The 72,089-nt window shown below is 33.2% G+C and overlaps 3 protein-coding genes across 3 annotated transcripts in view; 2 read left to right on the top strand and 1 right to left on the bottom strand.

Moving 5' to 3' along the window:
* Positions 1-1,802, top strand: part of LOC145261063 (LHFPL tetraspan subfamily member 2a protein-like) — a 70,863-nt gene extending 69,061 nt beyond the window's left edge. Inside the window, exons 3-4 of the mRNA XM_080119225.1 lie at positions 641-754; positions 1,555-1,802. Coding sequence (XP_079975351.1) covers positions 641-754; positions 1,555-1,697 — 257 coding nt within the window. The 3' untranslated portion in view covers positions 1,698-1,802. The remainder of the gene's footprint in view (positions 1-640; positions 755-1,554) is intronic.
* Positions 1,803-17,918: 16,116 nt separating this feature from the next.
* On the bottom strand, positions 17,919-53,422 carry LOC145261062 (histone chaperone asf1b-B-like). Its single transcript, XM_080119224.1, has 4 exons — positions 53,136-53,422; positions 43,327-43,442; positions 32,429-32,605; positions 17,919-29,174 (listed from the first exon to the last, which is right to left on the bottom strand). Exons 1-4 carry the CDS (start codon positions 53,242-53,244, stop codon positions 28,953-28,955), a joined length of 624 nt encoding a protein of 207 aa, XP_079975350.1. The 5' UTR covers positions 53,245-53,422; the 3' UTR covers positions 17,919-28,952.
* An 8,887-nt stretch (positions 53,423-62,309) lies between these two features.
* On the top strand, positions 62,310-70,766 carry LOC145261061 (uncharacterized). Its single transcript, XM_080119223.1, has 2 exons — positions 62,310-62,712; positions 70,350-70,766. Exons 1-2 carry the CDS (start codon positions 62,449-62,451, stop codon positions 70,734-70,736), a joined length of 651 nt encoding a protein of 216 aa, XP_079975349.1. The 5' UTR covers positions 62,310-62,448; the 3' UTR covers positions 70,737-70,766.
* Positions 70,767-72,089: the final 1,323 nt, after the last annotated feature.

The following is a 72,089-nucleotide window of genomic DNA, read 5'->3' as shown; positions in this document are numbered from 1 at the left end:
TTCTATTTGGTTAGTAAATGAAAATATTTGTTGTCAAAGGTCAACTAAAAATAAATTTATCCGGAGAGCCCTGATCGTTTATTTTATTTTTATTTATTTTATTTCTTATTTTTTATTTTATTTATTTATTATTCTCATTTTCATTTTTTATTTTATTTATTTTTATTTTTTATTATTATTTTATTTTATTTTTATTTTGTTTATTTTTGTTTTATTTATTTTTATTTTTATTTTTTATTTTGTTTTTATTTTTGATTTATATTTTTTATTTATTAATGTATTTTATTTTTATTTTTAATCTTATTTTTATTTTTATTTTATTTATTTTTATATTTTATTATATTTTATTTATTTTTATTTTATTTTTGATTTATTTTTTTTATTTCATATTTTATTTTATTTATTTATTTTGTATTTTATTTTATTCATCTATTTTATATTTTATTTTATTTATTTATTTATCTTATATTTTATTTATTTTGTTTTATTTTATTTATTTATTTATTTTATATTTTATTTATCTATTTTATATTTTATTTTATTTGTTTGATTTGATTTTCATTTATTTTACTTTTTTATTCATTTATTATTATTTTTTATTTTTATTTTATTTTATTTTTTTATTTTTTTGTTTTTTCAGGGCTTTTTTGCTTGATCGGCTTGATTCTTTACCCAGCCGGTTGGGGAACAGAAAGGGTGCAGAAAATTTGTGGAGAATATGCCAGTCCCTACAGCATTGACAACTGCAGCTTAGGTAAGTGTTGCATGCAAGTAACCATTTTTAGAGAGAGATGGGGGGGGAGAAAAGAAAGAAAGAGAAAGAAAGAGAGGCGCATGAACTAATGAAAAATAATATCTCCAGTTTGTTATAGTCAAGATTGTCTGCTCTTTTTCACTTCCGGTTTCTGCTATCCATTAGGCTGATTAATTAGACATAGTCAAGCATTCAAAAAAAAAAAAAAAAAAAAAACGTTCTTAACATGGAGAAGGAGAGAGAGGATTTCATGTTGTCTAAGATGGAGATAATCATTAAGCAGATGGGATTATATCTTGCTTGTTACTGTCGTCCCACCTGCAGAGCCGAAACTGGAAATTAAAAAGACAACCTTCACTATAACTTTCTTTTAATCAGTTATAATCAATTTCAAATTTAAAACCAAAAGAACTTTCACAGTTTTTATAAGGAACTAGCAAGGTTACCCAACATTGCCTGGTAAACATGCAGCACATTTCTTTTAAAACTTCTGCACTTCTACCTTCTATTTATCTTTTTTCTCTCAGAATGCAATAAAACTTCAGCCGACTTTCCAATAAATGTTCTTACAATTATATATCGATACATTTTTATACAATAAATGTTTTGGTTTTCAAATATTTGTCCGTTTGGGAAAAAAAATCTTTGTTATTTATTTTCCTTGTTATTTGATCAAGGAGAAATTGGAGTTATCGCTCCCTAACAATGGTGTCGTCCGTGTAATGCAGAATGCTGAAATCTCTATTAGTAATAGATTGTATTGTGAATTCCTTCTTTTTTCTCTCTCTCTGTCTTTTCAGGCTGGTCGTTCTACCTCAACATTGTCAGCGTCTGCCTGATATTCGTTTCTTCGGTTTTGTCAGTCCAAGCGGATGCTGCCACAACAAGCCAGAAAGTAGAAGAGGAAATCCTCACAGGGAAAAATCTTATTTGCGTTGTGTAGGCAGAATTTTTTTTTTACAAATTTCTTCAGAAATCATCTTAAGATTAAAAAATAAAAATATGAAAAAAAAAAGAAAAAAATGTTGAAATTTCGCTGTCGTTAAAACAAACATAAAAGTTAAAGTCGCACGTAAAATTGAATTTTATCGTTTAACCAGAAACATTTGGTGAACGTCTTTTCCGCCTTCTCAAGCAAAAACACAACAACAAAAAAATCAAAATGGCTGCTGATTTTGTTGAAATTCTGATCGGATATTTTTTTTTAATTTCGAGAAACAAAGACGTTTGTATTATTTGGATTAATCAAACTAATGTTCCCATCTTGAGTGTTATTTATACAACGTTTCGGTCAGTGTAACCTCTGATCTTCTTCAGGTGTGCAAGTCGCCGTCTTGGTAAAGGAAAAGTGAGAGGGGTTTAGCTCTACATTTCCAAAGTTTTGTATTTAGGTCAAGTTGAAAATTAATTTGCAAATTTTAAGAGTTTTAAAAACTTACAATTGGTTAATCTGTTACAAATAATTCAGAAGTTTGATATTTTTATATTGATTTTATAATTTTTTCAAAATTTACATCGGTATGAAAATTATAAAAAAAACAAAAAAAACATTCATCCAGCTGAAACCACTGTCAATAATTTTCTCCACTCTTTACCTGTGCATAAATCATGAAGATTCCATGAACAAAGCTTCTTTCTTAGAACTGCACGCCTGTGGAACTCTCTTCCGTTTGCCTGTTTTTCAACTGACTACAATTTAGTAATCTTCAAGTCCAACATAAACAAATTCCTGATGAACCACCTCCTTAAGTAATCCAATTTACCAAATTTCCATTACTAACGATTACTATGATATTATCCCATTGACTACTCTACACTCAATAACCCTTATGTTCGAGTGGCTTCCAGGCCTTGATAAGTGGTCACTCCTTTGTAAAAAAAAAAAAAAAAAAAAAAAATCTCATTAAAATTTAAAAAAAAAATAGATAACACGTGGCAATTTTAGTTTTGTAAATTTTGTTTTTTTTAAGAACTTATAATTGGTTAATTGATTATATTAAAATTTATCCATTTTTTTTTTCATTACAAATAATTGAGAAATAATATTCCCCATTGTTTGAATGAATTTCTTTTCACCTTAACCTAAATACGAAACTTAGGAACTTTAGAGCTATCCCCACCCTCTCTTTCCTTTACCAAACATGTATGAGTTGAATTAATCGGACTAATGTTCTCATCTTCAGGCGTGGAAGTCGCCATGTTAGATTGAAGTGAAAAAAAAATATATATATCAAGCAAAACACTGGAAAATATTTTGTTTTATTTTCAACTTAACCTAAATACGAAACTGTGGAAGTGTAGAGCTACACCCACTCCTTTTACCAAATATGGCGACTTATACACCTGAAGAAGGTTGGAGGTTACACCAACCGAAACATTGGGCAAATAGCACTCAAGATGAGAACATTAGTCGGATGAATAATCGATCCTCATCCCAAAAATACATAGCTGTAACGAAAACGTTGTCGAAATAAAAACAATGGATATTTGTAAGATGCGCCCATTCAACATTTATCGATAAAATTGTTCTTTAAAAACTTAACCCTTGTCTGACGTATCTGACGCATAATTACGACCAGTCAAATGGAGTACTGTTGCCACATCTGGGCAGGAGCTGCTAGAAACAGCTTATCCTGTCTTGACAGAGTTCAAAATAGACTTCGTAACTTAATGGGGGATGCCCTTTTCTCTTCCCTGCAACCGCTTTCCCCACAGAAGAGATGTTGCGAGTTTGTCTCTGCTTTATAGTTATTTTCATGGCAGGTGCTCGTCTGAGCTTCAATCTAGCCCCCCCCCTCTCCCGACAAACTTTCACAAAAAAACACTCATCTATCCAAACCACTATCAACAATTTCGCACACTCTAAACCTAAACGTAGATTCCATGAACAAAGCTTCTTTCTTAGAACTGCACGCCTGTGGAACTCTCTTCCGATTGCCTGCTTTCCAGCTGACCACAATCTAAGTGTTTCAAGTCCAACGTAAACAAATTCTTGATGAACCGTCCCCCTAAGTAATCCAATTTACAAAATTCCCACTACTTATGTTTACTACACCATAATCGCAATGACTAGTGTATACCTTTAACCCTTATCCTCGAGTGGCCTCCGGGCCTTGATAAATGGTGACTCCTATCTATTAAAAAAAAACAAAAAAAACACCTAGTATCAGACGATACTGCATGGAAAACTATTTCTATTTGGAATATAAGACATAATAGAATAAATATTAGTGTTAAGACGATTAATCGGAATCAGGAATTGAAAAAAATCGGAACTTTGGGGGCATTGGAAATGGAATCAGAAAAATTTGTGCATATTTTCCGATACCAAAAAAAACGGTTCTTCTTATTGTTTTGTTTTTTTTTTTTTTTTTATTTAAAACTTTGTGTCCCACAGCTCTCTATTACTAATGAAACGATAAATATTTCAAAATTCTAAACTACGAGTGAAACTAAAATCTATAAATCTAAATCAAGTGTATTTTTTACGTTCGCAAAAATATATGCGTATGTTACATGGGTTTTGTGGTAATCCCCTCCCTCACAAATAAATAAAAACAATTCTATATTTAAAAATTTTAAAGAATCAGAATCGGTAATTGTATCGGAATCAGACATGTAGAACAGATCTGGTAATTGTATCGAAATTGGGAAAAAATATTGAATCATCCCATCACTAATTAATATACACCATAAATTCGTAGCTATAGGTATAGCATAGTCATAATGGATGGTGTATGACTTATTTCCAACTGTTCTTGCTGGTAAACATGTTCCCAAGACTTGTTGCTACATTCGATATTCACCTTCAATAGCAGACAATACTGCATGCAAAACGTGTTTTGTTTGCAATATAAGACATAATAGCATTAAGCCTTTGCATTGCACTAAGAAGGAGCAGGAGACATCAACCCATAAAAGTGCTCTATCCAAAAAAGGAGGTCTTATATATCCACAGATTGTTTAGCTGTATCACAGCTCTCCAGTGTAGCTAGACTAGCACTTCTTCCTATACATATATATATATATATATATATATATATATATATATATAGTCTTTGAAGTTTTTAACCTTTAAAACTATACAAAAAAATTTTTTTTATCATTCGTTAGAAAACCATCTAGCCAGTAAGTCATTTAATCACCTGCAATCACTGCATCAACTCGCTCTCGAATTTACTATAATACCAATAATTTATTTTTCAAGGGATCATCAGTTGTTTACCATGAAACACTGTTTCGGGGATTTAAAAACAAAACAGTATATTACATCATGGCTCCCCAGCAGTGTTGATCAAACACCACCACCCTTAGTCTTAGGAAGAAGACATGTTACAAACATTTGATCCAATTTCCTATTCTTAATTGCAATTACTAACCTTTCTATACTATAAAAATGAATTTCTTACCTGTGCGATTCATCAATTTCCACATTTAAAATAGATACATATATATATATATATATATATATATATATATATATATATATATATATATATATATATATATATATACGAGTAAAAAATAAAATAAAAATACAAATGATTGACGTTATGTTATTTGAGAAGGAAAACCGAGAATATATATATTGTAATTCTAAGTATGTCTACTGGAAAAAACTGCCTTATCACAGTTCTAATAGCAGACGATACAAAACCGGTTTCATTTGCAATATAAGACACAACAGCCTGTCTCTGCTATACGGTTATTCTTATAGCAAGTGCTCGTCTGAGCTCAAATCTATGGACCCCTCATTACCAAACTTTCTCAAGAAACACTTGACTAGCTACAGCCACTATCAACAATTTCCCCATATTATCTTATGTGCCTAAATCTAAACGCAGATTCCATGAACAAAGCTTCTTTCCTAGAACTGTCCACCTGTGGAACACTGTTCCATTGGCTTGCTTCCCGGCCGACTACAATATGGTAGCTTTCAAGTCCAATGTAAACAAGTTCTTGTTGAATCCTCCCCATGAATAATCCAAATTCGACCTAATCTACACCATTAACGATTACTAAACTACCACCTTACATTCATTAACCCTTATCCTTGAGTGGCCTTCGGGCCTTGCTAAGTGGTGACTCCTTTGTAAAAAAAAAAAAAAATAAATAAATAAACAGAACACTACCAACAAAAAGCTTAATAATTAATTAATATGTGCATAAAAAAATTTCCCATGATCAGATGGTCAACCTCATTATCAATTCAAGATGGCCACCATCACACTATGACAAATAGGGCAAATTTTACAATTTATTTTGATAATCTTACTCATATGCAACAAATGTTATACACACTGTTTGGGCATACAACAAAAGGTCAAGTTTGCAAAGTCATTTTTAAAAGGGCGTAAAACATTTATTTTCTATGCAAAAAAAAAAAAAAAATCAGTGACAGAGGGTTAATTGTGACAAATCAGCTGAAGGGCAGTCAGTCACTTCTATAGATGCACGAGATGGAAAGATTTGACCCGTTGAGTCACCCAGTAAGGTCGGGTTTATTTCTTTTAATCTATCTATCAATTTTTTAATTAAAATAGATTATTTCTTATAATACCTTAACTTAAAATTAATGGAGATTTGTTTGTGAAAAAAAAAAAGAACAAAAGACGAAAAAGAATTTTTTTTTTTTTAAATAGCATTCATGGTTTCCATTTTCAACTTCACAAATTCTTGTTTTTTTTGTTTTTTTAAAAAAAAAAAAAAAAAAAAACAATATCCATCGATTAAAATTTGATTTCTCCGACTTGATTCTTGACTTTTTCCTTCAATTCCTATACAGTTTTTCAGGTTTGTTGATGCAAACTTTTCCTTTGATATACCGTCGCAAGAAAAGGTCAGAGCTAGTCAAGTTTGGGGAACATGAAAGCGCGTTCATATTGCCGACTTTCTTCAATTTTTTTCCTTTTTCACATGCACTCAATCTTCGAGTGTCTAAGGTCTCTATGTACAAGGGTTTGTCAGGAAATGGCATGAGAATTCTTCCCACTACAAGCAAACCCTGAATAAATATTCACAATCACAGTTCATATTCGTGGCAAAAATAAGATCTCCTTAATAAAGTAAACTCAAACTAACTTTTACAAAGAATGGTGCACCTTCTCCAAGTGATGTTACCTCAAGTAAAAAGCACAAAACCGGATACTCCACCAGACTAGATGAATTCTTGTCCTGAAATCCAGTAAAACCAAGAGACTGCAAGAAATAAATACGATAACACATTTAAATGGTGAATTGGAGAGAGGAAAACAGTGCTCTATCTAAAAAGGGGAGTCTTATATATCCACAGACTGTTTAGCTGTATCACAGCTCTTCAATGTGGCTAGACTAGCACTTCTTCCTATATCTATCTATATATATATATATATATATATATATATATATATATATATATATATATATATATTAATATTGTTTACCCAGAATTTTAATATGTTCAGATAAATTAAAATTTGGTAAATAAAGTTTAAGCCAGAATAAGATGATTTAATTCGTAAGCTTCAAAATTACCAGTTTTTTTGTTTTTTTTGTTTTGTTTTTTTATCGAGGATAATTATTGAGAATATTTTCACACGACATAATGTCCGGACGGTCATGAAAAAATTGTAACGTATTATGAAAATACACAATTTGTTGCTATCACTCCGATCTTTGTTGTCTTGATTTTGTGAAATTATCGGATCGTTAACACGACTTGGTAATCGGAACATGTGTATGCAAGCAGATTAAAGACGTTAACAAAATCTAAAATTATTTCTATTTGTACCGTTTAAAAATTCTTTAAAAATTATCTTAAGATAAAAACTAAGTTTAAAAAAGGAAAATACTTGAAATTCTACAGACATTACACAAAAAAAAAAAAAAATCAGACTGAAATTTAGATTTTTATTCTTTTAACCAGAAAAGTTCGGTTAAATACGAGAAAAAATGGCGACTGGTTAAAGTTTAAATTCTCATCAGAGTTTCATCTTGATTTGGAGAAACGAACACATTGCCAAATTAAAAAAAAAAAGATGAGAGATCCTATTTAAATTTAAAAAAATAAAACAAAAAAGAAATTTTAAAGATGCCTCAAATTAAAATTTAAAAACAAAAATAAAAGAGATGTCCCACATTCAAAGATGCCTCACATTTAAATGTAAAAAAAAAAAAAAAAAGATTCTAAAAATGTCTCGCATTTAGCGACAAAAATGCCATCTCTAACATAAATGGTAATTAACGTTGAACCTTAAATGCAACAAAAGGGCAATAAAATAATTGAACCATGAAACGATGTTGAGTGTCACTTATGAGTCAACTGTATCAGAAAAACAAAGATGGCGGATGAGATATTTAAACCCTAAGTGTGACAGACTGACATATGGATGAAGTCTCATATAAAAACACTTGAAAGCATATAGAAACAAAACATTCTCGAATTAAAAAAAAAAAAAAAGAAAGACAGATATTAAGATGCGTCCATACAATCTGCATTTACCGATAAAATTGTTTTTTTTTTTAACTTGAACATGACAAACAAAAAATTCTATCTTAAACTTAAACGCAACAAATCATCATCATCATTATCATCGTATAAATCATAAGATTTAGTTGGCATTGGTTTCCCCGATATTTTTCTAGTCAGAATTCTTTCTAGAAAGATATAGGATATTTGCAGGAGGATTCATGTAAACGTTGCCAACATCCTTAGTAAAAGTGATTTTTGTGGAACGAACTGGATTCGAACTTGGAACACCTAAGTTGTCAGTCCGTGTCGTTAACCACTGTCACCTCCCCAACAAAGAAACTGAACCATAAAACACTGTTGAGTGTTATTTATGATCAATTCGGCTGCATCGAACATGAAAGAAAGAAAAAAAAATGAAAAATGGCAGACGGACAGAACCCTTTGTTAAACTTCACGGACGTATAAAAATGTTATTTCTGACAAACCAACGGACAGAACTTCTTATGGACGCATCTAAAAACAAAATCAAAATGAAATTAATTATTTTAAATTTGGTGTAGAAAATATTGTTATCGTTTTAATGTTGTCATTTATTTTATGTCCATTTTTTTTTTTTTTTTTTTTTTGCAAATATCTAAAATTATTTCCATAAATTTATCATAAGTCTCAACTTCATTTATGTATCATAAATTGTTTAATAAAAAAAAAATGAAATAAAAATAAAAATATCTAAAAAAAAAAAAAAATATTTTTGTTTTTCTTTTTATCTGAATCTCGTTTAATTTTTTTTTTTATTATTAAAAAAATATTTTTGTTTGATTTATTTTATACTAATGCGTCACAACCAAAGTGACCTTTTACTTTTTCTCCTCTTTCTTTTTACAAATATCTAGAATTATTTACATAAATTTATCATAATTCTCACCTTCATTTATGTACCATAAATTGTTTGATAAAAAAATAAAATAAAAATAAAAAAATGTCTAAAAAAATATTTCGTTTTTTGTAAACTGATTTTCGTTTAGTTTTTTTTTTTTTTTTTGTATTGTTTATATATATATATATATATATATATATATATATATATATATATATATATATTATTTTAATTGGAATTCATTATTGAGATGAGTATTATTTATTAATTTATTTATTTATTGCGGACTATTATCCTCATCTTTCTTAGATGGTGTTTCACGACGTTTCGGTTAACTATTCCTCTGGCCTTCGTCAGGTTCCAGGTGAGAATTGTCTGAAGATAGCGGTTTCAATCCTACCCAAAGCCGGCCAGAGGCTTACTTAGCTAAAAAAAAAAAAAGCGTGGTGAAACGACAACTATGGATGGCAGTAATTGCTGAGAATGCAGTCAGGAGATTCGGAGTTGTTGTTTTTTTTTTTTTTTAATTAATAAAATTTTTTATTTTAATTATTTATTTTATACTAACGAGATGCAACCAAGGTAATCCCTATAAAAAGCCAAGACGTACTTGCTTCAAGGAGCAGGTTGTCTCCATCCAGAGAATTTTCACCGCAGCAGCAGACACAAGTTATAGCTAATCACGGTTCCAACGGTGGATAACATAAAAACAACATAAAACCTCAATATTACACTGCTGATCAAAAATTTAAGACCACTTAAAAATCTTTCAAAAGAAATCTTTTTTTAAGGATAGATTTTAAACTCTCCTGACTTTATGTTACTAATACTACAATCTAAAACGTTATGGAAACAAAAAGGTACATTCCAAAACTTTTATTTAAAAATTTTCATTTTTATTAAATTAGGCTTTTTACACGTGATCAAAATTATAAGACCAAGGGTATAAATTGTTAGATTTATGGTAATTCTAATGTTTTTAGTTCAGTTAAAGATTAGCAATCACTGTGTAAAGGTGTTACCATGCCTAAAGCAAGAAAACTAACCGAAGTTGAGCGTTTTCAAATTCTAGGATTCCATAAGCAAGGTTTGTCACTGCGAGCGATAGCAGCTAAAGTAAATCGCAGTAAAACTGTTATTTTCAACTTTCTAAAGAACACTGAGAATTATGGAAAAGCAAAATCCTTTGGTAGCCCCCCCCCCTCAATTTCTCCTGCATTGAGTAGGAGAATCAGGCAGGTTGTCATGAATGATAGAGGACTTTCTTCTAGTCAAATTAAGGCGGTTACAGATGCTGATTGCAGTTCAATAACCATCGGATGATACTTACAACAAAAAGGCATGGTAAATAAAAAGCATAAACAAATTCCTCGATTGCTTCCACGTCACAAAGTGGACCGCTTTAAATTTAGTTGTGAATACCAAACCTGGGACGTTGAGAAGTGGAAGAAAGTCCATTTGGGAAGGCTAGGCACTGTATGTACCACGCCGAGTCATAAGAAATGTCCAGGCTGGTATTTGGAGGCACATTAATTCACTGGGAGAGATGCACCCCTAGTCTTTGTTAAGACGTGCATCTACAAGAAGGTAACTTTGATGATGTCGGCAGCAGGACGTTGGATGGTCATGGAGGAGGATGAATCTCTAGCAGATCAACGGTTCTATGGTATTAAGAGTTACATTATTCAACTGCAGCTATGCGGATGATCTAAGGACAACGGATAAGTGAAAACAGGCGAGTCAGATGCCACTGAGCCGGTGAAGGTAATGGCAACCCACCCCAAGTTCAAATCATGTGATGTCTTCAGAAGAATCGGACCAACAATGGACCGAAGCCTCTGGAGAACATTAACCATGATTTCATCTACGGCATTAACATGCCATGATATGAGAAGAACAAGAACAAGAACAAGAACAAGAAGAACAAGAAGAAAAAGAAAAGAAGAAAAAGAAGAAGGTTGTCCATACAAACCATAAGGTTTTACTTTTAGTAAATGGTACACTGGAAAACCGATAGTGTTTTAATCGCAATCTGAAGCACTTGCTTGTTTAAGCACATTGATGCTGTGAAGTAGCGAAACAGATTGTTTGTTGACATAATTAGTTATATTTTTTTTGGAAAAACGATTCCAGCAGAGTGCTCTGTTATGAAGAAAAATCCGAAAATAAGAGCGTATTATTTATGTTTTGTTTAAAGAAAATTTAGATGAGTCATCGGTGCCGTCGGTTTCATATATATATATATGATTTAAGGACAATGGATAGGTGTAAACAGGTGAGTCAGATGGCAATGCACTGGGGAAGATAATGGCAACCCACTCCATGTATTCTGCCAAGTTCAAAATCATGTGATGTCTTCAGAAGCATCGGACCAACAATGGACCGAAGCGTATGGAGAACACTAACCATGATTTCATCTACGGCATGGACATTCCACGACACAAGAAAAAGAATATCAGCTGACCTTTGCATCGTTATTTCCAACCCTGAGAAGAGGCTGGTTCATTGACTTTGTTGATGAAATCATCTGGGTGATGATGAAGAATGTAATCGAACCAACAAAAGACGTCTTGAGAGCGAGAGAAAGAGCTTGTCGCAGAGTGAAAAAGTACGACAGTCCACCGCAGCAGCAGACACAAGCTAATCACAGTTCCAGTAGTGAACCCCATAAAATTGTGGGCCCAGGGTCAACTCCGTATTGTGTTTGATTGTTCTGAGTCAGATTTATCAGCTAACTTTCGCATCGTCTTTTCTAACCTTGAGGAGATGCTGGTTCAATGACTTTGTGGATGAAATCAGTTTGAGAACAATGAATAGCGTGATCAAACTAGCGGAAGACGTCTCGAGAGAAGAACTTATTGTTATTGTCGCAACATTTCGAACAATTTAACCTTTGACATTCTTCAGGTTCATCTTTTAAAATTTGGCAATTTATGCAGAATTTCAAAGTGGACGCTTTATTTAATCCGTAGGAGTCAATTGTTCTCGTTCCATCAGCCTAACTATTAATTTTTGTTATTCTTAATTATTACCTGAAGAAAAACTTTGAACCTTTAACCTCTAGATTTTATTTAAAATCGTTAAATCAATACCTTTCAATGCTTTGCCACTTCTGCTAAATCATGGCTGATAGAAAAAGGACAATCTACTTTCATAGATTAAGTAAAACGTTCAGTCCAAAATTCTGTATCTGTCACTGTAAACAGGCAATATGTCAGAAACTGAGTTCTCCATCCGTTTCTGTAATCTGATCTGATAGAGGTGAGGGCCCACGATTAATTTGATATTACAGTTAAAGCCGAAGTTATTGGCACCCTTTCAATTTTTACGTTATCATTAATATTTATTTTGAATATTTTATAATAAACTAAAAGTGTTTCAGGAGATCTGTAGATGGTCGATATAATTGTTCAACACTTTAATAAAAACAATTAGTGAAAAAGTGTTTTAAAACACAAAAATTGAAAGGGTGCCAATAATTTTGGCTTTAACTGTATGTATCATTGTTCTGAATCACGTCTTCAGCTGACGTTCGCATTGCCTTTTCCAACTCTAAGGAGAGGATGATTTAATAACATTGTGGATGAAATCATCTGGATAACATTGAAGAATATAATTGAATGTTCTAGAGTTGTAAGCCATGTTTAGTTTCAGAACAGTTTCCAATGGTTAGTTGTTTGATACAAGTCCTGGAGGTGACTGGTTCTCAGTAGACAGTTCTTAAGTTAGAAACCACAGAGCAAAAGATTCTTCCCGTGTTGACACGAACAAAACATATGCGAAGTTGCTACAGAAAAGGTTTAATTTTTATGGAGCAATTCTGGTTTCTGATTGGTTGGTAGCAGAACGTGAATTAATTTGATCCGTCAGTTCCTAGCAGCATCGTTTATAAATAGAATCTCCTAACTGTGTGGGATCATACCCCATTATAGTTCTCCTATGATGGGATGTGTCTCCTAGCGGCTTCAACTGCAGGGAGACAGGGTAGAGTACTCGTCAAGGATTCGTTCTTGACACTCAGCCCAACAGGTGAGGGGCCTGGAACCAGCCCAGCACCTGTCAGACTGAGGTACACCGCCTCCCAAGCCTTGCCACCGGGCTTTCCAGTGGGGCAGGTTTATTGCTTGTCGCCTGAGGCGCCCCGACCGGAGAATGCCGACATGTGGGGGGGGGGGTACTCAGGCAATTTTTGCAATTGCAGGAGTGCCCCTCCTTTAGGGGAGCCTGCTTAGATCCCCACTTTCCGGCCTTGCGCCAAATATTGCTGTGGTGAGCAGCAATTAAATATCTACCGCATTATTGATAAAAAATATTGAAACAAATGTAATCGACATCTTCAGAGAGAGAGGGATAGAGAGCTTGCCACAGAGAGGAAAATCTGCAGCAAGAACGAACGAACACTTGCTGATCATCATTAAATCCTGGGCAACATCGGAAAAATGTAATCTTTTGTTTTACATCCGCGTCGTAACCTTTTCGTTGCACAATCTTTCGACAAATAATCATTGCTACGATTCCTCCTTTTGGCCCAAATTCTGTATCTGTCATTGGAAACAAGCAATATGTCAGAAATTGAATTCTTCATCAGTTTCTGCAATCTCATCTGGTGAAGAGATGAGAACCCAGGATCAATTTGGTATCCTGTTAAGCAACGGTGAGCCTGGCCAATATCAGATGGGTGACCATTTGGGAAAGCTAGGTGCTGTATGTACCACACTGAGTCATAAAAAATTTCCAGGTTGGTATCTGGAGGCGCATTAATTCACTGGGAGAGATGCACCCCTAGCCTAAGTTAAAACATGCATCTAGAAGAAGGTAAGTTTAAATTCACCCTCTGTATCCCTGTGTTTACAAAGCCATTTGGCGGAAGTGGCCCTGATTAATTTAGCATCATATTCCAGTGTTCTGAATCACACCTTCACCTGACCTTCGCATTATCTTTTCTAACCTTGAGCAGAGGCTGGTTCAATGACTGTGGATGAAATCATATAGGTGATGAAGAAAGTGATTGAATCAACGGAAGACATCTCGAGAGGAGGGCTTGAGAGTAACAAGAAAAAAAACTCAATTTTATATCTATTTAATCTATAAATATAAAAGCGAAAGTGTATGTGTATTCGCTTTTTCTGTGTGTCTACAAAATCTTTTTTCAGAGAAGCGGTCGGTCGCTTCACAACTTTTTAAAACTTTTTATATCACATATAAATCGTAATATCTCACAGTTAACAACGAAGCTCGCCTGTCTATTTAATTTGCTCGATTTCGGGAAGATAAATATTCAACATTTGTCGCTCGCCGCATGTGGGTTAGTCTTTTTCCTATAACATCTTGGGGGGGGGGAAAGCGTTCAGCAGTAAATGAAATACTATCCCGCAGTCAAACTTGACCTCATTAACTCATTAAAACGGGCACCTGCCAAATCCAAGTAATTAAATAAGTTCAAACGTGTTTCCGTGAGCATCTCGCGGTGGGGCAATTGTTAATGTCGCACATTTTTTTTTTTTTTCACACTTTAATTTACAACTTTGCCTCAACGGTTCGGGTTCAATCCTCATACTTACCCACCAAAACATTTTTTTAACCCCCACCCCACCCCCAGAGTTTCCACACACACACCTCCAATAACTCGAGCAACACCGGGTACCCCCCCCCTAGTCTAATATATAAAAGGGAAAGTATGTGTGTGCGCGCTCTAAAAGCTTTAGCAGACATATCAGACCGTGACAAAATTGGTATCGTTAGAAAACATCGATCTCTCGGATGAAAAATACCTAAAAATTGGCCAAAATTCTGTCCTGGGCCGTTTTTTTGCAATGAAGGGTCAGTTTTTATGTTGATATTTTTGCACGTCATACACCTACCAATCTCAACGTATCTAAAAACCTTACATTGAAGGCCTGTGACGTTATAAGTTGCCGTGACCGTGACAGCTAACGCTATTAGCCTTTTCCACCTTCGCGTTACAGGTTTGAAGCTACTGCTGCTAACTTTTTTTTTTTTGTGCTTGCACGGGTACTCACTGCTATTCTGATTGAAGAAAAGCTTTTTTCATTTAGGGCTGGGGGTTAGTTGCTCAATAGCTTTAGTATACCACCTCTCCCCACCCGGGCAAGTTATATATAAAGGCAGTGTGTGTGTGCGTGTAAGTTCTTTCCGTATGGACTTTAAAACGCCCGGATCAATTTTTTTTTTTTATTTCACTCAACTGTATTTTATGTATCTAGCAGTATTCTTAGATGGGCTTTGTATCAGAATGCTCCCGGTAAGAATTAAAAACCGATGATCAAAAAAAACAATCTGATCAAACAAAAGTTAACACCCTACACTGCCTAACATCACAAGTATATTTGGGAAGTTTATCACCGCACAAGCAGTAAGACCAGGCATATAAAATCAGCAGTAAGTTCTCTACAGTGCAATGTAGACTACAAGGTATTGTGGACTAAGTCTTTCATAGTTTGTGTGCTGCGGCATTATTTGATTGTAGAAATAATTATATATACTAGCAAGACCCGTGGAAATTCCACGGTATAAGAAATATATTTAATCAATAAATGTTTTGATGAAACTGATATTTTTCTGGATAGCATAGAAAAACCAATAAGAGACAGCCAATGAGTTTACTAGCAGGCCGCTCGTAAAATACGCTTTAATATATTATGATTAATGCAGATTTAGTATTTACATTATATTGGACTTAATTAAAGACTTCTCTTCTCTTTCCTGCAACCTCTCTCCCAGAGCCTGTCTTTGTTTTATCATTATTTCCATAGCAAGTGCTCGTCTGAGCTCCAATCTCTGGTCCCCCCCTCGCCAATCTTTCACAAAAAACACCTGTCTAGCTGAAACCACTGTCAATAATTTTCCCCATTCTTTATCTGTGCCAAAACCAAAATGTAGATTCCATGAACAAAGCTTCTTTCTTAGAAGTGCACGCCTATGGAACTCTTCCATTTCTCACCTGACTACAACTTGGATGTTTTCAAGTCCAACGTAAACAAATTCCTGATAAACCGCCTCCTTAAGTAAGACGCTTTATCAAATCTCCATTACTAACGATTACTACAATATTATCCCATTGATTACTGTACATGCAATAACCCTTATCCCCGAGTGGCTTCCGGGCCTTGATAAGTGGTGACTACCAAGAAAAATAAAATAAATAAAAAATAAAAGACTTGTGCTATCACCAACAATTGAAACCAAAACGTTTAGCTTACAGTTTATTTTTTTCCTTTGACGTTAATGCCTAATCTACAAAGACATGTATGAATCAATAGCTACTACATTACGCATGCATATTCATAATGCCATCGTTCAACCATAACCTAGCAAATTCCATTTCTTTTATTTTCATCCTTTAGCAGAGATTTCCCCCCCAGCTAAAACCTAAATATAAAGTTTTGCATGGGTCTGAATACCCTATACATTAAGTTTCGTGTCTATAGATCAAAAACTGATAGGAGTTTGATAGGCAAAATATTTAAAACAAATATACCTATGCATAAATATAGAAAGAGGTTTGCATTTACTATAAGCTTTTATATATAAAGTATAAATCATGTAGAATATCTGCATGAATATAATTACACGTAATAGTTAACTAAAGATGATCATCTCATAAGAAAACCAAAAAAAAAAAAAAAAAAAAAACTTATAGAATTAAAATGAATGTTTAAAAAATATGCAAATTAGCTAGATCTTTTGCAGATGAATGCAATTCCACGATCCATATATAACAAAGTTATATTTTCTTTTTAAATAAATAGAAAAAAAAAAAAAAGGTTTTAATAATATGAATATAAATAGAAAAAAAAAAATTCATAGGAATATAGGTTAACATTTCTATGAAAATAGTGTACTTTGTATTTTAAATATAGAACTGATCCAAATAAGATAAATTAAGAAGTACTAATAAATATTCAGAAAGTAATTTTGTGCTACATAGTTCAATACAGATAAAACCACATTTTAACAAACAATATTTTCTTTTTCCCTGTTTCTTCCGAGTGTTACCTTTTTATGTTTGGTTTAGTTTGTTTTACGGCATATCAATCCTTTTCGGGTTATTTAATGCCAAAACCCGTTATTTTGGAAATAATATTCATGTTGCATCCAGTTATTTTGTAGAAGTTTTTATTCTTCAAACTCTTTGTATCTTCAATCGCTAGTTTGTAGTGTTTGGTTTGGTTGTTTTATAGTGGATTTTATCGTTTTTGTTCCTTGCCCTGCAGAACATGCATGAGTTTTGCGATGGGAGAGGGAAAAGAGTTACAGTATTAATGTTTGGTACATTTTAAGTTAGGAAACCAGTCAGGAAGTGTGAGGAGATAGAAACAGAAATAGGAAATGGGAAGAAGGAAAAGGTGGGTTCGTTTTTGTAGAACATAATTAAGTTTTGCAAAATGGAGGTAGAAAAACAAAAAGCATCAATGTTAGGTGCAATGCGTCTCAGGAAGCGTTTTTTTTTTTTTAAATGTAGTTTTGCTGATTTTTGCAAATTAAAATTACCTTTCTCACACAATCACAACAATGAGCATATGTTATAAAATTTGAAAACAAAACTAAAGGAGGTCCAGGATTACCGGATTGGCCTTTTTAAAACTAAAAATGTTTTTTTTTTTTAAGCAGTTTGGCCTTCAAACATTGTATTTGGCCTTTTTCAAAGTGTAATGTACAAACCAAGGAATAACAAGAGTAGAAAATTATATGGATAAAAAAATTAAAATGGCCACAGGTGAACACGTGCTTAATTTTGTAAAAGGAGGCAGATTTATTTGGCGTTTACATTAAAAAAAATCAGAAATAAGAAAAAATAAAATAAAAAAAATCACACATAAAAAGTGAAAATCTTTATTTTAAAAATAATTATAGACAGAGAGCAAGGGAAATTACTCTGTACTCGCATTGAAGAGGATACATTTTTTTATATTTACAGGAGCTTTCTTTCTTTTTTTTTTTTTGTACATATTGTTAAAAAAGTGACAAAAGTTTTCAATAAATTTTTTTTTTTTTTTCAAGTAAAGCATGTGTGGTCTCCATTGCAATCGAATTGTGGCTGATTTAAATTTTTTTTTGTTATATGAAAAAAAGTTGTATCTTTTATTTTTTTTTTATTTGGCATCCAATTATTTATTTTTTTTTTTTCCTTAAAAAAAAAAAAAAAAAAAAAAAAAAGGAAAAAAAAAAATTGTTAAGGATGCAGTTTTTGGTAAATTTGAAGAAAAAGAAGTCAATTTTAATTTGGATGGAATTAAAAAAAAAAAAAAAAAAAAAAAAGAAAGATAGAGAGAGAAAGAGAAAAAGTAGGATAGAAGGTGGGGGGGGGGGTCACAACATAAATTAGATTTTCAGACAAAAAAAAAAAAGAAAAAAAAAAAAAAGAAATGTTCCGGAATATTTCAGATGAGGCTTTAAATTACTCAAACTATTATTTCCTCATTATTTTCGCAACATTTCAACCGATGTAATCTCAAACCTTCAGGTGTATCTTGTCGAACTTAGGAACCTATAGAGAATTCCAAACTGAACATAAAAAAAATTTCCCCCCAAATATGGCATATTGTCATTTGGACCCAAGGGGCTATTTTTTAGGGATTGTGTCCAGCAGAAGTTGAGCAACGAAATGTCCATTCACATTGCATATTTAAACTCCTGCGTGTTAGCATGTTAGTCAGGGAAGCAGGAAGAGAACTGCAAAGTCCAGCAACCTGAGGGAAGAAACTATTAGAGTAGAAAACTTTCCGGCGTCTAAGGATCTCAACAGTTAATGGGGTGGAATTTTGCTACTCGTTAAGAAGTATGTACATCAAGGGGGCACAAGTGCTGCGAGTTCATGAGAGCAAATTCCATTACAGTACTTGTGAAACAGGTATAGGGATACAAGACACTGCAGTGATGAGACAGGGGGTAGAGCTTGGCTGATAGCACGGGACATTTTTTTTTATTGGAATCCTTTGAGGAGTAATTTGTATATTTTTTGTGGACTGTTATCCCCATCTTGATCACCCTTTGGAACCTGTGGCACAGTGGATAGCGGCGTTGAATCGCTACGATTCCAGGTGAGCATTGTCTGAAGATAGCAGTTTCAATCCTACTCAGAGCAGGCCAGAGGATTAATTGGCCAAAACGTGTTGAGACAACTATGGGAAGGCAGTAATTACTGGAGATAAGTTACAAGATTCAGCATTCCTATCCCATCGATGTTAATCACCTGAAGAAGGCCAGAGGATGAGTTGGCCAAAACATAGTTAAACAACAATGATGAAGATAACAGTCTGCAAATAAAAAAGCACAGCATCTGTTCATTTAATTTAAACAGATTGTTGTTATGGATGTAAACATACACTAGGCAGTTGCATATTTGCTTTGCAGTCGAATAACAGGCTCGCGAGTGAGAGGCATTTAACTAAAAGGGAAATAATGCAGGAAATATGTCTACTCTGGAGTTAGACCACCCAGAATTCAATTTATCCATGAAAATGTTTATTCAGATAAGAAAGATCTACTTGAATTTAAAAAAAAAAAAAAAAAAAAAAAATCATGGTCAGCAAGAGAAATTCCATTTTTTTTTTTTTTTTTTTTTTTTAAATTTTTCACAGATTTTCCCCGGCTAAAACTCAAATATAAAGTTTTGCATGGGTTTGAATAACCTATATATTAAGTTTTATGCATGTAGATAAAAAACAGACAGTTTGGTAGGCAAAGATTTTTAAACATATATACACATATATAAATATATATAGAAAGAGGTTAGTGTTTATTATAACCTTTTTATGCAAATATTACGCAAGTATAAATTATGTAGAATATCTGCATGAATATAATTACACGTAATAGTTAAATAAAGATGGTCATCGTATAAGAAACAAACTGATAGGAAATTAATTAAAATGAATGTTTAAAAAAAAATATGTAAATGAGTTACGTCTTTTGCAGATGAATGCAATTCCACGATCCATATATAACAAAGTTGTATTTTCTTTTAAAATAAATAGAAAAAAAAAAAAAAGTTTTTTTTAATAGGAATATTAACACAAATTTATAGGAGTATAGAGTTAATAGAGAATTGGTTCTGAAATACAAAATTTGTACAAATTAAAATATACACCGTGCCAGAATTATATGCAAATTGATATTTTTTGTTCTGATAGTTTTCAATGAAAATTTGTGAAACTTTGCACGTTATACGGCAACACTAAGACATGCACAGAAGATTTCCACCTTAGAAATTGCCAAAGAATTACACCGTGCTCATCGTACAATCAAAACATATTGTACTAACCCTCAACTTTGCAACGGACGTTCTGACAAAGGGAAAATTTGCAAGAAATATCTGTCACGTCGAACAATGAGCAAGATCAAGAGAAGTTCATCGTAACCCACTTGAAACTAGCAAACAAGTTTTTGAAAAAACTAGCGTTCCAGATGTGCTCAAATCAACTCGTTGCCGTATCCTGAGGACGATTGCACAATTTGAAAAGCCAGATCTCCGCCCACGATTGAAGGATATCCACAAGAAAAAGAGGATGGAGTGGGCAAGAGATCACATGAAGTTGAATTTTCAAACTGTTTTGTTCACTGATGAGTGTCAAACATGTTCTGGGCTGCAATCATTGGCAATGAGCTGGCAGAACCACTCAGAGTCACAGATGGAGTGAAAATTACTGCCAAACTTTACATTGACTTCATTAAGGAATACTTGGAACCCTGGCACAAGAAGAATTTGGCATTCCGGAAAAAGATGGTATTCATGCATGATAATGCACGGTCTCATTCTGCAAGGATAACCATGGAATATTTGGAGAGATTTTTTTTGCCAGACATGGGAAAATAATCCGATGACCAGCCTGTTCTCCAGATTTAAATCCCATCAAAAATCTGTGGAGCATCTTGAAACAAAATATTTACTCCGGAGGAAGGCAGTACAACTCCAAGGATGACCTCTGGAATGCTATTCTGACTGCTGCGAAAGACATTTCATCAGATGAAATAGAAAGTTTGACATCTTCAATGGACCAAACGCTTTTTGCTCTTGTCAATAAAAATGGCAATTATATAAGATATTGATTGTACTATGAAACCATATTGAAGTTGTTTGTTCTTTATTATTTTTGTTCACAATTTACAAATTCCTAGAATAATCAATGTTTCAATGATCTTTTAGCACTTCACCATATTTTAGCATTGGTTTGCATATAAAGTTGGCACACTGAAAAAAAAAAAATGCAAATCACCAAAATGGCTGCCAATTGTTTATTACTGTGCAGATTAGCTTAAAAATTTAGATCTGCGATTGTGTTTGTGTTGCCATATAACATGCTAAATTTCAAATTTTCATTGAAAACTTTCGGAGTTAGAACAAAAAATATCGATTTGCATATAATTCTGGCACGGGGTGTATTTAAAGCATATTTTACACCTGGCAAGGATAGGCATCCCATTTCTAGTCTAAAAATAAGACTAAATGAATTTCTGTAATTTTGGGCAAACTATATTCGCCCTAAACCCCTCCTAACAAGTAAAAACAAGCTTCTAGAGCTTTTTTTTTTTTTTTTTTGACAACTATTAAATCTATAACTCTGGAGAAAAAGAAAAAAAAATTAACACAAAACAATGAAGTTAAAGAATAACAAATCATAAGACAGAATTTTGTACAAAAATTTAAAAGCAGAGTTGCTTCCCTTTACACAAAGAAGATAAACAGGAATCTTAATACCCAGCATTGACAAAACATTCGAGTATAATATTTGATATAAAAAAAAAAAAAAAATTGAATATATATCTAGCCTGAGTGCCCAGATGTTTGGAGGTGCCCCCCCCCCTTCGCCAATCTTTCACGAAAAACACCTGTCTAGCTGAAACTACTGCCATTAATTTTCCCCACTCTTCATCTGTGCCTAAATCAAAATGTAGACTCCATGAGCAGAGCTTATTTCTCAGAAGTGCATGACTGTGGAACTCTTCCGTTTGCCCGTTTTCCACCTGACTACAGCTTTTATCTTCAAGTCCAACATAAACAAATTCCTGACAAACCGCCCCCTTAAGTAAGACACTCTATCAAATCTCCAATACTAATGATTACTACAATGCTATCTCATTGATTACTATACACACAATAACCCTTATCCCTGAGTGGCTTCCGGGCCTTGATAAGTGGTGACCTCCATGTGCAAAAAAAAAAAAAAAAAGTGGTAGTAGGCAGGCAGGCTCAAACCCGTGACACGAAGGCAGAAAAGAAAGTGAAAGGAAATCTAACGTCTTACCGCTAATCCATGACGCAAAGTTCGGAACATTCAAATTAGGCAAAGTCAATTCAAACCGATACAATGACTTGCAAAAAAAATTGACCCTTGTAGAAAACTGCCCAGTTGAGGGTAAAGGAATTAATGTTTTTGGCCAATTTTTCGATATTTGTCGTCCGAGATATTGAGCTTCAAAATGATACTGATCACGTGTAAATCCGTTGCCTCTGTTGAAAGTTTTAGGCGGACATACATACACATACATACATACATTTAAACAGACAGATGAGATTCATATTATAGACTAGCAGGGAGACTCCAAGTTGCCTGGGATTGAATGAGAATCAATGTTTCACCCTTCCATATTTTATTGTCATCAAAATCAATAAAATCGGCCATTTTTCAATCAAAACGATTAATTACCTACTTTAATTGGGGACCCCTCGCAATGCACCTGGAGGAATGTTCACATGCCTCTTCACAGTGACAGTTCACAATACATTGTAATCTACATTGCACTGTAGAGAACCTACTGTTGTCTGAAAAATTATTTTATATAATGGCTGGAATTAAAGTTTAAAATAAAAAAGTCAAGTATCATGCTTCGATTGTGCTTAAACATTCATTTTGAACGTGCCCCTGTCATATTAAAGAACTTACTATTGATTTTATATGCAGGGTTATTCTGCTGGTGTTGTACTTGCGATGTTAGGCTGTTTAAGGCGTTAACTTTAGTCAAAATCGCTTGTTCTTTCATCGGACATTTTTGATTATCGATACTTATCGACATTCAGATACAAAGCCCATCTAATAACACTGCCAGGCGCATAAAGTACATCTTTTATAAAATTTCAAAAATTGATCCAACCGTTTAGGAGTCCATAGGGAACGAACTCGCACAGTTATTTTTATATAAGTGTAGTATCTGTAGTACATGCTGTACTTATGTTCGTAACTTTGTGATATAAAGTGGGGGGATCACTTTTCTGTATTAATTTAATGTAAAATGATCACCCACTTTACAATCAGTCAGTTTCAAAGTCATTCAAGTTGTTTTTGAAGGATTCCAGTTATTTTTTAAGCATTCAAGTCATTCTTAAGGTCATTCAATTCATCCTTAAGTTCATTAAAGTCATTCTAAGTCATTTACTTCTTATTTAAGTCATTTCAGCCCATTTTTCGATCATTTTAGTTTATCTTAAAAAATTTCATGTCAATCCTACATTCACGCATTCATTCATTACACGAGAGCACGCGACTAATGGCTATCGGCCTTGTTTAATACAGAGGTGCCCATTACGTCAATCCAAAAGGCATTGAGGATAAATAGCATTGCAAAAAAAAAAAAAAAAAAAAAAAAAAACCTTGCAGAACTGGAGACACAAGCAGTCATGTTCACAGCTTGACAGTGCACATGAAATAAAGCAAACTAACAATTGTCCGTCAGAGTTCGATAAACATTTTGAAGACCGTTTTACTCGAACCAATCACTACATTTATGTGCTATCCTTTCCAAGAAGATGCTGCAGTTTTTTTTCAGTTGCATCGAAAATTGCAACACCGTCTCACCTGAACTCTTCTGGAGTGAGGGATGAGATTCTAACACTAAGCCGATGGAGAGCTCATGAACTTACAGAGGACCACAACATCAGTAAATGTGCTACCTTCTTGGCTGCATTATTTGGGTGTACTTATTTATACGAGTCAGCCTTTTCCCACGTGAAGATCATTAAGCCCAAATACTGCTCCACCATGACTGATGAGCATCTATAAGTCTGCTGGAGCCTGGCTATTAGCAGCTACTGTTCAGACTATGCATCCCTAACCGATTCCATCTAATATAACTCGGAGTAATGGCAAGAAATGTACAGAGTTGCACAATGCAATATGGCAAGTGCTCGTCTGAGCTCAAATCTATGGTCCCCCTTCACCAAACTTTCATGAAAAACAATTGTCTAGCTGAAACCACTTAATTTCCCCCCATTCTTTATCTGTGCCTAAACCTAAACTCCATAAGCAAAGTTTCTTTCTTAGAATTGCACACCTGTGGAACTCTTCCGTTTTCCTGCTCTCCAGCTGACTACAATATGGTTGTCTTCAAGTCCAATGTAAACAAGTTCTTAATGAGCCATCCCCTTAAGTAATCCAATTTACCAAATTTTCACTACTAACGATTACTACGGTATTGTCCCATTGACTACTGTGTACTCATTAACCCTTATCCTCGAAGGGCCTCCAGGCTTTGATAAATGACTGCTTTTATATAATATAACATTATATATATATATATATATATATATATATACACACACACACACACACACACACGTGTGTGAAATTTTCCCGTTTTTAACAAAGTCAATAAATAAGGGACTGATAGTCGTTTTGTGATATCAAAGTTATTGATGAGGAAACTGTCCAAACATTATGTTAAGTTGTTTTAAATCTTGCAATACAAGATTACAGGGGAAATCAAAACAGGCCAACTATCAGGCTTTGATGAGCAAGGTCTGATTTGAAGGAGTCTGTAGATTACATTAATGCATGGACAAACGGACCTTCCGCCAGAGATGTCATCAAATCAGACAGTGAATATAACACAAACTAAATATACAAACTTATTTTTAAGTGTTTATTCTTTATTGTTATAAAATGTTTTTAAATAATGCATCACATTAATATTTGAAATGGACATTTTAATGTTATGGGACAAATCAACAGTGAAAAAAAAACAGAAGGAACACCATGAAAGGGGATTATTAAAACAAAACAGTGAGGTAAAAAAAAAAAAAAAAAAGCTGACAATCGTCGTAAAAATTCAGATATCTTTGAATTTTGTTAAACTTTCACAGCTGGCATTGTACATCAATTAATGTTCAAATTTCAGTTTCCTTCGGTTATTTTATATCGCCACCATCTCCCATGCTGAAACTGAATATTTTGAATTCGTATTGAATTTGATTCTTAGTCATTAAACGCCAATCAAGCAATATTTCCTTGAATTTTAATTTCTTAAGACTACCTTAAGCTTAAGCCTTAAATTTAGACATTTTCTAGAATAAAATCATTTAGCACGATTATATGGGTAGCGGAACAGCGCTACTGTCAAAAGGAAAAGAAAACGCCTTCTTCCCTCCCCTAGTTTGTGGAAGTCCCTTGGGTATGGACTAGAACCCCCCCCCCCCCAATCAGGATAATGTGAGGTCATAAAAAGCAGGTGACTAATGTAATACGGAATAAAATAATTCTGTTCATGGTTTCGTATTTCATTTTGCTGAGCATAAGATACCTCTGGGTACAATGGTCAGGACAATCGTATGAAAACTGTTCGGACAGAAAGAAACTGCAACCTACTGTCTGTATAACTGCAAAGAAAGCTATGACAATACATTAGACTCTTTATTCAAGAAACAGCGTGAATAGAGAACGCCTCACTCGGTAGGTATGAGCAACAATGAATTCATGAATGCCTTGAGGTCAACCAGGTCAGGTTTGTAAGTGTGTGTGCGTGTGTGTGTGGGGGGGGGTACAGTCGTGTTATGTTATGTTTCACTTTGAAAAGAAACAAACAAGATGAAAAACGATGAGAGGGGCAAAGAGAAACAGATAGACATAAAGAGATAGAAATTTTAATAGAAATATGTAACACTTGTTCTGGGCAATGTGGGGTAACCCTTCTAGTTGAAAATCAAAGATTAAAATTAAAAAAAAAAAAAAAAAATAGCACATATATAAGGCCAGTGTTCACTCAGTTGTCGTTTCTCTTCCTGTTATTGCCTCATCTCCCTCCTAATCACCTGAAGAAGGCCAGAGGATAAGTTGGCCGAAACGTTGTGAAATAAGAACTATTAAGATGAGGATAGCAGTCCGCAAAAAATGAATTCCCTCCTACAAGTTTAAAAAAAAAAAAATAAATAAAACTTAGCACAATCTCATAAATTTATTTCAATTCATTAGGGGCCTTTTCAAATGAGTGAGCCAGTCAAGATTTGAAAAGGTCCTTATTGGGTTGAAACTAAATTATGACTTAGATTTAGAGACAATGTTTGTTTATGTGATTTCAAAGAAACTCTCCACCATAGAGAGAAAAGAATGTTAACGAAAAAGAAAAGTTACAATTTGATCACTAAGTACTTATACAGTTCTTGACCTGATAAAAAAAAACAAACAAAAAAAACTAACCTAATTGGTTAGTTTGTAGTTCACAAGCTGTACCAGTACAGAAACTTGATGAGGAGAAAAGGACTCTAGATGATTGCAATGTTCATTTAACTGTTAAATGTTAAAGTGTGTGGGTGTATTATATATATATATATATATATCTCCAAGTTCCAAATATTAAGTTTTCTCAGTTGGTCATTGATTACTTTTCAAAAGGTAACAATTGCAATATTGTTTCCATACAGCAACTAAAAAATTGTAAAATTTATCTTTGCTATATATATATATATATATATATATATATATGCATGCACACATACACAATCATTACAATAATGTTATGGGGAAGGGAGAAAAAAGAAAAAAAATCAGTTGCATATATTTCCAGCCACCCCAATTTTGTTTTTTTTAGGGGGGGGGGGGGTCCAGAACTTCCTCTATTAAAAAACAAAAATAAAAATCTGTATGATTGTACATACCAGTGACATCCTGAAAATATATTCCAAAAATCATAAATGCAAGTATTTTCATTTTTAAGTTATTAATGGGAATTCATAGGCATTACAAGATTTTTCAAGATTTTTTGTCAAAATGGTGAGCGAGACTGTCATTCCTCGGATAGTCCTAAAATTTGATTTTCTTATTAAAAAAAGAGTTTACGTGATTTTTTGGTGTTCAATATTTTCATTTCCGTCACAGGTATCCGAATCAAAGATTTGGATTTTTAATATAGAGGGAAATTCTGAACAAGAACCAAATTCTTAAACTATTATTCGCTTTATAAGTGTAGTTATCTCCCTTTAATTTCAATTCCAATATTCAATGCGATCATCGTAGGTTCAATCCCCGGTTAGGGAAAGGTGCTAATCTAGTAATCTAGTAACACCGATAAGTTGTGATGCAACTAAACTACCATATATGGACTAATATATATATATATATTAGACAGATAGAGAGGGGGGGGATATAACTGTCTTACAGATTTTGGAAGAGAAAAAATATAAGTTTGAAAGAGGAAGAAAGAAAAACAAAAGCAATGATTATTTAGAATTACAAAAAAAAAAAAAAAAAAAACTTTATGATGTACACACTAGTCACAAAACGAAAATATATTCCAAATCAAGTAAGTTAATTAAATAGTTTGTGTTTTTGTTTATTTTTAAGAAAATCAAATTTTTCAATTTTTAGTTTGAAATTATTTTGAACACAAACAAAATCTCGAGTCAAATTGAGTTGTTGCTCTTGAATTGTAACATCTAAGAGAAAAAAAATTTTTTAAAATAAAATAGAAAATTAAAACTAAAAACAAATTTTTAAAAAGTAAATAAAAGTAAAAAAAAAAAAAAGTAAATAAAAAAGCAAATAAATAAAAAAAATTAAATAAATAAAAAAAATAAAAAATCTTTAAAAACTATAACAGATTCGGCCACCTGTCTTGCTTCCTCATAAAACGAAAATTACATCAATTTACATAATTTTTGGAATATGACATTTTCGTTCCGTGATGAATATATGCAAAGATTTTTTTTTTTTTTTTTTTAAATTCTAAATGAGTATCGATTTTTGTACTAAAATCATGATTTTATGTCATTTTCGAGTAAAATTACTCAAATATCAGTCAATTAGAGTAAACAATTTGCAAATGAGTAATACCTTTTCAAGTTAATCTTCCATTCGATAAAGAAAATAAATTAATGGATGACTCGGTATGTAGTTTGAAAATTTAAATGAAAATAAAACACAGCTACAACTCTTCTCCAGAAAACTGTTCTGGGGGCAGATAACTCTTGAGATTTACTTGCCCAATTTTGTAACGACTGCAATTATCCACCCCTGTGCAATTCTATGGAGAAATTATGCAACCACGTCTGTTTTCACACGACATACGTTGAACAGCTAATATTTGTAAAATATTCTTTTTACCCAAGAAAACGAATGACAAAGTTAAAGTGGGAAGAGGGGAAAAAAGAAAACGGATATATATATATATATATATATATATATATATAAAAAAAAAAAAAGACAAAGGGATGAGAAAAAAAAAAAAAAAAAAAAACAATAAGGAGGGAAACAACAGGATAACAAAAATAGAAAGATAAACAGAAAAACAGAAGTTGTTTGAAAATAATATCCACTAATCATTTCATCGTAAATAATTTTTTTTACGAATCCTTAAGATCCATAATTTTTTTTTTTTTTTTGGAAGCTCCATTTTTAAAATTTACTGAAAATTCTTGGCACTTTCTTTCTTTGCCCAAGGACATCCGACCCGCGTCTTTTTGAGGGAGGAGGATAAATGATGAAATATGAACAATTCCTCCAACCGTTGGCATAATTATATGAAAAAAGAAACAGGGGGTCGGAGAAGTGGGTTTGTCCCCCTCTCCCCAACCACCAATGGGGGTAGAAAGGTTGGGTCTTATGAGAGAACACAAAATGTCAGTGATTTTGGTGTTCGTGTTCTGTCTATGCCATCATTTCCTCAGTTTCCATCCGTAGGCTATTGCTGTCTTCATGGAAGGCGGAAACAGATTTTAACATTTCGTCGTTGGATTTCCCTTCGAACATTTGATTGGATTCAGTTTCTGTGTTTTGAGCTGGGGGAATGTTTTCACTGTCAGGATTGTCATCCCAGTCGATCTTAAATCTGGTCACTCGTGGACACGTAGCCAGGATGTTTCTTTGTAACTGAGAATAAAAAAAAAAAATTTAAGAAACAATTTTATACAAATAAAAATTAAACTTAATTTTTATGTGCGTCTTTTCAGATTTTCAAATTCAGAACTAAAAAGAAATGGGAATAAAAAAAGAAACGGGGGGGGGGGAGAAAAAGAAAAAAAGGAACGGAAGAAACAGAGGGACAATAAAAAAAAAAATTAAAAAAAAAGGGGAAAAAACTAGTCTTGATAGAAGGGTTGGTTGGTTGTTTTACAGCATATCAACCCTTTTCAGGTTATTTAATGCCGAATCCAAAGATTCAGAAAAATTTTTTTAATAGAATATATTTGTTTTCAAGTTGGTTTCTATTTAACCCATAGTTGGGACCCTAACAGGTACTACCACTCCGGGTCAGAGTGGACCTGGGAGCAATGGTAATTAAAGGGTGGCTCCACACTCCCCAAAGCCCGCAAGCTGGAGCTTCACCACTGGATATAGTTTAAGGTCATATCCAGAACCCTTGATAGAAGGGAGACAAAAACTTGCTATGATTTCAAATGATCTAAAATAAAAGGAAAGACTTGATTCCAAATATTTCTCATGTTATATATTTACCCTTTTGGAAATAGGGTACGATTATTAGTATCTCTAGTAATAGCTTTTTTGTACAACGTATAGACGAAGAAAGAAAAAAAAAAAAAGGTATTACTAAACTTGTAATTATATATATATATATATATATATATATATATATATTATATAAAAAAGACATTGTTAATTACAAGAGTTTTGCAATAAATTTTTATTTTTTTTGTACATATGAAGGTATGGATGCATGTACAAAATACTAAAATTGAAAAAATAAAAAAATACTACAAAACGGCTTTATGTTGTATTTAAGATTGTTTAAATAATAGTCAAATTATATACTTTTTGCTTGGTATTTTCTGTTTTTTTAACTTATACAGAAAACGAAATAAATTTTAGGTGAAAGTAATAAAAGTCTGGCTTTTTTCAATAAAAAGAGTTTCTCTTGATTTGATTTTCCAATGATGAGGTAAAAAAAACAAAAAAAAAAAACAAATGTTCCACAATATAGAGTGTCTGGGTGTGACTAAACAAAAAAAAAAAAAAAAAAAAGTTGCTAAGTACAATATTTTTCAATAATGCAAACACGTTTTTCGTTCTATCGAATCGTGTTATTCGTTACTGTTCTCAATCTCTTCATTTTTTGCAGGCTTTTCGACAGCATGGACAAAATTCAAATCCGTACAATTTTCTTGTTCCAGTTCAAACTAGGCCGAAAAGCTGCAGAGACAGCTTGTGATATCAATGATGCGTTAGGCCTAGGAACCACTAATGAACATTTGGCACAATGGTGGTTCAAGAAATTTCGCAATGGTGACTAGAGCCTCGAAGAACATTTGAAAGCCTTAATTGAAGCCAATCCTTGCAAAACCACACAAGAAATTGCAGTTGAACTCGAGGTCGACTGCTCAACAGTCATTTGCCATTTAACGCAAATAGGGAAGTCACAAGTTGGATCTCGAAGTGTAAGCCATTTTGAGTTTCAGATGATTCGCTGTTACACACAAGTCCTGGGAGGTGACTTGTTTGTAGTAGACAGTTCCACAGAACAAAATATTCTTACCGTGTCGAAACCGAGAAAAGAACATGTGAAATTGCTCTAGACAAGGTTTAATATTTATGAAGCAATCCTGGTTTCTGATTGGTTGGTAGCAGACCGTGAATTTATTTGATTCGTCAGTTCTTAGCAGCATCATTTATAAATAGAATCGTCCGACTGTGTGGGATCATACCCCATTATCACTCCAAAATATTGCAACATTGGATAAATGGGTGCGCAATAAAATCGACCCATTTTTCAAGTGGATTGTGACGTGTGACAACCGGCGACATTTGGTACAGTTCCTGAAGCCGAAATTGCACAAAAAAAAAAAAAAAAAAAAAAAAAAAAGTTATGGCGACTGTTTGGTGCAACAAAAACCATCTCTGCTGGCGAAATGTCGCTAATCAATTAACCAACTAAAAGTGTCCAAGAGAGACTAGTTTTCAATAAACAAAACTCCTCCACCTAACGTTCAGAGAATGTGGAGTTAGAATAGATACATAGAGAGCATTGCCAAGGCTGCTGTAAAGAAGGTGGGCTCTCTCTACCGTGCTAGAAAGCTGCTTACGCCTGAAAGTATCCTGTACCTTTATAAGGCCACCATTCGTCCATGTATGAAGTATTGTCCCATTTGGGCTGGCGCATCTGCTACTAGTCTCACTCCTGAACAGGGTTCAAAAGAGAGTCGCCAACCTGATAGGTCCTGCACTGTCATCTAGGCTTCAACCTCTGTCCCATCAATGAAATGTTGCATCCCTCTGACTGTTCTACAAACACTTTAATGGTGAATGCACTGACGAACTACAAGCACTTGAACTCCCCTCGATGTAAATACCGACAAACCCGACAAGCAGCTAAATCCCACCTCTTCACAGTAGAGATCCCTAAGTGTAAGAAAGCCTTCTACTCCAGACTTTGGAACTCCCTTCCGGGATTCTGCTTTCCCAACTGTACAGACATGCAGAAGTTCAAGTGTAATATGTGGATAGACATCTTGCTACTCATCTCCCTCCACTGTGCCTTGTTTGGGGTAAAAAAAAAAAAAAAAAAAAAAAAAAAAAAAAAATTTGGTAAAGATAAAGAACTCTGCACCTTACGTTAGAATTAGTGTTGGGATGATCGGAATTGGGGGGGGGGGGGGGAAACATTTTGTGGGTAATGGAAATTTTCTTAGCCTAATTTCCAACAATCTTTTTGTAGTTTAAGACTTAATTTTCCATCACTGGTACTAAAATAAATATTTATTGATTTTACACTAAAATCCAAAATTATAGACCATATATGATTTTAGGTACAAAATAGCACAAACAAATGACAATTAAAAAAAAAAAATTTTTTTAAAATTGCACAAGTAAAAATAAAGATGAAAAGCTCACAATACATAAGAAGAACATTAAGATCAAATTTAAAAGATAATCTACATCTAAAAGCAGATGTAGACTCATCACTAAATAACCCACCCCTGAAAAATTTTTTTTTTTTAAATTTAAAAAACATTTTTTATTAAGTACAAAAAATTTTAAACTAAAAAAAAATGTAATTAAAAATTTAAAAAATAAAAGCTTAAATTTTTAATTGAAGTTTTTATTTTTTAAAGATAAAATTTTTTTAAAATTTCAAATAAAAAGTTTTTAAATCGTTTTTAAATGCTTACTTTATCATAGGCTGGCATCTCTGGTGGGGTTTCCTTCAATTCTGGGTCACTATATTCATTGTTGACATAATAACCAACACGAATGAACTCTTTGCTTTTGTAAGAACAAGTCAGTAATACGACCGTCACACCCACGGCATCTGCAATTGGGATTTTGCTTGTATCCGGAGGACCAGCCTGGAAAAGGAATAAAAAGCTTTTATGTAGACCTAATGAATTAAATTTTTTTTCATTAAACAGTATAGATTTGTTTTCATTGAGGTGTATATAAAAAAATAGAAAATTTATTTCTAATGTAGAGTGAAAAGTTGAACTTTTAAGTTTAGATTAAGTCACGTGCTCAGCAAGAATGCGAAAGATGGAACAGGGTTATTTATGCAGTTTTTTTTTTTGCTTTTTTCTTCTCCATTTTTTTTTCTTTTTTTTCTCCATTTTTTTTTTTCGCTTTTTTTTTTCTCCATTTTTTTTCTCCATTTTTTTTTTCGCTTTTTTTTTCTCCATTTTTTTTTTCGGTTTTTTTTTCGTTTTTTTTTTTTGTTTTTTTCGAATTTTTAAAGTTTTACATTCACCGTTTTTTGTTTTGGTTTTCTGATTTTTTTAAAAGTTTAAACAGGGTTATTACTTCGCTTATTCTTTAACCCCCCCCCCTTACACACACACATCCAAACACCGCTAGTCTATAAATATAAAAACGAAAATGTTGTGCATGTGTGCACTTTTTCTGTATATTCGCAAAAGGCTTTTTTCAGGGGAGCGCTCGTCAGCTCACTCGTTCTTAAAACTTTATATGCTGTCTAGATGATAATATGTACGACTTAACAGGGGTCGCACGTGTATTTAATTTGCCTGGCTTTTAAATGCCATTTCTTTTTTCAGATTTTTAAATCACCGCGGTTTCTTTCGCTATAACGCGAAACTGGATTCAAATTAGCCGGGTGGTCTCCAAAAAGTGATGCAAACGTTTGGTCAATGTCCATTTAATTTACCCGACTTTGAAAAGAAAACCATTTTTTGTATAAAAAAAAAAGCGAATAGACTCGCTGTAAATAAAAACACTGTTCCGCATTCAAAGTTTGACGTCATTAACTCATCAAAAACGGGCACCTGCCGTTAAACGTCACACGTTTTATTCACACTTTATTATTTTCCAACTGCATATCAAGGCTCCGTTTTTGGCCAACGATACCCAAAAACACGCACACCTCCAAACACCCGGGCAACGCCGGATACCTCCCGCTAGTCTATATATATATATATATATATATATATATATATATATATAAAAGGCAAAATGTGTGATCATTTTATGTATGTCTCACAAAGGCTTTTTTCGCCGGGGTAACTATGTCTTAGAACTTATATACCGCCTGGATAATAATATCAAAGATTTGCGAACACTTATAAGATTCGCGCTATTTTGCTGCGTCACCTGTTTGTTTGGCTTTTTAGTATAAATACAGTGAAACTAAATTCAAACGGTTCATGTTCTCGGCTTTTGCACAGAAACGTCCAGAAAGCAATCAGCTTTTGATCAATGTGGAGTTTCTCCTTATATCAGACAATTGCTGTTCGATTTGGACAATCCCCTTTAAATGGGAAGCTGCCCCCCCCCTCCTTGGGGGAAGCGAAAACTAAAAATACTGCTACGTCATCGTAACGCTCCCGCGATGACCTCATTTAGCGGCTACCTGTCAATCAAACCTCTTTCACTTGCTTTATAAGCCTTAACTTAACACACTAATCAATTTCTCTCACTCGTGGCTGAGACAATTAAGTGGTTGGCTTTTGTTTCCACCTCCGTGTCAAGGCTTCCGGGTTCAATCCCGCCTCCCGATCAAAACTTTTTTTTTTTTTTTTTTTTTTAACACTTTTAAACACCCGGGCAACGTTTTTTTTTTAACAGGGTTATTACTTAGCTTATTCTTTAGTTTACCCCCCCCCCCATACCATACACACAGCGTTGTTATCTTAAGATTCCAAGTTCGATCCGACAGTTATTTATGCCATTTTTTTTCGCCGTTTCTTTTCTCCCCCCCCCCCCACGATTTTTTTAACATCGTTTTCTTTTTTATCATATTTAAACAGGGTTATTACTTACCCCCTCCCCCATACACACACCTACAAAACACCCAGGCAATGCAGGGTATCCCCCACCCGCTAGACTATATATATATATATATATATATATAAAAGGCAAATGCGTGCGCGCAATTTCTGTATGTCAGGAAAATGCATATTTCGCCGGCTCTCCGGGGAAGGGGGGGGATGGGCGCGTTACTATCGCTTAGAACTGTTTATATACCCCCTAGATAATATCTAGGATTTGGGAACGTGGGTCGCCTCTAGATTTATTTACGTCGACTTTTATGAGATTCACGCTATTTCGCTCTGTCCCCCATTTTGTCCTGCTTTTTAGTATAAATAGAGTGAAACTAAATTCAAACATGTCATGTTCTCAGCTTTTGCCGAAACATCCAGAAACCAGCCAAAGATGGGTAAACAAACCCAAAAGCTCACTAATGAGGTCAAATAGAAGCAGCAGAGTTCACTTTTATTGCGGCCACGTGTCAATTCTGTTTTTAATACTTAAATAAATTCAAACGTGTTTCCGTTAGTATTTTGCGGTGGCCCAATGGTTAACGTCGTACATTTTTTTTCACACTTTAATTTCCAACTTTGCCTCAAGAGTTGGAGTTCGATCCTCATACTTACCTACCAAAACTTTTTTTTATTTAAGCCCCCCCCCCACCCCAGTTTTGATTTATCCCAAACTACAAACACCCGGGCAATGCCGGGTACCCCCCGCTAGTTTGTCTATATATAAGTGAAAATGTGTGTGTGTGTGTGTGTGTGTTTGTATGCCTCGCAAAAACTTTCGACACGGGTCACGGATTTTCATGAGATTGGTATCATTTTAAAGGCCGATCCTTCGGCAGACAAATTGGCCAAAAACATTAATTCCTTCACCCTAAAATCATCAATTTTCTACAGGGAGGGTCAGCAAAAACCATCCTCTCATGACAAGTTCACTTCTACGCATGCGCTAAAGACGTCGGAACATGATTTAGTTTAAATATTAAAAAAAAACAAAAAAAAAAACGATCCAATTTCGTCGATGTCGTCTTAGCTTAGTTGCTTAGAGGGTGGCCTCATTATTTAAAGGTTTTGGGCTCAAATTGTAGTGCGAGATGTCTTTTTCGATTTTTAAAATTCTAATATTGAAACGGTTATTTAAGCGATTTTTCACGGTTTTTTCTTGTTTTTATTTTTCAGATTTTTTAAGGAAGTTTCAATGTCCGTTTTTCTGTTTTCTTTTTCCATCACATTAGCGTTTTCTTTTTGTTTTTTCGATTTTTACATTTAACATCGTTCGTTTGCCTTACATTAGTTTTTTTTTGGTGTTTTTTTTCCCATTAAGTTTTAACATTTTTAATATTTAAAAATATTTACTTCGCTTATTCTTATGTTTTGATTAACACCCCCCCCCTACCCGAGCACACACACACACACACACACCTCTAAACACCTGGGCAAAAAACTTTCGACACGGGTCGCAGATTTTCGCCAGATAGGTATCATTTTAAAGCTCCAACCTTCGCCCTACAAATATCAAAAAATTGGCCAAAAACATTAATTCCTTCACTCTAAAATCAGTTTTCTACAGGGAGGGGTGACGAAAAAATCGTTCATTCATTTTTCTCTGCTCCTGCTACTACGACAATGACGTCATGTTCGACCTAGAAAACGTTGATGTAAGTTTAAAACCACCTGCAAGTGTTTTTAGAGCTTTAATTTTATCCGTTCTCAGTTATGTCTCTTTGACGTAGGGGTAACGTGTCGGGCATTTTTTTTTTTCCGCCTTAGCCTCAATGTTTTGATTTTGAGCCTGTCTTTCTACCAAGGCCTTTTCAAAAAATTTAAGACATTTTCCATATTTTCAAGGATTTTTCAAGGAATAATAGAAATAAAGCCTTTTCAAGACAAAAGTCCAAATTTAAGGACTTTTAAAGTCTGTATTAACCCTGCTTTGCAGTATCTACATATTCGTTACAATTCATGATTCTGGGAATGTTAAGTCGAAAAAAGTTACCATGACAACTACTACATTACGAAGAAAAATTGAAGAAACTTAAAACAATTACTAGTCGCCATGCAGAGATCACACAAGAGTACAAAGTGGATATTGGGTTCAATTTTGGCTTCCATTATTTTATTCTTTAGTCCTCCCATTCCATGAATGTTTCTGAATGTATGAAGCAGCAGCATTCACCCTAGGCAGACGTAACCGGCTTCCCTCGAAGGAGGAAGTTTCATGGGAATATCAACTTCGCAAGCAGTTCCCAGTCACATGCATATTCCAGTCAGAGGAGATAATGTTAGTTTTTTTGGCAATTATTGCAGGTTGGTGTTGATATCCTCTTACATACAGCACCTGGTATTCTTAAATAGTCACCCATCTGCTACTGACCAAGCTCAGCATTGCTTAACTTGAGTAGTCTAATGAGAACCAGTGTGTTACCATGATTATGCCGCATACAATATTCCCGGGGGTTATGTTCTTTGCGCCATCCCCCTGCGAAATAGAGAAAAAACGTGGATATTGTGTGCAATTTTAAAACATCTATGTTTGATATTATATACAGCACTAAATGCTTCCTGAATATTTTCTAAAGAAACTCTTACTCATTAATAACAGCAAAAATGTAGTAATCTATACTTCTGGGAATTTGAGGGTTTTTTTTTTTTTTTTTTTTTTATTGATATTCATATTAAAAACCTTTTTTTCTATTTGAAAAGAAAATACTTTATCTATGGGTCATAAAATTGTATTTATTTATTTTTTTTTTTTACAGTGATCACCACTTATCAAGGCCCGGAAGCCACTCGGGGATAAGGGTTATTGCAAGTACATTACGTTAGTGAGGAGATTTGCTGAAGTGTTTACTTAAGGGGGCGGTTCATTAGGAATTTGTTAACATTGGACTTGAAGACATCCAAGTTGTAGTCCAGAGGGAAGCAGGCAGACGGAACAGAGTTCCACAGGCGTGCAGTTCTAAGAAAGAAGCTTTGTTCATGGAATCCACGCTTTGATTTAGGCACAGATATAAAGTGGGGGAAATTTTTCACAGTGGATTCAGCTAGACGGGTGTTTTACGTGAAAGATTGGTGAGGGGGGACCAGAGATTGGAGTTCAGATGAGCATCTGCCATGGAAATAACGATAAAACAAGGACAGGCTTGCAACGTCTCTTCTGTGGGAGAGAGGTTGCAGGGTAGAGAAAAGGGCATCCCCCACTAAGCCACGAAGTCTATTTTGTACTCTGTCAAGGCAGGATAGGCTGTTTTTAGCAGCTCCTGCCCAGATATGGCAACAGTATTCCATCCTTGGACGTACTTGGCTTTTTTTTATATAGATAGAGAATTGCATCAGTAGTGAGATATCTTCTGGAGCGGTAGAAGGATCCCACCATCTTTCCAGCGACCTTGGCAACAGACTTGATGTACGTGTTCCATTTCAGATCAGGAGTAAAGGTCAAACCCAGAAGCTTGTCAAAATACGGGGCCTCACCCAGACGAGAGCCTAAAGATCTAGCTAATTTGCATATTTTTTTAAACATTCATTTTAATTAATTCCCTATTAGTTTTTTCGATTTTCTCATGGAATGATCATCTTTATTATGTGTAATAATATTCATGCAGATATTCTACATGATTTATACTTGCGTAATATTTGCTTAAAAAGCTTATAGTAAACAAATCTTTCTAAATATATTTATGCATGCGTGTATATATCTATAAAAGTGAAATTGTCTGTGTGTCTGCACATTTCCCTACTAAACTACTGTCAATTTTCAGTCTACAGATTTGACACAAGTGGTATTGAGATTTAGGAAAATCTTTAATTGGTTTTCGGACAGAAATTTGGCTGTCAAGGGGTAAAAGATCAACGAACTGACCTTTGAAAACTACCAAACTCGTCCGCCAATTTTGGGTCTAAACACTTGAAATTTTAGATGTAGGTTACTTGGACATGGATCAAACTTTTTAATTTGATTTGAGCCCAAAACAAATGTTATGGGATCAAAGTTTAAAAAATTTGACTTTTGCAATCTCTACCAAACTATTAAGCCAAATTTGGGTCTAAATATTTGAAATTTTACATAAAGGGTATTCAGACATGCAGCAAACTTTTAATCAGTTTTTGGGCGAAAATTTTGCTGCCAAAAGGTCAAAGTTGAAAGAGTTGACCTTTGCAGACTCTACCAAACTCCTCCACCAATTTTGGGTCTAAACAATTGAAATTTTAGATGTAGGTTACCTGACACGAATCAAACTTTTTACACACAAAGTTATGAACAATACATAGGGCCCAAGCAAACCCAGGCTGAACTGCTAGTGTGTGTGTGTGTGTGTGTGTACATACACGAGCAAAAAAAAATCATGGGCCAAAAATAAGAAATCGATTTTTCAATATTTTTGTTAATTTTAACTGAAAATTTCTATTTTGCAGTATAGCATATAATAATGAGTGGAAAAATTAATCCTAAAAATTGTAAGACTCCATCTTGGCGAAGATATAAAAAACCGAATTGCAGAATTAAGGAAGTCCAAAATGGCTAACAAGCAGATTTTTGATATTTTAAAAAGAATGTGAAAACATCTTTTTGCAGTGAAGCAAATTGGTAAAAAGGTAAAAAGAAAATCTGGATCTGGTCGCTCTAGAGCATTCACTTTGAAGTACGACCCCAAGTTTAAATTAACTGTTTTGAAGGATTGAAAGAAAACTTAAGCTGACCATAGCAAAGACTTCAAAATAGAGGTTGAAAATTCTATTTCTAGCGATACAATATCTAGACGAATGAAAGAAATGTGATTTTCTTCTAAAAGGTGTGCAAAGAAGCCATTTTTATTTAAGAAGAACATCAATGATAGAAAGATTTTTCTTGTGTTATGGCAAGAAAGATACAGACTGGTTCAGGAATGTTTTCTGGTCAGATGAATCAAGATTTTGTGTTAGTGATGCTCCCGAATGGTGCATTCGAAGATCTGGATAAAGATTTTCGCCAAGTTGCATAAAAACGACAGTTAAACACGGGAATGGAGGGATAATGGTATGGGGAACTTTTACTGCAGCGGGAGTTGGGGAACTTATTAGACGCGAGAAGTCAATCAATGCAAAGGAATACATTAAAATATTAGAAACGGGACTGTTACCAAGTATCCGGATGCTGGGAATATCCCAGAACATTTTTCAACTTGATAATACCCCTGCGCAGACTGCTAAAGTCACAAAAATGGTTTTCTGATAAAATTGAATTCAATTGATTTGATGTTTTGGCCAGGTCAAAGATCTGATTTAAACCCAATTGCCAATATTTGGTCCATAATATCTCGTGCATTAGCAGGAAGAACTTTTTCTAACAATGACAAACTGAGAAGCTGTGCAAAGCGAATGGAATAGCATCTCTTTAGTGTTCCACTTTGGTTGAGAGCATGTCTAAAAGGATTGATCTTTTAAAGGAATCAAAAGGGAATGCGATTCCATACTAAGCATTTATTAAAGTAAATATCTTGTTCTGTGTTATTAGCTTCATTTAAGTTTCCTTGTTCAATTGTTCTTTGTTCAATATAGCTTTTAGTGCAATAAAATTTATAAAATTGTTCGGCCCATGTTTTTTGCTCACGAGTGTATATATAAATACTTGTTTAAAAATTTTGGCCTACCAAACTGCCAGTTTTTGGTCTACAGACATGAAACTTAATATATAGGGTATTCAAACCCATGCGAAACTATATTTGGGTTTTAGCCTGGGAAAATTTAAAAAAAAAAAGAAAAAAAAAAGGAATTTGCCAGGTGAAGGTCGAACAACAGCATTACGAATATGCATACGTGACAATAACCATTGGTTGAGGTTTTAATTTTTAGCCTTGCAAACATGTCTTCATAGTGCAGTTATTAACGTCAAAGGAAAAAATAAATCAAAGCTAAACATTTTAGTTCTTGGTAGTAGCGCACAAGTCTTTTTTTAATTTCAAATCATTACTATATTGAGTCCAATAGAACAGAGAATCTGTATTAAACAATATCATATTTAGGCATATTTTCTGATCAGGCAATGCCGGGCAGCCTGCTAGTGATAATAAACATCTTAATTTTGTACTGTAACAATATTTTAATCAAAAACAAAACCTCCAGATTTTAGAAATAAAATTGCTAGCTACTAAATCCAAAATTTACCCGCTATATTCCAAATGAAATTTCCAGCTATAGCAGAAAAAACATTTAAGTGGTAACACTATTTACCAAGCATTCGTTTTCATCATGTTATAACACTAGCTTGGTATACTGGCATATGATGCGACAGGGTTAAGAACTTCACCAGCAAATATGGGGAACCGCCAATAAGTGAGAGTTTTGGTATGTAGAGATTTCCAATTCAGAATTCTATATTGACCCCTACATTTTTCATTTACGTCTCCAAGTCCTATACAGGTTGTCCAGATGCTAGATGCGGATGACTAGTCTTCACTCCTAATTTAAAATGCAACACGTACATGCAATCCTTTCTGTATGAGAGCCATGTATGCCCCAAAATGGAGTACTGTTGCCATATACAAGCAGGAGCTGCTCGGTGTGCCCTGTCCAGCTTTGATAGAGTTCAAAATCGGCTTTGAAACCTAGTAGGTGAGAGAAAGCACCTTTTCTCTTCCCTGCAACCCCTTTCTCACAGAAGAGATGCAGTAAGCCATCTATCGTTATTTTCATGACAAGTGCTCAACTGAACTCCAATCTATTGTGCCTCATGGCCAAACTTACACTCAATTAGCTACAACCTCTATATACCAGTTCTCCCACTATCTGTGCCTGAATCTATAAGCTTCTTTTCCAGAACTGCCCACCTGTAGAACACTGTTCCGCTGTCCAGCTTCTCAGTTGAATACAACAGGGTAGCCTTCAAATCCAATTTAAACAAATTCTTGTTGAGCCGTCCCCATAAAAAAATCCAAATTTTACCCAATCTACACCATTAACAATTACTACACTACCACCTTACATTCATCAACTGTAAACCATAGACGACTTATTTTGTTAAAAGGATAGAGTCCTACCCTTACACAATCTTTCACGAAAAACACCCGTCTAGCTGAAACCACTATCAGTAACTTTCTCCACTCTTTATCTGTGCCTAAATCAAAACGTAGATTCTATGAACAAAGCTTTCTTAGAAGCGCATGCATGTGGAACTCTTCCGTTTTCCCTCCTGACTACAACTTGGATATCTTCAAGTCCAACATAAACAAATTCCTGATAAACCGCCCCCTTAAGAAACTTTATCAAATCTCCATTACTGATGATTACTACGATATTGTTCCATTTACTACTGTACACGCAATAACCCTTATCCCCGAGTGGCTTCCGGGCCTTGATAAGTGCGGACCTCCATGTAAAAAAAAAAAAAAAAAAAAAAAAAAAAAAAAAAAACCTGCAGTTATCCGTCAGCATTATCAGGCCCAGATATGTTATTGGTCTTCAACTACGGAGTCAGAGTTGGCGAGCTATATATATATATGTATATATAGTGTCCTGATTCAAGAGCAGATTATACTTCATTTTTCAATCCAATTAAAAAAAAAAAAAAAAAAAGGCATACATCAATTGCCAGCCATGTAGAGAAAGGATGGTAGAAATTTACACAGAAGAGAATATAATAGTCTAGCACCTGTGCAATTTCACTTTGAATTATTGCGTTAGAATATTTATTACCTCCCTTGGAAGTCTATTCCAAGGTTCGAAGATCCCAACTGAGAAAAATGGCAGTTCGAAAGACCTAGGAAGTAATAAAGATGACCTAACAGCACTATTAGACTTACAAGCATTAAGACTGGCATCGGAATTGGTTAGCCATATCGTGTTATTTAGTTCAAAATCAACAGAAGTGGATCGTGACGGTCAGATGCTGTACTTGCATACGACAAAGTCACCTAACCTGACCAAGATGCACGTACGGCAGCTATATGCAAATTCTGAGACATGTGCAAAACACGGTAAGGGAAAAAAGGAAAAAAAGGGAAAAAAAAAAAGGAAAAAAAGGGAAAAAAAAGGAAAAAAAGGGAAAAAAAAGGAAAAAAAGGGAAAAAAAAGGAAAAGGGAAAAAAAAGGAAAAAAAGGGAAAAAAAAGGAAAAAAAAGGGGAAAAAAAAAAGGAAAAAAAAGGGGGAAAAAAAAAGGAAAAAAAAGGGGAAAAAAAAAAGGAAAAAAAAGGGGAAAAAAAAAAGGAAAAAAAGGGGAAAAAAAAAAGGAAAAAAAAGGAAAAAAAAAAGGAAAAACAAAAGGAAAAACAAAAGGAAAAACAAAAGGAAAAAAAAGGAAAAACAAAAGGAAAAAAAAGGAAAAAAAAAAGGAAAAAAAAAGGAAAAAAAAAGGAAAAAAAAAGGAAAAAAAAAGGAAAAAAAAAGAAAAAAAAAGGAAAAAAAAAGGAAAAAAAAAGGAAAAAAAAAGGAAAAAAAAAGGAAAAAAAAAGGAAAAAAAAAGGAAAAAAAAAGGAAAAAAAAAGGAAAAAAAAGGAAAAAAAAGGAAAAAAAAGAAAAAAAAGGAAAAAAAAGGAAAAAAAGGAAAAAAAGGAAAAAAAGGAAAAAAAAAGGAAAAAAGACTATAAAAAGGAGAGAGAGAACGAGAACACTTTAGAGTGGACAAGCACAGGAGACGTGGATGATGTTAAAGCCGTAACACGTCACACGTGGAAGAAGAATGAGGAAATAAATGTCGAAAAAGAAAAAGTGGAATTATTACTTGTCCTATGTTTCTTGCGATAGTCTGCTCCATGTTGGATCTACGTGTATAAACGCGTATACTATGTTACAATGAAAGCCGATACAATCGCAAATGTAAAAATCTTACCTGAAATACAAACATGTGTCGGCCCCCAGGTACAGGTCCAACAAGAACGGAATCGAGGACTTGATCATAATCCATACTTTCAGCAGAGCCAACGTAGATGATCTTCCATTCCAAATCTGAAAGAAATAAAAACTATTAAATAAAACTTGAATCTATGACGTGTCTTACACAAGTTTCCAGACTTTTTTTCAACAGGCATTTAAAATTGTCATACTCTTGAAGCAGGAATTGGAATACCCTCTACTAAAGCCTGATTGTCATAGCTGGTTAATTTCAAAAAATGCAATCTGGACATGAGGACAATTTAGAACAATATGTAATAAAATTTTGTTTTAAACTTGGGAAAAATGTCACCAACGTATGGAATGCTTCAGACTGCTTTTGGACCATCTTGCATGAATCGAGTATCAGTTTTTGAGTGGCATAAGAGATTCAAGGAAGACAAAGTCTGAGGGATGAGAAGTGTGGGAGAAGGAAGTCAAAACAGAGTTGATTGGCCAAATAAAGAATTTCATGGATAAGGACTGTTGTGTGTCTATAGAGACAATAATTGCACAGTTTGATGTCAGAGTGGGAACTTTACACACAATTATTTGCAAAGAACTGAAGATGAGATTTGCACAAAGTTTTTCCCCAAGGATGCTCAGAAAAAAAAAAAAAATCAGACTATTTGACCAAGATGGGCATCATCAATGAGGCCTTCCAAAAGTTGTTGGAATGGCACAATAAGTGCATTGCAGCCGGAGGAGATTACTTCAAAGGGGACTAGAGTTTCATGTGTGTACCTATATGAAAAATCTGGAAACTTATTTAAGACGCTTCGTAGATAGGACGACAGACTTTTACAAAAGTTAATTTTAATACAAATTAAAATAATTGGGATTGAGCATTTAAAAGGATTCCTGTTTAAATGGAAAGATTTTTGAAAATCTATATATATAAAAGCGAAAATGTATGTGTGTTCGCTTTTTCTGTGTGTCTACAAAAGGCTTTTTTCAGAGAAGCAGTCGGTCGGTTCATAACTTTTTAAAACTTTATATCACATATAAATCGTAATATCTCAGTTAACAACGAAGCTTGCTTGTCTATTTAATTTGCCCGATTTCGGGAAGATAAATATTCAACATTTGTCGCTCGCCGCATGTGGGTTAGTTTTTCCTATAACATCTTGGGGAAAATAAAAATCCCAGTCAAAATTGACCTCATTAACTCATTAAAACGGGCACCTGCAAAATCCAAGTAATTAAATAAATTCAAACGTGTTTAACCCCCCCTCCCTCGGAGTTTCCACAAACACCTCCAAACACCCGGGCAACGCCGGGTACCCTTTGCTAGTCTTATAAAATTTAATATTTTTTTAAATTTAAAACTAAACTGGACACTCTTCGAAATCTTACAAAATCTTGATATGATAAAAATGAACACCAGTTTGTACAACATATTTAGATACTGGTGTAGTAAAGACAAACGCGAAGAGAGGGAGGAAGGGAGGGAGAGACGCGCAAAGAGGGGGAGGGAGAGACGCGCAAAGAGGGGGAGGGAGAGACGCGCAAAGAGGGGGAGGGAGAGACGCGCAAAGAGAGGGAGGGAGAGACGCGCAAAGAGAGGGAGGGAGAGACGCGCAAAGAGAGGGAGGGAGAGACGCGCAAAGAGAGGGAGGGAGAGACGCGCAAAGAGAGGGAGGGAGAGACGCGCAAAGAGAGGGAGGGAGAGACGCGCAAAGAGAGGGAGGGAGAGACGCGCAAAGAGAGGGAGGGAGAGACGCGCAAAGAGAGGGAGGGAGAGACGCGCAAAGAGAGGGAGGGAGAGACGCGCAAAGAGAGGGAGGGAGAGACGCGCAAAGAGAGGGAGGGAGAGACGCGCAAAGAGAGGGAGGGAGAGACGCGCAAAGAGAGGGAGGGAGAGACGCGCAAAGAGAGGGAGGGAGAGACGCGCAAAGAGAGGGAGGGAGAGACGCGCAAAGAGAGGGAGGGAGAGACGCGCAAAGAGAGGGAGGGAGAGACGCGCAAAGAGAGGGAGGAAGGGAGGGAGAGACGTTGCCTAAAAACAAACAAATGTTAAAGGCAAGATAAGTTACTTTCCTAGGCAAGACTGGGGTTTAGGTGGAAACAATCTCGAACCCTTTATTACATAAAAGGAACAAAACTCCCGATTCACCGTCACGTTACTTTGCCAACAATATAAAAGCAATGATATCGGTATTTCACAAGTGATCAGGTTTTTAAATAAGCAGAACTTCAGGTGCAAGTATATAAATGGTCCACATGTAATCTTTTTGACTATAAAAATCTGAAAAAAATCTTTATAATGTACGTACTTGTCACTGCATGAAGAGGTCATATTCCAAAAATTACAGTATTTTTTTTTATTGAAGAAAATCAACTATGAGACATTTTATCGAAGAAAAACCTCACGCCATCTTTTTTTTGATGGATTTACACTGCTAGCGACACCTATTGGGAATGTTTGGAATATAAGATTAGCAAGGGGCAAACAATCGACTTTCTACGCTATAGAAAAAAACTTGGAAAATTAAGACATTTATCAATTTTTGAGGATGTTGAAAACGAAAATAACGTTTAAAATTACAGCAAACGAGTAGTTTCCAAGCTATGAAAAAAGGTTAGTTCTAAAAAAAAAAAAAAAAAAAAAAAAAAAAAAAAAAGTGGGCGATCACTTTTTAATAATAGAACTTAAAATGATTTTTTTAGAGAGGGGGGGGGACTTTCTTTCCACCCTCGGAAAATCCTTTGAAATTACCCGTTTACATTTGGTTAATATTAAAACAGTTCTGCTTGGTTAATATGGGCACGTTACTTACGCTAAAATGGTTAATTAAACTGCATAAGCACCTATAAAAAAAATCTATACAAGTTCTATAATTGAATATCCACAAAAAAAAAAAAAAAACGATAAACAAACCGGCAGCCGTGACAATAAAGTGAGTGCATTTCTTTATATCTTGGAAACTTGTTTCTTGGAATTTTAAAGGATTTTCCGAGGGTGGAAAGAAAGCCCCCCCCCCTCCTAAAAAAATCGTGGCCACAAATTGGGTGATCATTTTAAGCTATATTATTATAGAAAAGTCATACCCCATATTTTTACAACTAACATTTCTTCATATCTGGGAAACTACTCGTTATTTTCGTTTTCAGCGACCCCGAAAACCTATAAGAGTGGTAATTTTAAAGGAATTTTCGAGGGTGGAGTAATTCTTCATATTTACTTTTTTTTAAAAAGATTTTGAAAGAAATGTTCACGAACGTTTTGCAATTTTAATTTTTAACAAACAATATAAACCTTTTTACATTTTAATTTTTAAAGGAAAAAGTAATAAATTTAAATTTTTCCAAAAAATTGAAATTAAAAGACAATACACGTGAAAAATAAATTGCAATAGAATACGCGCGTTTAAACTAATCACGTGATTATTCAATTTTGAATAAACAATTTTTCACATTGCTTAAAATTCTAAAACGTTCTATTTATATTGTTTAAACTTAAAGATCTTCATAGTTTAAAATTAAAAAGGTTTGGGTTTGTTTTACTGTACACAGATTCGAAAAAGTTGTCAAAAAACAAATAAATGTTATCAAAGGCAAGATAAGTTACTTTTCTACACAACTGGATATGTTTTTAGTGTTTTTATTCAATGTAACATGTTTATTCAACCCGAAAAACATGCAGTGTTTACCGATGTATTGGAAAATTTAAAATGGCAGCCGACTCTATTTAAGGCGGTAAGTTTGGGGAAATGAGTTATAAATGAATAAGACAGACAAAATACTGTTAGAAACTCGCTCAATATATGTTACCGTGACATAGGTTGACATATAATCGGCGGGTTTTTAACAATAGTTTAACTTTTTTTATTTATAATTCATTTTCCCAAATTTACCATCTCCCGGAGAGAGTCAGCCGCCATTTTTAATTATCCAATACATCGGTAAACACTGCATGTTTTTCGAGCTGAATAAACATGTTACATTGAATAAAAACACGAAAAATATATCCAGTTTGGTAGAAAAGTAACTTATCTTGCCTTTGATAACATTTATTTTTTATATATTTGTTTTTTGACAACTTTTTCGAATCTATGTGTACAGTAATACAAACCCAAAGGTTTTCGGTAATCTCCAAAAATACCGTTAGGGCTTACAACATGGCCGCCAGAAGAGTCAACAAAAAACTGCGAATAAAATATATAAAACTCGTAATTTCTGTTTTTAAAGTGGGTTGTCAATTTTCTTTATGAAATATACTTCCAAAATAAACTATTAGTCGTTTAAAACATAATAGAAGTATTATTTTTTATTTTTTAAAAACAATGTTTACAAAATGTCTACGCACGTTCGTGATGAATTTTGGCAGTCCCTAATAAACATGTTACATTAAAAACACTAGAAAAATTCCAGTTAGGTAGAAGAGCAACTCATCTTGCCTTTGATAACATTTATTTGTTATATATTTGTTTTTTTTGTCAACTTTTTCGAATAGTAATACAAACGGCTTTCGGAATAGACAATTGTCAGCATACTCGAAACCCTATAAAAGTTGACATGTTGAATGTGAACGAGGAGTTGGACGTAATGTAAAAATGTACCGAATTTAAAACGGAACGAAATTTAAATTTCCGTTCCATTTTTACAACAACCGTAAAAACAGCATTTTCTGCAAGTTTTACCGGTATTTTTATGAGGAGAAAGGTACCGTGCTTTCATTTGGGGGAGGGGGGGGTCGCCCCCATCGATTTTTATTTCTTTTTAAAATTTTTTTCATCGGATTATTATCGAATGGACGCAAGGTTATCAGATAATATAAAATGAAAAAAGTCATTGGTCAAGAAATTAGGTATTCTTGCATAATTTGACTCGAATTCTCGTGAATTCCCGTCAAGCATGGATCGGGCGAGATCGGCAATCATCGGTGTCAGCCGAGCGACAGCATTGTTCAAATGTTGAAACGCTTACTCGACTTATTAATTTTTGTTTTTAGTAATTTTTAAGGTTTTTTAGTAATTTTTAAGGTGATATTAAGGGGGACGGGTGATTTTATTTTCTGATTAGTTTTTTTTTTATTGAATTTTTGGGAGTTTGATTTAGCCAATGAAAAAGCACTAAAATTGAAGCAGACGACATTCGAATTGGAAGGAAGCGACAAAAAGCTTGACAAATACTCGCCAAACAGAAAAATGATAGGCAAGAAAAATCGGGTTTGTATTACTGTACACACAGATTCGAAAAAGTTGTCAAAAAACAAATATATAACAAATAAATGTTATCAAAGGCAAGATAAGTTACTTTTCTGCCAAACTGGATATATTTTTCGTGTTTTTATTCAATGTAACATGTTTATTCAGCTCGAAAAACAGTGTTTACCGATGTATTGGAAAATTCAAGATGGCGTCTGACTCCCTCTTTAACACGGTAAGTTTGGGAAAAGGTGTTATAAATAAAAAAAACTGTATAAAATACTGTTAAAAACTCGCTCAATATATGTTACCGTGACATAGGTTGACATATTCGGCGGGTTTTTAATAGTATTTTCTCTAGTTTTTTATTTATAACACCTTTTCCCAAACTTACCGTGTTAAAGAGGGAGTGCGGCTGCGGCGCCATCTTGAATTTTCCAATACATCGGTAAAAAAAACTATGTTTTTCGAGCTGAATAAACATGTTACATTGAATAAAAAACACAAAAAATATATCCAGTTTGGTAGAAAAGTAACTTATCTTGCCTTTGATAACATTTGTTATATATTTGTTTTTTTGACAACTTTTTCGAATCTATGTGTACAGTAATACAAACCCGAAAAATCTATGTTAGAAAAGGAAATGAAAACGATCGATGCAGACAATAATCTCATAAGAAATTGCTGTCTCTCAAAATGAGATGCAATAATTGTAAACACAAATGTTTACTTAAAAAGATCGTGTGTAAAGGAATAAAGGATGACTTCTGGAAACTTGACAACTTAAAAATAAGTTTTAAAAATACGGTATAAAAAAAAAAAAAAAAAATTGTACTTAACCTAACAATTATACGGTTAAAGTACCAAAATCTTTTGGCGAAAGAAAAAATTAAATACTAAAATGAAATAAACACTCCTTGGGCGTTGAGTTCCATCGCGACCAGCATAAACATGCGTCGCTCCCTTCCTGACGCATGCGCACGTAACATTTTATTTACTGACGTTGTAGTAACTAAACGATTGTCACAAATTTTACTCTATGAATATTAAAAAAAATTAAACATTTAATAATGTCTCACTTTTACAGACATTTGTTTTTAAATTTTTTTTAAAATAGCATTTGCGGATGGGTAAAAAAAAAAAAAAAAAAAAAAAAAAAAAAAAAAAAAAAAAAAAAAAAAAAAACTAAACCATTTACTGACAATTTCTCACTTTTACAAATATTTAACAACGTTATCAAAGTCAAGATACTGAGAAATTGTCAGTAAATTGTTTGGTTATTTTTTTCGTTTTTTACCCATCCGCAAATGCAATTAAAAAAAAAAAAAAAAAAAAAAAAGTCGATAAAAATCATTTAAAAAGAAAATTAAAAACAAATGTCTGTAAAAGTGAGACATTAATAAATGTTTAGTAACTTTTTTAATATTCATAAAGAGTAAAACTTTTCAACAATCGTTTAGTTACTTACAACGTCAGTAAATAAAATGTTACGTGCGCTTGCGTCAGGAAGGGAGCGACGCGTGTTTTTTTGTGTTTTGCTGGTCGCCATGGAACTCAACGCCCAAGGAGTACCAAACATTTTCATTTTTCAAGATTTTTTTTTATTATTATTTGCATTTTGGGTTTGTATTACTGTACACAGATTCGAAAAAGTTCAAAAAACAAATATATAACAAATAAATGTTATCAAAGGCAAGATAAGTTACTTTTCTACCTAACTGGATATATTTTTTGTATTTTTATTCAATGTAACATGTTTATTCAGCTCGAAAAACAGTGTTTACCGATGTATTGGAACATTCAAGATGGCGTCTTATTCTCTCTTTAACACGGTAAGTTTGGGAAACGGTGTTATAAATAAAATAAACTAGAAAAAATACTGTTAAAAATCCACCGAATATGTCAAGCTATGTCACGGTAACATATATTGAGCGAGTTTTTAACAGTATTTTGTCTAGTTTTTTTTATTTATAACACTTTTCCAAACTTAACCGTGTTAAAGAGAGAGTCCGGCGCCATCTTGAATTTTCCAATACATCGGTAAACACTATGTTTTTCGAGCTGAATAAACATGTTATATTGAATAAAAACACGAAAAATATATCCAGTTGTGTAGAAAAGTAACTTATCTTGCCGTTGCTAACATTTATTTGTTATATATTTGCTTTTTGACAACTTTTTCGAATCTATGTGTACAGTAATACAAACCCTGCATTTTTTCCGGTTTGTTATTTTTGTTTTGCTTTCATTAGTCTGCGCCCGTTACGACGCTCGGCTTACACCGATCTCCACCGATCCATACTTGACGGGAATCGGGTCATATTATGCAAGAGTACCAGAAATTAAAATTGCCTCAATCTAAAAAGATTCCGTCCACGGATCAAGACCAGAAAAAACTCGTTAAGATAGAGTCGACATATCGATTTTTAAATATGCGGTTTTAAACAAAAAACAATATTACTTGTCATGTCGAAAATAGTAATATATCGAAAAATTACGAAAATTCAAATTATAGTTAAAATTCATTTTTACGGAAAATTGAGTAAAATTGCATTTCTCTTAGAATTTATGGTAAATTTTTACGACGTGCCACAGACAGCGTATTATAAACAGCTCAAGCTCTCCAGTTTAAGAACGGCTTTCGGAATAAACACCCCCTAACCTCGACAGCCGTTCTTAACATGGAGTGGTTGGTGTTTATACTACGCTGGGGCAGGTCGTAAAAAAAAAAAAAAAAAAAAAAAAAAAATTTACAAAGTAGACTGAAGAGTTCACACACAGGGGAATTAACTCAGAATATTTTAGATTACTTGTTCATGGCGTGCAATATGTTTTGTTTAGCTATAGACTTTACTGAACAATAGCAATCGCTCTGACGCTCTACTCGAATTTTCGTAACTTTGATATATTACTATTTTCGACACTACTGTACACAGATTCGAAAAAGTTTTCAAACAAATATATAACAAATAAATGTTATCAAAGGCAAGATAAGTTACTTTTCTGCCAAACTGGGTATATTTTGTGTTTTTATTCAATGTAACATGTTTATTCAGCTCGAAAAACAGTGTTTACCGATGTATTCGAAAATTCAAGATGGCGTCTCACACCCTCTTTAATACCGTAAGTTTGGAAAAAGGTGTTATAAATAAAAAAAAAAAAAACTATACAAATACTATTAAAAACCCGCCGAATATGTCAACCTATGTCACGGTAACATTGAGCGAGTTTTTAACAGTATTTTATCCGGTTTTTTATTTATAACATCTTTTCCCAAACTTACCGTGTTAAAGAGAATCAGACGCCATCTTGAATGTTCCAATACATCGGTAAACACTGCATGTTTTTCGAGCTGAATAAACATGTTACATTGAATAAATACACGAAAATTATATTCAGTTTGGTAGAAAAGTAACTTGCCTTTGATAACATTTATTTCTAATATATTTGTTTTTTGACAACTTTTTCGAATCTATGTGTACAATAATACAAACCGTGCAATATGTTTTGTTTGGCTATAGACTTTAAACAATAGCAATTGTTCTACTCGAATTTTCGTAACTTTTTGATAAAGTACTATTTTCGACACGACAGTTAAATACGTACATTTAAAGAAATCGATTTGTCGACTATCTAAAGCACCGGGGAAAAAAATTAAATAAGCGTATCAGAATTAACTGTCAGGATGTAAAGTCCGATCAGAATTAAAGAAAATGGTTTTAGTGCTTCAACAGAATTCGAACCACGAACCACACCGACTTCTCCAACAGTTTGGGTTACTTTAGGGTTAGGTATGATTTGAAAAAAAATGTTAAGGTCACATTCTGAAGTACCGATTTTTTTTTTTTTTTATATTTTATTTAAAACAAACCCGTTCTTTTATACGAGATAGACGCGTTTGAAAATGGTTTTCCTTTTGAGTTTAGCACAAGCGAACAATACTTGAAGCTTGAACTTTAGCCAAATGTTACGTAGTTTTAAGAGTTTCAAAATTAATTTTATAAGTCATCGTGATGTTTTAAAGCCTTCAAAATGTCGAATAGAAACAGGATTTTTGGATTGAATCGGAGTTCATAGGTTTTTGGTGCTTGTGCACTTATCGAACCGCGCTAAAAAAATTTTTAAATAGTATTTAAGTTAAATTTCAGTTTCACTATATCTTATTAAATTGTAAGGTGGGTACTAGTGCACTTATTGATCCGTGCTGAAATAAGGTTATTTAAAAAACCATTCTTAACATGGGAGGGTGTTTTGTAACTTTTCTATACTTTAACCTAATAATTGAATAAAAAAAAATAAAAAAAAAAAAATAAAAAAAACTTTAAACTTGGAAATACGATTTAAAAAATAGCGCGGATCAGTAAGTGCACTTGCATCGTAAGGGTAAAAGTACGGATTAGTTACAAAACACCCTCTTCTCCCCATGTTAAGAATGGCTTTCTACATGTTATTTCAACACGGTATAATAAGTGCGTAAGTACCTAATTTTTAAGTCAAGTATTAGGGTTAATTTACGCTCCAGAACAAACAAACAAAAGAAAATGGGAACCATAGATTTCTTGAAATAGGTCTGTCGTATGAAATGACTAAAATAAAATGAAATAAAAATTGAAAATACCTTCAGGTAAATCCTCCAAACATTCAAACGTAATTTCAAATTGAAAAGGGTTTAAGAACGGCGATGGGTTATCTAAGACGACCACGTTACTTATATTAACTTTAGCCATTATTATTTGACGTAATTAGTTTATGGTTTTAGTGATAAATATAAATATTAATATAATAAATATTAGTCAAAAAAAAAAGAAAAGAAAAAGTCTGCTGTTGTTTTTGTTCTTTGAGTGGAGCCAGAATATTAGGGAAATTCGGTCGACTTCATTCAAATGGCGCCAAAAACGTGTTTTTAGCTTTTTAATAGAAAAAGGAAATGGATTTCCCGCAATAATTTTACAAAAATCATTTTCATTGGTTAATACAACGATATAATAAAGTTAAACATTTTCTTATTGGTCATTCCAATAAATACAGAAACTATCTCTCTCTCTCTCTTATATATATATATATATATATATATATATATATATATATATATATATATATATATATATATATATATATATATATATATATATATATATATATATAATATGAATCGAAAACAAAATATTTACTTTCTTATGAAATTTTAAATCAATTTAATCAATTTTAAAAAAATCATACGAAAATAAAGTCGAAAATCATATTCGTTTCATTTCAAACTGAGACGATGTTATGATTGAACTACGGATGTACACAAGCGTCAAAATTATCTGCATCAATTTGTTTTCTTTTGGTTTAAACGCCTCTCACTGCGGCATGAGGTTAGCTTACGGAGGCGGGTGAATTCACTTTCATTTCCAGCTACGGTATAACTGGAAATGTTCTCTCTATCATTAAATCATTTCTCTCTGATAAGCTCATAAGAGTTGTGGTTGATGGACAAAAGTCAGAGGCCCAGACTATTAATGCTGGAGTCCCTCAAGGGTCCATCATGGGCCCAACTCTCTTCCTAATCTACATCAATGATCTCCCTAAACTGTTGGAAAAAAAAGTCATATAACTAAGAGTAGCTAACCTGAAGTGAGGAATCTTCTAATTCCTTCCGTAAATTCAGCTGGTAACTTAGCCAATCGGACTCCATAAGCTCTCTTTCCTCTTCAGAGACACAGGAAAGTTGCAACTTGCAGATGGAGATTTCAACTTCGTTGATATATTCCAAAATTTCCCTGTGGAATACAGAAAATACAGCAGGAGTGATCTCTGTGCCACGGGACAAACGAAGCCTACCCTTGATTTTCATCTTCAGAATGGAAATCTGGTTACGGTGTCGCTCCCTGGAATCTGCCACAGTTGAAGTATCAGAGGTCTCCATATCCTTGTACGGGTAATCGAACAATTTCCAGAGTTGTCATTAATTGCTGTTACTAATGACTCAAAGTTCTGTAAGAAATCGTGTTGAACTAGTGTATTTTTTTCGCAAATTGCGAAAAAAATACAATCTTCTTCGCGACCTTCTTCTCAGGTCTTGTAACCACAGTAACATAAAAAAAATAATGACTGACTCTTCACAAAGGAGGAAGGTTTTTATAACAATTTACCTTACTCTATTAGCATAAATAACCACAAGGCTATTGTTCTTCTTGATTGTTGGAAGACCATCCTCACCTCCGGCAGCTACACTCAGGTAAGCTATGTATTATTCACCACAAAACACATACTTAAATCATTCGCTGACATCTATGCTGATGACATGACCATCTACGGCAATACATCAAAGGCTGTAAATGAAAAAGCTCTCTCTGATTCTCTCTCCTTTGATCTTGAGCGTGTGGTTAAGTGGGGGAAAACGTGGTTGGTTACCTTTAATGCATCTAAGACCAAACTCCTATATTTACATCATCAACGCTTTGATCCCCATCTGGCATCAATTGAAATGGATGGCTCTCGTCTGGGAGAAGCCCCATGTTTTGACAAGCTTCTGGGTTTGACCTTCACTCTTGATCTGAAATGGAACATGTACATCAAGTCTGTTGCCAAGGTCGCTGGAAAGATGGTGGGATCCTTCTACCGCTCCAGAAGATATCTCACTACTGATGCAATTCTCTATCTATATAAAATCCAAGTACGTCCAAGGATGGAATACTGCTGCCATATCTGGGCAGGAGCTGCTAAAATAGCCTATTCTGCCTTAACAGAGTACAAAATAGACTTCGTGGCTTAGTGGGGGATGCCCTTTTCTCTTCCCTGCAATCTCTCTCCCACAGAAGAGACATTGCAAGCCTATCTTTGTTTTATCGTTATTTCCATGGCAGGTGCTCCTCTGAACTCCAATCTCTGGTCCCCCCTCACCAATCTTTTACAAAAAACACCTGTCTAGCTGAATCCACTGTCAAAAACTTTCCCCACTCTTTATCTATGCCTAAATCAAAACGTAAATTCTATGAATAAAGCTTCTTTCTTAGAACTGCATACCTGTGGAACTCTGTTCCATCTGCCTGCTTACCACCTGACTACAACCTGGATGTCTTCAAGTCCAACGTAAACAAATTCCTGATGAACTGCCCCCTTAAGTAGACACTTTATTAAATCTCCACACTAACGTACTGTACTTACAATAACTCTTATCCCTGAGTGGCTTCCAGGCCTTGATAAGTGGTGACCACCTTGTAACAAAAAAAACCCCATTTTTTATATAATATTTTTCAGTCCATTCTTTTAATAATAAATAAAAATTTCATGGAGTATTTCCAAATATTCTAAAGTTAGAAGCATTTTTCACGATAGTTTTTTTTTTTTTTTTTGTAGTTTTGTTTTGTTTTTTTAAACAAAAACGATTAATGAATTCAATATTTTAGCACCGAGAGTAATTTCATTCTTTGAAATATATTTAAAACTTAAAAGTTTTTGTTTGTTTGTTTTATAACATTTTATCTATAAATATTTTACATAACTGAAATGGAAAGTGAAATATTCTCTCCCGTGACATACAAACACAAATTTATCTTAAAAAGTCATTAACTAATCAGTTTTTAATTAAAGTTTTGATATGAACTAAAAAATAAAGAGTACATTAAATTTTAGTTAACAGATTTTCTTGTGGTTTATCTTATGAATAAATATTGTTTCGTATTTGTGCCGTGTACATACCGTGCTGAAATAATAACTTTATTTATAATGCCATTCTTAACTGGGGGGGGGGGCGTTCTAACTATTCTGAACTTTCACCTAACAATTTAATGAAAAGACAAAAAGATACCATAAAATTTAATTTAACTTGAAAATCCTATCTAAAATATAACATCATCATCATCATCATCATCATCATCATCATATTATTATTATTATTATTATTATTATTATTATTATATTACAACAACAACAACAACAACAACAACAATAACAATAACAATAATAATAATAATAATAATAACAATAACAATAACAATAATAATAACAATAACAATAATAATAATAATAACAATAACAATAATAATAATAATAATAATAATAATAACAATAACAATAACAATAATAATAATAATAATAATAACAATAATAATAATAATAATAATAACAATAATAATAATAATAATAATAATAACAATAATAATAATAATAATAACAATAACAATAACAATAACAATAATAATAATAATAATAATAATAACAATAATAATAATAATAATAATAACAATAACAATAATAATAATAATAATAATAATAATAACAATAATAACAATAATAATAATAACAATAACAATAATAACAATAATAACAATAATAATAATAACAATAACAATAATAACAATAATAACAATAATAATAATAATAATAATAATAATAACAATAACAATAACAATAATAATAATAATAACAATAATAATAATAATAATAATAATAATAATAATAATTTAAAAAAGGTACTGAAAATATAGCACAATTCGTATACTGCACAAGCACCACCACCACAATTATTATTATTATTATTATTATTATTATTATTATTATTATTATTATTATTATTACTACTACCGGGACAAGATCAAAGTGTAGTATCTGTTCTTCAGATGTTGCACTTCTATTTCTTGTTCTCTTTCGGTGGAGGAGAAATCCTTCACGACTGAGACAATTTTTTATTTTTGTACCTTTTCTCCACGTTAAAAAATGACCCTGGTGTCTAACTCTGTCCCGTGGGGAGGCATAGTAAATAGGTACTACTACCACTACTACTACTACTACTACTACTACTACTACTACAGCAGCAACAACAATAATAATAATTTAAAAAAGGTACTGAACGTGGCATACGCAAAAGGGTTTCATTGGTTTATTTAATTACAGAAACTTTTTTGAAGGTATTATTTGAGGCAAAAATAAAAACATGGCCAAAAGCATTATTTGAATATGTATGAAAAAATAAATGTAACAAAAAATAAAAATATTAGTGTGGAAAATATAATATAATAATGAAAATAAATGAAAATAAACTGAAAATAAAATAAAAACAAGCAAGAAATAGACGTATGAATTAAATTTAATTAACAAAATAAAATAAAAAATTCCAAAAATAAAATACACGCTTGATTACAAAAAAAGTGAAAGTAAACCTCAGGGAGCAGCCGTTAAATTAAAACCTGTTAAAACTTGTTTACCTGTTTCCCGTGAAGTGCCAAAAAAAAACTGTAGATAACATCGATTGGCGCCACACCAACTAATTGTGAAGTGCCAGGGAGGATGGAAAGTCCGAAATAGGAGAGTACTAACCAGATCTCCACTAGAAGTGTGCACTTCAAATCTGGTACCTTGGGGAGGCACGAGTGGTCCAGAGTTGAAAAACATTGGAAACTTTTTTTTTTTTTTTTTACATGAGGGTCACCACTTATCAAGGCCCAGGAGCCACTCGGGGATAAGGGTTATTGTGTGTACACTAATCAATAGGATAGTATCGTAGTAATAGTTAGTATTGGGGATTTGATAGGCGTCATTGCTTAAGGGGGCGGTTCATCAGGAATTTGTTTGTGTTGGACTTGAAGACATCCAAGTTGAATTCAGGGGGGAAACAGGCAAGCGGCAGAGAGTTTCACAGCCGTGCAGTTCTAAGAAAGAAGCTTTGTTCATGGAATCTATGTTTTGATTTAGGCACGAATAAAGAGTGGGGAAAATTATTGAAAGTGGTTTCAGCTAGTTGGGTGTTTTTCATGAGAGATAGGCGGGGGGGGGCAGAGAATGGAGCTCAGACGAGCACTTGCCATGGAAATAACGATAAAACAAAGATAGGCTTGCAATGTCTCTTCTGTGGGAGAGAGGTTGCAGGGAAGAGAAAAGGGCATCCCCCCACTAAGCCACGAAGTCTATTTTCTACTCTGTCAAGGCAGAATAGGCTATTTTAGCAGCTCCTGCCCAGATATGGCAGCAGTATTCCATCCTTGGACGTACTTGGCTTTTATATAGATAGAGAATTGCATCATTAGTGAGATATCTTCTGGAGTGGTAGAAGGATCCCACCATCTTTCCAGCGACCTTGGCAACAGACTTGATGTACATGTTCCATTTCAGATCAAGAGTGAAGGTCAAACCCAGAAGCTTGTCAAAACATGGGGCTTCTCCCAGACGAGAGCCATCCATTTCAATTGATGCCAGATGGGGATCAGAGCGTTGATGATGTAAAGATAGGAGTTTGGTCTTAGATGCATTAAAGGTAACCAGCCACCTCTTCCCCCACTGAACCACGCGCTCAAGATCTGAGGAGAGAGAATCAGAGAGATCATTGCCATTTACGGCCCTTGATGTGTTGCCATAGATAGTCGTCTCATCAGCATAGATGTCAACAAATGATTTTAGTATGTGTTTTGGGAGATCATTGATGTAGATCAAAAAGATAGTTGGGCCCATGATGGACCCCTGAGGGAGTCCAGCATTAATACAGTGGGCTTCTGATTTCTGCCCATCAACCACTACTCTTATGAGCCTATCAGAGAGTAATGATTTAATGATAGAGAAAACATTTCCAGTTATACCGTAGCTGGAAATCTTGTGAAGTAGGCCTGTATGCCATACCTTATCAAAGGCCTTTGATATGTCAAGAGCAATTGCCCTCGAAAGGAAGCCTTTGTCGAGAGATTCGCTAATTCTATGTGATACAACTGTTAGCACATCAGCTGTAGATCTAGCAGAACGGAAACCATATTGCGTGTCGCTAAGAAGGTTATTTCTGCTGGGGTGGTTGACTACTTCTCTATTTAATATGGATTCAAGCAACTTACTCATGATACTCAGGAGACATTGGTCTGTATTGAGAGGGATATGACTTATCACCTAAATTCTTAAATACAGGGCATACTGATGAGGTTTTCCAAGGTGTTGGAAAGCACTTCTCCTTAAGGCAACGTTTAACCAGTTTGGTAAGTATGGGGCAATTTTTGGTTGTAGCTTTTTTAATACTATAATTGGAATACCGTCAGGGCCAGTTGCTTTACTGGAATCAAGGTTCTTCATTAGCTTGGCGACCTCATGCACAGATATTTGTATGTTACCTAGCGTGTTGTGTGTTGTAGGAGGAAATACGGGGAGTTGATGGCCTTCGTCGCATAGGGTAGAACTTGCTGCAAAGTTCTTGGCAAATAGTTTGGCCTTGTCTGATGCTGACGAGATGACTGCTGGACCATTGATAATGGTTGGGATAGAACGCACGCTTCTGTTCAGGATCCTATTTGCTATTTGCCAGAACTGGTGGGAACCAAGCAGCTGATCAGCTACTTTGGATTTAATGGATTGAGCATATAGCTCTCTTGCATTTTTATTACTCTTTTACAGTGGTTGCTGGCGGTCCTATTTGAATAGTCAAGTCGCTGCCTGATGATATCTGTTGTTTGATTGAAACAAGTGGCTGTTTGTAGCAGCGAGATGTGAGCATGTTTATATAACAATAAACAAGTATTATATATATATATATATATATATATATATATATATATATATATATATATAATTCTTAACTTTTATTAAAAACATTATTATAACCTTATTTTTAAACCAAATTCAGATTTATAATTTTATTCTATTTTTATTCTCAACAAATATTACTTTTCTTATCAAGTAAATATTTTCCTTTTTATTTTAATTTTTTCCAGATACCAGATACATCTGCCTTACTTAAAAATTGCTAGGTTTATTTATGGTGTCTTTTACATATAAAAATCCCCACCCAATACTTTTGCTGATGAGGAGACTTTGTTTAAAAAAAAACTATATGTCAAAATTATTGTTCGTGGCTTAATGTCTATCACAATAAAAACATTGTTTCCGAAACGACCGTACAAATTATTGACTTTGTTGTTGTTCCTTCTTATGAGACAGATTTTTAATTTTTAATTCTAATGTGAATTTTAAATTATCAATCACATTACTATATATATATATATATATATATATATATATATATATATATATATATATATATATATATATATATATATATATATATATATATATATAACTTTTGCATAACTTTTATACTTCAATTCATATGAAATATCGATGTGATTATTGGCTGTTAAAGACGCTATCGTCATTTCAAAATGGTCTCTACCAAAGCTATGGACCACGACACAAACATAACAATTAAGTTGAAAATAGTAATCTCAATAATCCAAGTTAGCAATTTTTCTCTAAAAAATCTCTGCAACGCAATCAGAAATTTTATTTATTTATAGCTTAAAAAAAAAAACAGTAAAAAAAAATTTGAAATTCATAACGAGTAAATTGTTTCTCTAGTGAGCTTCTGTACTTTGCACAAATCAAACGTTTAACCATGTTATTCTTTTTTTTATTGTAATACGATGAATGTTGAGGTTTACATGTGAGAATCAACTTCCGGTTGACAACAGGAAGTGACATCATAAGGAGGGAAGGGGTTAAAAAAAAAAATAAAGAAAATGGCTGATCGTTAATCCGACAACTGACGTTCATGTTGGAACATTGCTGAATATTTATAATTGCCGGTGCCGGGAAATATAGCAAACAGGTAGAAAAAGAAAGCAAGGCTTATTTATGGCGAACAGTCACATTTGTGAATTAATTTCATGCTGTAATTCAATATGTCCGTTTGATATTTTATTTTTCGGGGCTTGAAAACAAACAAACAAACAAAAAAAAATGTGACAATTGACACTCTCATAAAATAATAATAATAATATGACGATGCTTAAAAAAAAGAAAGTTGAAAAAACAAAAATAAAAAAAATTGTTTGTGAAAAAATCGAAATTTACAGCAACAACCAAAAAGAAGTTTTCGTTGTCTGAAATTTGAGACTTTTAAAAGGATTCGAGTCAGAATAACTTGATAGTGAAAGTAGACCCACACCCACTTAAACAAAAACAATCCAAACAAATTAAAAAAAAAAAAAAAAATATTACCCTTGCCCCTTTTTTTCGGTTTCTTTAAATATTTTAATTTATTTTCTTTTATATGTATTCATTTATATTTTAAATCAAACTCTTCAAAAATAAATTAATTATTAATAAGTTTGATATTTGGTTAAAGATCCATTTCTTATTTTAAAAGACGGTTTTTATTTTAACTTTATTTATTTATTTATTTTTTTTTAAGTCGTTGTGGATGTGAGCTATACATAGTTTTATATAAAAAAATAATAATAATTTTTATAAATATTTATTTAAGAGCACAAAAACATTTAAAAAAAAATTATATCTTGCATATGAAAAAAAATTAAGAAAAAAATGATTTGATATACTTTAATTTTGCATTAAATAAAAACACATTCTTTTATTTTTGTAATCATTTATATGAAAAGAAATCTTTAAAATAAAATTTTAGAAAAAATAACTCAAGTGATACTAATTTTTTATTTAAATAATAAAGTGTACACATGAGAAAATTATTTTAAATTAATTTGATTTTGCATTAATTTGAAAAAATATTTAAACCAAAAGCTACTCCAAATTTTAATTTAAAATATGCATATGAAAAATCTGTAAAATGTATACTTTGTGTGCATTTAAAATAATTAAATAATAATAAACACTCATCTTATTTATTAAAACAAAAATCGTGCAAAAAGCTTAAATAATTTTTTGTGTTTAGGAGAAAAACGGATTCGAACTTAGAAGTGAGTGTCGAAAAAGAAATCATTATAAAATTGACTTGGCTAAAATAATGTTGTTTCAGTGGCAGTCGTTTTAAAGCTGAAAAGTTCAAGATAATAAAAAATAAAACAATAATAATAAAAAAACAGACAAATGTGGTTAATTGTTGTCTAAGTATTGACAAACAAACAAACAAACAAACAAAACTTGTTGATGAATATTTTCTTTTTTCACTCTGAATAATAAAAAAAAAAAAAAAAAAGAGAGAAAACTCCAAGAGCATTTGAATGTTGCCGGAAAACCAGGGAGGCGACGCCAGTGCCGGCGGAGGAACAGTGAAGATGCTGCCCCGGTCAAGTATCCAGGAGGCGAACCGGCACTTGCAGGCCCTTTATAAAAAGGTGGACGAATTGGAATCAGTGATAAGTAAACAGCACCAGAAACAGTTGGAGACGGAGGAGGAGTTCAAGGAAAAAGTGGCACACTTGAATCTCCGACATGACGAAGATGTCAACATTTACGAACAGAGAATTCTCGACCTGGAAAATCAGGTAAAAAAAAGCAAATAAAACATTTGAAACCAAAACAATGCATTATTACAAAAGAAACATGTTTATTTTGTTTGAAATTTATATTTAAATTTAAATATAAATTTCAAACAAAATAAATATGTTTATTTTGTAATAATGCGTTGTTTTTGTTTCAAACGTTTCTAATACGTATTTTATTTTATTGCTTTATCTTAACTTTGTGTATGTGTACTGCTCTTGATAGAATTCTGTTCAAATAAGTGAACTTGTCCGCAGCTTTTCAATTAGTTTCACAAATTGAGATCTGAGGCTGAACATAGCCTCTTCCAGGAACAGGTTGGTACGTTACTTTGGTCTTAGATTAATGGTCAGACCGAAATTATTGCATTCCTTAGAAAAACAATCCGTAATATATTGCACGTTTACGTGTTGGCATTCAGGACAGTGATCAGCAAAGAAAAGGTCTCGTATGATGACGATCTTAATCCTGGTGACAGCAGTTATTTTAAGTTGAATAATTTGCCATCTGTCCGCTAGTTGATGCTTACTCTGGGATTTTGGTATTGAATGCGTCAATTAGCACCACTGAGAACATTTCATTTCCTATTAGTCAATGTGTGCTCAGCACATACGATAACTATCTTTAACTTGAACTGACATCTCAAAATAACACATTGAATAAAATAAAATACGTATTAGATATGTTTGAAGCCAGAACAACGCATTATTACAAAATAAACAGACATTTATTTTGTTTGAAATTTATATTGAAATTTCAAACAAAATAAATATCTATATATCTCTATATAAATAAAATGAACTCATTTTTTTCCTGTCTGATTTTGACCTTAATAGGATTAAAAATCAAGATATTTCATGCAAATATAATATGCACAAACGGCAGAACAATATCTGAGGTGTGTTATAGGCTTATTATTTCTCAAATTCCTCGATAATCTTAGATTTCTATACTTTTTCTGCTGAGAAGTCACGGCCAAAATCGGTTAAGATCAATGGAAGTGGTAAAATATTTTCTCTCTTATAAATTCCTCCTCCCCCTGCTACCACTTAACACCGTTTGGGGATCGTTCACAAGGAACAGTTGAGAAGAGAACACAGGTTTGGCTTCGTAGTTCTTTCATGTGAAGTTATTTAAAATCACTAAACTAAGCTGCAGTGCTCTGTGGCGTAGTGGTTAGCGTGCTGGACAATTCACATTATATTTTCACGTTCGCGCCAACCTACCGTAGTCGTTTTTTTTTTTTTTTTTTTTTTTTTTTTTACCTAAACAACTGGAATGGACTTTTCTTGGTGGCTGAACTGTTAACGTTGCAGATGTTTTTTTTGTTTTGTTTTTTTTCACACTTTATTTTCTTACTTTTACTCATGACTCCGGGTTTGATCCTTCCTACTTACCTACCATAACATTTTTTAACCCACCCCCCCCGTCCCGGAAACAAACACTCGGGCAACGCCGGGTACCCCTGCTAGTTTTCTAATAATGTGTTGTTTTGGCTTCAAACGTATCTAATACGTATTTTATTTTATTCAAACTCAACCAGCGCTTCTATCAAGGAACATAAATGCTAACCTTAACCCTAACCCTAACGCTAACCCTAACGTAAAATAAAACACTTGTACATTACTGTCACTAAACAACTTACTAAAAGAATTCACATCTTGAACATTTGCAGGGTTTGTTTTACTGTACACACAGATTCGAAAAAGTTGTCAAAAAAACAAATATATAACAAATAAATGTTATCAAAGGCAAGATAAGTTACTTTTCTACCTAACTGGATAAGTTTTTAGTGTTTTTATTTAATGTAACATGTTTAATCGGTTCAGAAAACATGCAGCATTTATCGGTATATTTAAAAAATACAAATGGCGGCTAGCTCACTGTTAAATACGTTAAGTTTGGGGTGGGATTTTGCTTCTTGTCAGATTTATCCAGGGTATTGCCATTAAGGGGGTACTAGTGCTTTGAGTTCGTTAGAGTACTTGCTATTGAAATGCCTTGTAAAAATGCCACGTTTCGGTGATGGGACAGAGGTTGGAGTTTAGTTGATAGTGCAGGACCTATCATGTTGGCGACTCTTTTTTGAACCCTGTCTAGGAGTGAGAACTTAGTGGCAGATGTACCAGCCCAGACGTGGCAACAATACTCCATGCATGGGCGAACTGTGGCCTTGTAGAGATACAGTGTGAGTAGCCTTCTAGCATGGTAAAGTGAGCCCACCTTTCTCACAGCAGCCTTAGCAATGTCCTCAATGTATTTGTTCCAATTCATGTTGTCTGTGAATGTTAACCCTAGGAGCTTGATGGATGTATTTTCAGACAATGTATCATTAGTAGATCTGTGACAACAGCGTGTTCTTTCCATTCTTTTGACGCGAGTATATATCCAACGCAGTTAGACACAGTTAATCAACCGAGAACCACATCAGTCTATATAAAAACATATAAGATATTAGCGGATATATACTGTCGATATTTCCTACCGACGAGTGGGAGGGGGGGGGGGAAGAAAAGACATTTAGCTTGCAACGAAAAATTACCTCGTTGCTTACAAGCAAACGTATTCTTGTAAATATAACGCGCTGTTAACAGTTGTCGTACCGGTGTGATATATCTCTAACAACGACAAGAACAAACTACAACAACAACAAGCCTACAAAGGTGACTCTTTTTATAGTCTCAATCTCTCATTCAGCGAGATTGAAACGAGACTGGAATGTCTATTTAAGCTATAAGGAATAGACATCCTATTTTCTTCATTAACAAACACCAGGCCGGACCGTTCACAGCCATGAGTGTCTTTCCCTTCCCACCGAGCCACCCTCGGTAAGTCAATCAATTTAATTATCACAATACTCAAGAGTCAAAACAATGAAAAGAATATGCTGTTGTCCCAGCCCTAATCATTAGCCATGGCAATTAGTGGTTGAGAAGCTTAGTCTTGGCAGTATTGAACATTACCGACCAGTTACAACCCTATTTCATTCGAACTGTGGGTTTGAGGGTGGGTCCATAGATAATAAAGAAGGTTCAATTTTCAGGGGACAGTAAGATATTTTTTAAGGCTTTCCTATGACTCAAAATATCTTAGTGATCCCTGAAGATTGAACCTTATGATCTACAGATCCACCCTCAAACCGACGGTTCGGATTCTTGTAATGCAGAGCCAACCCAATGGGTTTTGTGGGTGGCATGGGCGAAGGAGAAATCTATGGACAAACGATTGTCACTCACAACCTGATTCCAAATACGACCGTCCAATCTAAGGATTTACCACATCTCCGAGTGATTATCGATTACCGGTGAGTAGACCGTTTTTGTTTCGCTCATTCATGCGATTGTGGGGTGTTGAGCAGCGAGATGTCTATTCACATTAAATTTAAACTTCTGCAAGTTAGTACAGGCAGTGAAGCAGGAAACAGGGAGGAAATTACAAAGTCTAGCAGTCCGAAGGAAGAAGCTATTAGACGGCTTTCTGGAATCTAGGGACATTTTTTTCACTAATATTAACAATTAGTATAGACATTCCGAAAAATTGAGTCACAGGAAAGCCTTTAAAAAATATCTTAGTGACCCCTAAAGATTGTACCTTCTTTCTGATAAACAGACCCACCCTCAAATCAAACGGTTCGAATTCTTGTAATGCAAAGCCAACCCACTTTACCTTAGTAGAAAAAAAGAAGCATGTTTTCAACACTCGAAGAAGGCCGCAGGATGCAGCGACCGAAATGTTGTGCTAATAACACCCAAGATGAGAATAATAGTCCGATTAATCAACACAAGCAAGTCTAAAATATATTTAAAATATATTTGAATTAAGATCTAAATATTATACTTTAATGAGAAAAAAAAATTACATGGCGTATCCATTGTTTTTCAAGAGTGTGGATCTAATTTCAGGCCAATGACAATGGTATATTTTGACTGCTACATGAATTGCAGGACGCTATGTTTTCTAAGTCTAAATCTATGAATATTTAGTTGTTTCTGAAATTGAAGTACAGCATTTGCTTTTCTTAAATTAAATTACGACATTTGCCTTTTTGAAATGAAAGTACGACATTTGCCTTTTTGAAGTTAAAGTACGACATTTGCCTTTTTGAAATTAAAGTACGGCATTTGCCTTTTTGAAATGAAAGTACGACATTTGCCTTTTTGAAATTAAAGTACGGCATTTGCCTTTTTGAAGTTAAAGTACGACATTTGCCTTTTTGAAATTAAAGTACGACATTTGCCTTTTTGAAATTAAAGTACGACATTTGCCTTTTTGAAATTAAAGTACGACATTTGCCTTTTTGAAATTAAAGTACGACATTTGTCTTTTTGAAGTTAAAGTACGACATTTGCCTTTTTGAAATTAAAGTACGACATTTGCCTTTTTGAAGTTAAAGTACGACATTTGCCTTTTTGAAATTAAATTACGACATTTGCCTTTTTGAAATTAAATTACGACATTTGCCTTTTTGAAATTAAAGTACGACATTTGCCTTTTTGAAATTAAAGTACGACATTTGCCTTTTTGAAATGAAAGTACGACATTTGCCTTTTTGAAATTAAATTACGACATTTGCCTTTTTGAAATTAAATTACGACATTTGCCTTTTTGAAATTAAAGTACGACATTTGCCTTTTTGAAATTAAAGTACGACATTTGCCTTTTTGAAATTAAATTACGACATTTGTCTTTTTGAAATGAAAGTACGACATTTGCCTTTTTGAAATTAAATTACGACATTTGTCTTTTTGAAATTAAAGTACGACATTTGTCTTTTTGAAGTTAAAGTACGACATTTGCCTTTTTGAAATGAAAGTACGACATTTGCCTTTTTGAAATGAAAGTACGACATTTGCCTTTTTGAAATTAAAGTACGACATTTGCCTTTTTGAAATTAAAGTACGACATTTGCCTTTTTGAAATTAAAGTACGACATTTGCCTTTTTGAAATTAAAGTACGACATTTGCCTTTTTGAAATTAAATTACGACATTTGTCTTTTTGAAATTAAAGTACGACATTTGCCTTTTTGAAATTAAATTACGACATTTGCCTTTTTGAAATTAAAGTACGACATTTGCCTTTTTGAAATTAAAGTACGACATTTGCCTTTTTGAAATGAAAGTACGACATTTGCCTTTTTGAAATTAAATTACGACATTTGCCTTTTTGAAATTAAAGTACGACATTTGCCTTTTTGAAATTAAAGTACGACATTTGCCTTTTTGAAATTAAATTACGACATTTGTCTTTTTGAAATTAAAGTACGACATTTGCCTTTTTGAAATTAAATTACGACATTTGTCTTTTTGAAATTAAAGTACGACATTTGTCTTTTTGAAGTTAAAGTACATTTGCCTTTTTGAAATGAAAGTATGACATTTGCCTTTTTGAAATTAAAGTACGACATTTGCCTTTTTGAAATTAAAGTACGACATTTGCCTTTTTGAAATTAAAGTACGACATTTGCCTTTTTGAAATTAAAGTACGACATTTGCCTTTTTGAAATTAAATTACGACATTTGTCTTTTTGAAATTAAAGTACGACATTTGCCTTTTTGAAATTAAATTACGACATTTGCCTTTTTGAAATTAAAGTACGACATTTGCCTTTTTGAAATTAAAGTACGACATTTGCCTTTTTGAAATTAAAGTACGACATTTGCCTTTTTGAAATGAAAGTACGACATTTGCCTTTTTGAAATTAAATTACGACATTTGCCTTTTTGAAATTAAAGTACGACATTTGCCTTTTTGAAATTAAAGTACGACATTTGCCTTTTTGAAATTAAATTACGACATTTGTCTTTTTGAAATTAAAGTACGACATTTGCCTTTTTGAAATTAAATTACGACATTTGTCTTTTTGAAATTAAAGTACGACATTTGTCTTTTTGAAGTTAAAGTACGACATTTGCCTTTTTGAAATGAAAGTACGACATTTGCCTTTTTGAAATTAAAGTACGACATTTGCCTTTTTGAAATTAAAGTACGACATTTGCCTTTTTGAAATTAAAGTACGACATTTGCCTTTTTGAAATTAAATTACGACATTTGTCTTTTTGAAATTAAAGTACGACATTTGCCTTTTTGAAATTAAAGTACGACATTTGCCTTTTTGAAATTAAAGTACGACATTTGCCTTTTTGAAATGAAAGTACGACATTTGCCTTTTTGAAATTAAAGTACGACATTTGCCTTTTTGAAATTAAATTACGACATTTGCCTTTTTGAAATTAAAGTACGACATTTACCTTTTTGAAATTAAAGTACGACATTTGCCTTTTTGAAATTAAATTACGACATTTGTCTTTTTGAAATTAAAGTACGACATTTGCCTTTTTGAAATTAAATTACGACATTTGTCTTTTTGAAATTAAAGTACGACATTTGTCTTTTTGAAGTTAAAGTACGACATTTGCCTTTTTGAAATGAAAGTACGACATTTGCCTTTTTGAAATTAAAGTACGACATTTGCCTTTTTGAAATTAAATTACGACATTTGCCTTTTTGAAATTAAAGTACGACATTTGCCTTTTTGAAATGAAAGTACGACATTTGCCTTTTTGAAATGAAAGTACGACATTTGCCTTTTTGAAATTAAAGTACGACATTTGCCTTTTTGAAATGAAAGTACGACATTTGCCTTTTTGAAATTAAAGTACGACATTTGCCTTTTTGAAATTAAATTACGACATTTGTCTTTTTGAAATTAAAGTACGACATTTGCCTTTTTGAAATTAAAGTACGGCATTTGCCTTTTTGAAATGAAAGTACGACATTTGCCTTTTTGAAATGAAAGTACGACATTTGCCTTTTTGAAATGAAAGTACGACATTTGCCTTTTTGAAATTAAAGTACGACATTTGCCTTTTTGAAATTAAAGTACGACATTTGCCTTTTTGAAATTAAAGTACGACATTTGCCTTTCTGAAATTAAAGTACGACATTTGCCTTTTTGAAATTAAAGTACGACATTTGCCTTTTTGAAATTAAATTACGACATTTGTCTTTTTGAAATTAAAGTACGACATTTGCCTTTCTGAAATTAAAGTACGGCATTTGCCTTTTTGAAATTAAAGTACGACATTTGCCTTTTTGAAATTAAAGTACGACATTTGCCTTTTTGAAATTAAATTACGACATTTGTCTTTTTGAAATTAAAGTACGACATTTGCCTTTTTGAAATTAAATTACGACATTTGCCTTTTTGAAATTAAAGTACGACATTTGCCTTTTTGAAATTAAATTACGACATTTGTCTTTTTGAAATTAAAGTACGACATTTGCCTTTTTGAAATTAAAGTACGACATTTGTCTTTTTGAAATTAAAGTACGGCATTTGCCTTTTTGAAATTAAAGTACGACATTTGCCTTTTTGAAATTAAAGTACGACATTTGCCTTTTTGAAATTAAAGTACGACATTTGCCTTTTTGAAATTAAAGTACGACATTTGCCTTTTTGAAATTAAAGTACGACATTTGCCTTTTTGAAATTAAAGTACGACATTTGTCTTTTTGAAATTAAAGTACGACATTTGCCTTTTTGAAATTAAAGTACGACATTTGCCTTTCTGAAATTTTCAAATGACTTAAATCTGATAACTTCATAATCGAATGCATTTTTTAAATTTTTCCCTCAGGTGGAGACTTTGTCGGATACACTGTCGGATACGATTCGCCAAAAAGATTCTTACATCGACAAACTTGCCTGCCAGTGTCAACACCTTGAAGCAATTCTCGGCTATCAGAGTTCCCTCCGTGAACTCTTACGCACCATGGAATCCTCGAGCATCAACAGCGATAATTTCGGAATGATGCGACCAATATCGGAAAATTCAGTGTCTTTAAAAAATGGGGATGTTGAAAACTCGTCGCCATTTCCCTCATCTTCTTCATCATCAGCATCTTCACATAAGCCCGTGCTGGAATATTCAGTGACCGAATTGAGTGACAATGACTCTCCGCCTCCTCGTAGCGAACGGCAAAGGAGGAATTTGGTGACCAGTGACAAGGAATATTATTTGTGAGGGGGTTTGGAATATTATTATTCTTTCTTTTTTTTTAATTAGAAAATTTATTTTTAGAAATTATTATTTTTTTTTTTTTTTTTTACATTTAAAGTTATAATTTTCAAATTTGAAATTTTTTATTGAAATTTTGAAAAAAAATTTTTTTTTCATTCCAAATGTTTTGAAATTTGGAAAAAAGAAAAAAAAGCATTTTTCATTTTTTTTTTATTCATTTAATTTTATTTTCTTAGAAGAAATTTCTTTGAAACAAAATTATTTTAATTTGTTTTTTTCTTCTCAGAAATTTTTTTATTTATATTTTCTTAGAAGAAATTTCTTTGAACAAAAAGTTTTTCTTTCTTGAATTTTTTTTTTAAGAAAAAAATTTTTTATTTTAAGAAAAAATTTTTTTATAAAATAAAAAATTTTTTTTTAAGAAAAAAATTTTTTATTTTATAAAAAAGTTTTGCTTTTACAAAATGTTCAGAATGTATATTTTATTTTGTCCAACAACAAAAAAAAACAACTTATTTTTGTGGATAGAATTTTTTAAATTCAAATTTTGTTGACAATTTTTTTCATGAAACCTAATTGCCTTAGTTTTTTGTAGGTGGTAAGTGGATTGTATATGGTCATGTGCCAATCATTGCTTTATTAAGGACCATGAGTGTATGTAGGTGTTTATATAATAGATAAAGTTATGATGTTAGATTTTAAAAGTCAGACCTAAATAGCAGTATATCTGACATCTCAGTATTTTCTTATGATTAGCCAGTTGGTCTTTATCTTCTTTCTAGCATGTCCTTTGTGAAGAAATAATACATTTTGCTTAGGTTTCTTTAAAAAAAATAACGAGTCCAGCTAGGAAGATTGTTACAATGGAGACAAATTTAAAAAATGATTGTTTTTCTTTTCTTAGAATTCAATTAATCTAATAAAAGACATAGCTCTTTCATTTTTTTTCACTTGAATATTAAAAAAGGGGCGCTTCTACAGAATGGGGACAAGATTTTGTAGTCGATAAATGGAGTTTTCAGATAAAAAACAATGGTTTCAACTAATTTTTTTGTCAATTCTAATAAGTTACAATGGTAGCTTCAAAATTATACAGTCAAAATTACATGATAATTACTGAATTATTTAACAAAACAGCTTTAATCATGTTATCAGACAGAAAAATTGCCACCATCTTGTTTAAATCAAAACGGAAAATTACTTCCCTTTTGAACTCTCCTGTGTCGTACGATTGTTAACTCCCTTGTACGATAATCTTATGAGTATTCTCCTTGGAATTTCATGCTTTGTATGGGCCATGACCATTGCTACCCACTTGCTCCTTCCTGTTTTTTTTTTATCATTTTACATTTTTTT

This window comes from Euprymna scolopes, chromosome 37, assembly GCF_053919585.1.
Source record: "Euprymna scolopes isolate OS-2025 chromosome 37, ASM5391958v1, whole genome shotgun sequence".
Taxonomy (NCBI): domain Eukaryota; kingdom Metazoa; phylum Mollusca; class Cephalopoda; order Sepiida; family Sepiolidae; genus Euprymna; species Euprymna scolopes.
The sequence above is the reverse complement of the archived record's forward strand: the minus strand, read 5'-3'. Positions and strand labels throughout refer to the sequence as shown.

Bases quoted from the DNA above. Each gene is read 5' to 3' on its own strand.
- LOC145261062 (XM_080119224.1), bottom strand. From the start codon at position 53,244: ATGGCTAAAGTTAATATAAGTAACGTGGTCGTCTTAGATAACCCATCG. The intron at 32,606-43,326 runs GTAAGATTTTTA...TTCCTTTTCCAG, and splicing joins GACACATGTTTGTATTTCAG to GCTGGTCCTCCGGATACAAG. The intron at 29,175-32,428 runs GTAAGCATTTAA...TTTTATTCTCAG, and splicing joins AGATGCCAGCCTATGATAAA to TTACAAAGAAACATCCTGGC.
- LOC145261061 (XM_080119223.1), top strand. From the start codon at position 62,449: ATGTTGCCGGAAAACCAGGGAGGCGACGCCAGTGCCGGCGGAGGAACA. The intron at 62,713-70,349 runs GTAAAAAAAAGC...TTTTTCCCTCAG, and splicing joins TTCTCGACCTGGAAAATCAG to GTGGAGACTTTGTCGGATAC.